The following is a 72,089-nucleotide window of genomic DNA, read 5'->3' on the forward strand; positions in this document are numbered from 1 at the left end:
TCATTAGTGAAGGACAGCCTAGAGATTTTCGTTTTATTCAGAAATTGGATTAATTTAGAAAGAGAAAATCTTGGTTTTGAAAAATTAACCACTAGGGAAGAAGAAGAAGAATACAATGAGATACTTAGCACCGGGAGCGATGACGACATGGAACCCATGGAACATCAATCAACATTGCCAATTCCAGAACAATGTCCGAGAAAAATTATAGATAAGTTACAACGAAACTATATAGGAGCTTACAAATATTAGTACGATAATTTGTAATTGTCTACTAAGAGGCCTAGTTCAAACAGAACCCTTCCTAGAAGGTGACTGCGTATATTAGGTGCTTTTCAAAAGAATTATATTTGTATGTGAAATTTGAAAGTTCTATTAATAAAAGAAAAGGCTCTAAGCCTTGAAATTTTTTATGAATTGGCTTACACTCTTACTTAGTTACTTAATGGCTTGAAATTATATTAAATAAATTACAACTCTATTATAATTACTAAAATATTTCATTACAAGTCTTTTGTTTTAATATTTTATAATTCTTTACTTAGTTTCCTAATTTCTTTATAACTTATTACGTTTAAGTTTATTAAATAAGTCAAAAAACTAGTTGTTGCAAACTTTAAAAACTTAGTCATTGTTAAAAAATTAGTCGTTGCCAAACTTAATGCATAAATAATTTTTTTTTTAAAAAGAACGACCGACTTAAGGCCCGCGAAACCGTCCCGTCCCATCCCGTCCTACCCCGTTTGTTAGCGGGATGGGATGGGCCTATCATTTCGTTCCGTTTATCCTGTCCCATTTTGTCACGACCCAAAATTTAACTAGCCGTGATGGCACCTAACCACACCCGTTAGGTAAGCCCAATAACAATAATCTGATTCAATTAATATTTAACTAACTCTAATTCACTCCCCAAGGACTGGTAGAACAAATCATGAGCTTCTAAAATTAGAAATTTCAAAGCTGGTATAAAATAAATACACCATCTATTCGAAATGTACATAAACAGATTTTTATAAATCTAAGGCTACCATGAACAAGAGGCAGCTACAACCAGAACGCAGGTACGTCTTCAAATCCAGCTCCCGTTGATCACAGCAACATCAGCATCCAATATCTGCACGCAAGGTGCAGAAGTGTAATATGAGTACAACCGACCACATGTACTCAATAAGTAACAAACCTAACCTTAGGTTGAAAGTAGTAACGAGCTTGTACCAAGGTCAGAGTCCAACTCCTATAAGCAACAACAATTTGTAACAACACAAAGCAAGTAATAAAAGGAGTAACCCAGATATAAAATGCTCAGCTGAATCATGATTTCTGAAAAAAAAACTCTGCCTTTCAAGTACATCAGTGAAAAAAACCCAAATCATTTACCGAAGTTGCCAAAAATATGCGTAAGTTGAAAACAGTAATTTTTCCAAAAATTCTTTTCACAATAAATAAGATGTTTTATTTTCTTTCCAGATATCCAGTGAAAATACATCATTATACCCATAGGCCAGTAGGTGTAAGAAGTCATGAATAATGTGATACCGTACAACATGAGAAAAATACATCTATATGCATGTATGTCATGTGTGCATGTCAATGCGATGCAAATCAGTGATAAATACCATATGCATACTCTCAGAGTATCATTTCACTCAATCCTCCCAGTCACTCAATTCTCACGGTCACTCAGTCCTCACAGTCACTCAGTCCTCCCAATCGCTCAGCACTCGACACTCAACACTCGCACTCAGTAGGTACCTGCGCTCACTGGGGGTGTGTACAGACTTCGGAGGGGCTCCTTCAACCCAAGCGCTATAATCTACACGGACAACTCACCTGCTATAGTATTAATATCTGTATCCATACGGACAACTCACGTGCTATAATAAAGCCTATAAGGCCTGCTGCAGGCGGGCAATCCCGATCCACATAATAATAATAATAATAATAATAATAATAATAATAATAATAATAATAATAATAATAATAATAATAATATATATATATGGCCTGCTGTGTGTGCAACTCGATCCCATAATTATCCTTACAATCAGGCCCTCGGCCTCACTCAGTCATCAATCTCTCCAGTCTCTCGGGGTCACAATGTCATGAAACTAGTCCTAAATATTTTTCGGACACGCTCCTAAGTCCAAAATCACCATACTGAGCTACTGGAAACATCAGAATTCAAATCTGAGGTCGTTTATATATAAATTAACATCCAGTCGACTTTTTCAACTTAAGCTTTCCATTATGAGACTAAGTGTCTCATTTCACTTCGAAATCCTTACGGACCCGAACCAACTAACCCGGTAAGTCATAAGACAGCTACAAAATATAAATAGAGCAGTAAATGGGAGAACGAGGCTGTAATACCTAAAAGGACCGGCCGGGTCATTACATTCTCCCCGACTTAACCATACGGTCATCCTCGAATGTGCCAAGAGTTGTTCCCAAGCCATCAAATCATTATTCCATCTTACCACGCACATACCCGGGGGTGATCCCACATCACCCTATTTCACATAGGCCTGGAAACACAATACAACTAAAAATTCTTAATTTAACCTTAGCCCAAAAACCTTGGAATTAAATTCCCAACCATCAGAATTTCTTTTCAAGACACGAATCTTACATTTACACACTTTATGAGTCTGAACAAGCTGCATCGAGCTATAACTATAATCACGGATATAATCACCCACCATATTATACAACTCGCCCATTCGTAGCACCATTCCTGATCACAGTAACTACTCCAAACCAACCAAGTACTAGCATTAAACCTCATATCGAACAAAACCTCATCCCAACACCTTCGTACACTGTTGATAATAAAAGAAATACGCAGAATCTCGTAACCCCTTCTCAGATCAACACGTCATGGAGCTCTCTCGCCCCAATCAAAACTATAATCACTTGTTAAGCCTACTTTCAGTATTATCCTTCCGAATATACTGTAGTAACCATTCTAGGTCCAATGACCTTATATTATTAAACACAACTATCCCACAGACACGCCACATAAATATAACTCAAGCCACAACTGCACAATCCGTGTACCCAAATATAGGAGATGTCTCAAGGAAGAGAACCATATTGCAAGTTCAACATGCACCACCACAACCGCAATGTTACAACCAACTCCTCAAATTTCGTAAAGAGGATAACCGTAGGCGCATGTGCACAATTATAGAGGAAGGAAATTAATGAATTAGATAAATTATCATAGAAATAAAATTCTCACACACGACACGGACAATTCACGTGCCCATAATATGAATCGACCGGCATGGTCACAGGCCTCCAGTCACAGCATATCATACAGGAGCAATTAAAAAAGTACACTTGTATATGATAATGAAGTAAGATTTTCATGCTCCTGGACTGATATAAATAACACTCCATAGTGTAAGCATGTGCAAAGTCTGCTATCACACTTCAAATCGGTAATTTAACGCAGAAATAGTAAATACCCCATTTATTCAGGGAATTAGCCTCTTTGTAACCTCAAGTGTAGCCCAGATAGTTCTCAACAAAGGTAAGAACACGAGAAACGTTATAACTTTACGCTTAACAGTCAACTCTAGGCATATCATAGGCCAAGCATTCTTTCGAGTATAAATACCTGCCCCAATGCCCGCACATTGGCTCAAACCTCAACATATATGCACACTTATAGCGCGTATCTATCACAAATAATTAACGCAACTAGTGCCTCCACTGAGTTAAAATAAAATACTCACCTCAAATAGGATGCAACCCGAAACAATGTACTTCTGAGAACTCCCAGTCTCCAAATTGATCGAACACATGAATCACCGTAACTGATCCCAACTCCAGCACTAGAATGACTAACACATCTTCCATTCACGATAATCCCATAAGGAATACTTTCATAATTCTTCCGTGCCACATAGCAATAATTTGAATATCAGCAGTCTATCAACCAGATGAGTATTGCAATACCGATGAACATCCATAAGTCAAAACACAACCTGCCTTCTGAAATGCGCACCCTTCTCAGGAATTATCAAGCAGTTACAACATTCATCGAAATATCTCAAACTGACCATGTTGTCCAACATTCGTTACCTTCTCTTCAAGACTGAACTGTCACCTTGTACATGTCCTAATCTCACGCAACACACCACATCTATTATGCCATCATGTGACAAGCACAAGAATCCTATTATCAACTCTGAGTCACCAGCAAATTACATACCTGGTTAGTTAGAAACCTTCCTCTTGCTTCCTTCCAGGAGGAAATTACAATACACAACACGTTTTCCACACCAGTAGAAAATATTCGATTCAAACCATGGTAGAAACCATCGAGAACACTTTGAAATCCATATGCACATAACCAAGCTATTAGAACTAAATTCCTCTAACTCGACCAAACCACGGAGGTCACCAAAACCCAAGAATATTGCCACCAAACCATCTGTAAAGTCTCACCACATCATAGTTACCCCTATAAATACCACAACCGAAACACCCACTCTAAAAATACCTTATTTGAGTCTAAGGCCGTTTCATTCACCTTCCTGATACCGAAATATAAAATCCATAATGATATATAAAAATGCCACAAGTCTCGATACCATCCAACTTAAATCCCATATTTTAGCCATAATCAAATTCGCCAAAAACTCTCAATTGTTATATATTAATCTTGAATCCATTAGAACTTTCTCGAGAGTCATTCACTCTGCTCAAATATCAATTGCACCGCCCAAACCGGCCGAAAGACACATGCCTCATTAGCATAACAACACTAAAAGAAGTACCCCTGCCTTAACACCACCAATTAAATTCATACTCTGTGCGCACTACATCCTTCACAAATAACAAGTCACTCATTCCATGATTTTGCATATATTCATAAGTGCAATATAACCCGTATCCAGGAATTTCTTTATTCGAGTCATCCTCGATCTCAACCTCTGCAAGTCATAACTAGCCCACAAGTATGCTTCAACCCAAAACTAAACCTTTATATATAACCATGAAATTGAATTGCCAATAGCAGGCTCCCCCACTTGAATCAAAGACATAGATTAAAACGCTCGATAACTCGCAATACCAATACTCTATTACTGCCTTAATATCGTAGTCAGTTCAACGAAAATTCTTCTCAGGCCCATGCAACACCAACCATAAAATACGTCAATCATCCGCTAATCTCGCATTCATTCTCTTGACAGTCAAGTCAACTTTCTCAACCAGATTCAAATTCAAATCTCAACACATACGCCCCGCCGGCAGAAGAGAAACTCTCTACTCACATCACAAGGAATACACATATGTAGATTACTCCGCAGTGGATAACCCACCTGCTTAGCCTCAAATTGACATCTTGTTATACCCTTTCGCATCCACAATTACTACGCAATCACTTAATCTTCATGAGTCCAAACTCATTAACAAGACATGAAAAATCTAATTCTCTCCACAATTAAACTGGATGATAGATCCTTCAACATACTCACAATTCGAGACTGTACGTTACATCAAACGAAAATCAAGCACCCAATGGCCCTCTTTACATTCCAAGGAAACACTTCTTGTCACATTCAATCCATCTTAACATATCCCGCAATCGCATCATGCTCATCATATAGCCATTCGATCGCTCATCGAGCCACAATTATTTCCACTCATAGGGATACTACTAGACATATGAGTTCAAATGTACAAGTCACAACTGAAGCTACCGAGCCTAAGCTACGGTCCAAACCTGGCCTCAAGTATCTAAACTAGTCTATCACCAAAACACAGCATACACATCTCGCACATCATCCCTGAAATCAAAATCCGGCGATACCCAACTGATACCGAGCGCTCACATATGCACACGAATGCGTGGAAGGAATTCAAAAAGTTATTTTTCAAGCCGAATCAATCCTTCACGATAAGGAAAGAAAGATGAAAAATTATCCTAAATGCCCTGTAGCCTCTCGAAGATAAGTATAGACGTCATCATACCGATCCGCAAGACTCTACTAGACACTTGCTCATGACTCGTAGAACCTATGAACCTAGAGCTCCGGTACCACCTTGTCACGACCCAAAATCCAACTAGCCGTGATGACACCTAACCTCACCCTCTAGGTAAGCCCAACAATAATCATCCGATTCAATTAATATTTAACTGACTCTAATTCACTCCCCAAGGACTGGTAGTACAAATTATGAGCTTTTAAAATTTGAAATTTCAAAGCCGGTATGAAATAAATACATCATTTGTTCGAAATGTACATAAACATATTTTTATAAATATAAGGCTACCATAAACAAGAGGCAGCTACAACCAGAACGCGTGTGCATCTTCAAATCCAGCTCATGTCGATCACAGTAACATCAACATCCAATATCTGCACGCAAGGTGGAGAAGTGTAGTATGAGTACAACCGACCACATGTACTCAATAAGTAACAAATCTAACCTTAGGTTGAAAGTAGTGACGAGCTTGTACCAAGGTCAGAGTCCAACTCCCATAAGCAGTAACAATTCGTAATAATACAAAGCAAGTAATAAAAGGAGTAACCTAGATATAAAATGCTCAGCTGAATCATGATTTCTGAAAAAAATTCTGCCTTTCAAGTACATCAATGAAGAAAACCCAAATCGTTTACCGAAGTTGTCAAAAATATGAGTAAGTTGAAAACAGTAATTTTTCCAAAATTCCTTTCCACAATAAATAAGATGTTTCATTTTCTTTCCAGATAGCCAGTGAAAACTGCATCATTATGCCCATAGGCCAGTAGGTGTAAGAAGTCATGAATAACGTGATACCGTACAACATGAGGAAAATACATCTCTATGTATGTATGTCATGTGTGCATGTCAATGCGATGCAAATCAGTGATAAAGACCATATGCATACTCTCAGAGTATCATTTCACTCAGTCCTCCCAATCACTCAGTCCTTCCAGTCATTCAGTTCTCACGGCCACTCAGTCATCGCAGTCACTCAGTCCTCATAGTCACTTAGTCCTCTCAATCGCTCGGCACTAGGCATTCGCACTCAGTAGGTACCTGCGCTCACTAGGGGTGTGTACAGACTCTGGAGGGGCTCCTTCAGCCCAAGCGCTATAATCTGCACGGATAATTCACGTGCTGCAAGGACAACTCACGTGCTATAATATCAATATCTGTATCCGTACGGATAACTCACGTGCTATAATAAAGCCTATAAGGCCTGCTGCAGGCGGGCAGCCCCGATCCACATAATAATAATAATAATAATAATAATAATAATAATAATAATAATAATAATAATAATAATAATAATAATAATAATAATAATAATAATAATAATAATAATAATATATAAAGCCAATATGGCCTGTTGCGGTATGCAGCCCGATCCCATAATTATCCTTACAATCAGGCCCTCGGCCTCACTCAGTCATCAATCTCTCCAGTATCTCGGGGTCACAATGTCATGAAACTAGTCCAAAATGATGATATGATGCATCAATAGATAACAATAGAGACTGAGATATAATATGCAATGAAATGAATATGACTGAATATGAAATTTCAATTTAAATAAATAATTCACAGCAATATGACCTCTGTGGGTCTCAATAATACTGGCACATAGCCTCAGGATGATTTTTAATATGATTCTCAGCTCAATTTCCTTAACACATAAAACTGCATAGAAAATGCCAAGATTATTTGACTACAGAATTCCACAGAAACAATTACGTCACAATTTCTATAGTGCACGCCCACACGCCTGTCACTTAGCATGTGCGTCACCTTCAAACAATTCACATAATACGTATATTCAGGGTTCATACCCTCAACTCCAAGATTAGAAGAGTTACTTACCTCGAACAAAATGAATCCAATGACGAGCAAGATAAACAATGCTCCAGAAATCCCATTCTGTGCGTATCAACTCCTGAACGGTTCGAATCTAGCCACAATAAATTTGTTTCAGTCCACACAATTTACAGGAATTAATTTTATATCAAAATACTAATATTTTTCCACAAATCCGAAATTACACTCCAAAAATAGCTAGTGGGGCTCACGTCTTGGAATCCGACGAAACTCACAAAATCTGATAACTCATCCAATTACAAGTTCAACCATACAAATTTTACTCAAATCCGACATCAACTTGACCCTCAAATCTTCAAATTAAACCAAGAGGGTTTTCACAATTTTTCAACTTAATTCACCAATTAAATGTTAAAAACAACCATGGATTCGGGTAATTTGACCAATATTGAGTTAAGAACACTTACCCTGTTGTTTTTCTTGAAAATCTCCCAAAAATTGCCTCTTCCCGAGCTCCAAATTGGTAAAAATGGAAAATGGGATGAAGTTCCATTTTCAGAACTTAAACTCTCTGCCCAATCATTTGCTCTACGCGATTGCGAAGTACAGTTTGCCCCTGACCAGATTTAACCTTACGCGATCGCGGACATGACCACACAATTGCGATGCCTAACTTCACATACCTACGCGGTCGCGGACTCGTCCACGCGATCTCGAAGCACAAACGTGTAACCTCCACTTTTGCTCCATTTCCTCTACGTGAACGCGGGAAGTCCATCGTGTTCGCGAAGAACAAAAATACACTGCCACCAAAAGCACTACGCGTTCGTGATACACCCCACGCGAACGCGATGACCACTGATGCAAAGCTTCGCGAATGCGACTTTGCGATCGCGTTGAAGAATTCTCCAACTCCCAGCTGCCAAACCTCAACACTACGTGAACGCATAGAAATGGACGCGAAGACAAAAATCTTCAACCAAGTGCGAATACGACCTCAGAAGCGCGAACGCAAAGAACAAATAGCTTCACTTACCAAACACCTTTTGCGATCGCGGCTAAACCTTCGCGATCGCGAAGAACGCCAGAAGCAACAGGTAACAAAGAAAAACCAGCAATGCAAAGCCATTTGAAATGATCCGAACTATGTCCGAAATTCAATCGAGCCCCCCGGGACCCCGTCCGAACATACCAACAAGTTACATAACACAATACGTACCTACTCGAGGCCTCAAAACACACATAACAATATCAAAACGACAAATCATACCTCAAATCGAAATTTATGAACTTTGAACTTTTCAACTTCAATAACTCGTGTCGAAACATAGCAAATCAACCCGGAATGACTTTAAATTTTACACACAAGTTATAAATGACATAACAAAGTTATTTCCATTTCCAGAATCGGATTCCGACCCCGATATCAAAAAGTCAAATCCCCGGTCAAACTTTCAAAAATTCAACTTTTGCCATTTCAAGCCTAATTACACTACGGACCTCCAAATAATTTTCCGGACACGCTCCGAAGTCCAAAATTACCATACGGAGCTACTGGAAATATCAAAATTCAAATCTGAGGTCGCTTATACATAAATCAATATCTGATCGACTTTTTCAACTTAAACTTTTCATTATAAGACTAAGTGTCTCATTTCACTGTGAAATTCTTCCGGACCCAAACCAACTAATCCGGTAAGTCATAATATAACTATAAAGCACAAATAGAGTAGTAAATGGGGGAACAGGATTGTAATACCCAAAATGACCGGCCGGGTCGTTACACGTTTAGGCCCATCCAGCTACCTTCCCGGCTAAATATCGTCCCGTCCCGTCCCGTTGGACAGCCTTAGTTGCAACACATGCACTTTTATGCACATCCTCCCTCTAGTATTTTTTGGTATTCCAAGATTATAGTAGCTTTACACCTTGATTTTATATACTCTTTTATTTTGATTTATGTAATGTAATTTGATTCAACGTGAAATATAAAAAAGAAATAACGACTTTTGAAACTTATAATTTTAAAACATGCTACAACATTCGTTTGTTATAAGAAGAAACTTATGGATTTAAACTTTAAACCCATTATGACATTTGTTTAGCTAAATCGGGGTTTAAAGCTAAGTTATTTTCAATTATAAAATATGTTATTCTTTTTGAAACGGACTATAAGAAAGTATGTTATTATCTCAGTTAAATAATTAATTAAATTATTCTAAAGGAGCACACGTTTGTTACTTAATATATTTTGAACTCGCTTCTGATTTATTTCATCGGTCAAACATATTTAAAAGAATCATGAAAGTATGAGGTATCACTAATTTCAATACGGTATCATTTGTTAGGATCGAAATAATCAGGTGTCATGCAGAAGTTAGTAAAGGAAATCTTGAATGAGATAAATCAGACAACAAAAGAGAAATATACCAAAAGAGACACAAATATTTAACGTGGTTCAGTCAATTAACCTACGTCCACAGATAGAGATGAACAATCCACTATATAAAAGAGAGTATAAAATATCAAGAGAACAACCTCATAAAGAGGCAAACACAAGCGACACACTAACATTTGTCCCGAAAAGTTCTCTGTAATGACCCGATTGGTCATTTTGAGCATTTATATTTGGATCAGAGGTTTGAGGTCGTGAGTAGCTTCGTATGGAGTATTACGACTTGGGTGTATCGTTGATTTTGATTTTTGGGTGATTCAAAATTTATTTGGAAAAATGATCTTCATTGTAGAAGCTTTAAGTTGGAAGAGCTGACAAAGTTTGAATTTTATGTATTTGACCCCGTATCGGAGTTTTAATGGTTCTGTTAGATCCGGATGGTAATTTTTTAAACTTGGGCATATGCTCGGATTCGAATTCGGATTCGGATTGACTTTGGTATTATCGGATTCAGGTTGTGGTTTCGGGAGTTGGAATAGGTTTGTTATTTCATTTGGGACTTGTGCGCAAAATTTGAGGTCAATCCAAGTTGATTTGATATGATTCAACACAAGTTTTAGAAGTTGAAAGTTCAAAAATTTATTAAGTTTGATTTGAAGAGCTATTCATGATTTTGATATTGTTGGGTGTGATTTGAGGCCCCGAGTGGATCTGTGTTATGTTTTGGAACTTGTTGGTATGTTCAGACGGGGTTCCGAGGGGCCCGGATGTGTTTCAGATTGATTTAGAACCACTTCGGATCATGTTGGCATTGTTGAGATTTTTGATACCTGGTGTGATTGCACCTGCGGAACTATGGGCGCATGTGTGGAGCAGCAGATTTGAACATCGATTCAGAGTCGGATTTGAGTGAAATTAGTATGGTTGGACTCGTATTCGAATGAGTTGTCGGATGGGAGTCTTGTCAGGTTCCAAGGTACAGGCCCGAATTTGAATTTTTGGTTAACTTTAAGTAATTGATCAAAGATTCGACATTTATCGTTTGAGTTTGTTTCTTTGGCATTATTTGATATTTTTGAGTTACTTTTGGTTAGTTTCGAGTCGTTCGGAGATCGATTTGTGTGGGATGGCGCTTATAGAGCATTATTTAGCTTGCTCGGTATTTGATTTGACTTGCTTGAGTAAGTATCTTATCTAAACTTGATTGAGGCACTAGTTTTCGGAGTTATTTATGATAGCTACGTACTATGAGTGCGCATATGTGTGGGGTTTGAGCCCATGTGCGAGCACCGAAGGTATTTATCCATGCTCGGGTAGTTCTTAGGCTATGATATACCTTGAATTGACTGTTATGAGCTATTTGATCACATGTTTTGAGATTGCATAGAGGCTGATTTCCTGGTTGAACCTGATATTTTCTATTCTCGTGATGAAATTGTCGATTTGAGATATGATAGTATGCTTTGCACATGCATACACTTTAGCTTGACACTTATGACAGTCCAGGAACATAAAATGTGATATTCATTGATCATATACACGTATTCTTGTATATTTGCTTCTATGTGATATGATTTGGACTAGATGCCTTTGACCATGACGAGCGAATTATATTATTATGCATGTGACCACGCAAGAGGGATTGTATTGTTATGTTTGTGACCACGCTGGATAGATTATATTATTATGCTTGTAACCACATCAGGCAGTTTGTATTGTTATTCATGTAAGCATGTCGGGCGGATTGTATTGTTATGCCTGTGATCACGCCGGGCGGATCTATTATATTGAGTCTGTGACTATGCCGGGAGGATTATGATATTGAGCCAGTGACCACACCGGGCTGGTAGCACATTGAATTGGTTGTGCTTGCTTGTGGATATAGATCCATCCCCCTAGGGTCATACTCTCATGTTTGTCTCTTGACGGTGTACACACTAGTTGTGAGAAACCAATAGGTTTCTGGTTGATGTGAGCTCTGGGAGAGTTGGTTATTGTTATTTGGATCGGGTTGTACGCCCCAACGGGCCTTATTGGCTTATTGTTATTTGGATCGGATTGCACGCCCAATGAACTGATATTTGGTTATTGCATTTCATCTTTACTTGGAATTTCCTTAACTGTTTACCTGATTTACTTGCATATCTTCCTTATATGCTGGATTGTTGATTGAGTAGAATACTTTAAAATAAAGAATTGTGAGCACCAAAGTGGTTTTACTTGTATTTTCTTGATTTGATCATATATCTGTTCTATACCTGTTGTATTAAAGAACTTGTACAGGTGACTGGTGAGTATCATTTATAATTCTTGCTCTTATTATCTCGCTGAGGTTAGTTATGATATTTATTGAGTACATAGGGTCGGTTGTACTCATACTACACTTCTGCATCTTGCGTTCAGATTTTGGAGCTGATGTTGCGGTACATGGCGGGAGTTGGCATTGAAGATATACCCGTTGTTCGGACATGGCTACCACTTGTTCTTGGCAGTCTTAGATTTGAGTTTTGTTTATGTATAATCAAACAGATATTGTGTTACTTCCTACCAGCTTTGTAAATGTAAGTCTTAGTGGCTCGTGACTTATACTAACAGTCCTTGGGTTATTGTATAAAAATTCATATATTTCATCATTTATTTTCTAGTAATCTCATCTGGATTGTGTTTATTGTTAATTGGCTTACCTAGCAGGTTGGGTTAGGTGCCATCACATCTAGTTGGATTTTGGGTCATGACATTCTCCCCTTAAACAAGGCTCTCAAATCCCTTATGGTTTCGTTATAGATGCTGCTAAATGAGAAAGAAGGATCCTCAATTTATAAAAGTCCAAACTTTTTCCTCCAAGAAAATGGACTAGCCAAATATGAAAGAATTATTTTTCTTTTAGGAAAAAAAGACTCAATTATGGTAAACATGTTACCATTTCCTTCAAGAGATAGGAAAACCAAATATGATAAGAAAATCAGGACACACCTAACATCACTCACATACATTTTGTGTACATAAGACTTCTATTTAGCGGAATACTATGTTAAATTGTATGACTATCTGATCTAAAAATCTAAAATGCTAAGGATAAAAAACACTTTTACTCACATCTTCAATAGTTTTAACATGTGATTAGTGATTTCGGAGGCACGAGTTCCATTCAGATGAAGTGCTAAAATTTTCCAACCCCATTGAATCTATGATTGGTTGATAACACATAGATGAAGATATCTCTTTGTAGTTACATTGTCAACATTACCATATTCAAATGATTCTGTTCTGTTTTTATCCTACATCTATGTGCCCGTTTATTTTGACTACGTTAATTGACAACCAATAAAAAAAAAAACTAAAGCAATTATTATTATCAACTTAGAATAAAAAAATAATAATCGAGGTTTTATAATATGGTGGAAATTAATAAATACAAATTCGTTCATGCAATATCGTTTAAAAGTTTGTTGAATGAAAATCATGATAACTCACATTAATTAGAATAACAAGTAAATACTAACATATATGTTTTATAGTCCAAATTTCAATTTACATATGTGTTTAATCCAAATACTATCAATTATTTTTTCTTTGATAAACAACACATTAATTCGAAATATATACTACATCTGGTCCACGTTATTTCACACTTCTTACAAGTTACAAACACATTTCAATTTCATAGTCTTAATTATTAGACTATTTGTTTAAACTACCCTTTATATCATTTTCCAAACATATCTAACACTCAAATAATTATAATAGTAAGGTAGATTTATAGGGAAATCATAATAATTCTTTTTTAAAAGCATCAATTATTTTAAAACAAATACATTCTATCAAAATAACTACTAATATTTTAGATCAAGTACCGTACTAATTAAATATGGTTATATTATAACATGCATGCAAAACACACCTATAATATATTGATGTGTTACAAATATCGATGTTTAAATAAAATAAAGGAACTTGCCTGAAAGAGTAAAGAAGGTTAAAGTCTTGAAAGTTAAACGTTACTCCAATTCTATTGTCTGTTCCCCATTTCAGCGACATTGAATTACAAAATCATTCGATCGTTTTCTTAAACTGGTAAAAGAAGCAAACATTTTTAGAGGCCTCCTAATTATAAGCCTCCATTTTAGTTGTTTCATTCTTTTAAATAATAAATAAATATTTCAATTGTGTGATTATTTGGAACATAGATGACAAACGCGTGTTCCGCTTCAGTGTTTTAAGAGCCCGTTTGGCCATGATTTTTTTTTTTTGTTTTTTTCGAAATCAGTGTTTGGCCATAAAATTTTTAATTTTCATTTGAAAATAAATTTTGAAATTTTTTGAAAATTTTAAAAACTCCAAAAAGCTATTTTTCAAAATTTTCTCTCAGATCACTCATAAAAATTCAAAAACAACCCAAAATTATATTCATGTCCAAACACAACTCTAATTTTTAAATACCATTTTTACTTTTTTTTTTTTCATTTTTTTCGGAATTTTACAATTCTTATGTCCAAACGCCTACTAAATCAATTGAGGACTTCTTTTTTGTGGTTTTCATTCGTGCATGTTATATGTATTAAAGTCCCGACTATTCGAGATTTGAGATGCATAAGTCACATTAAACGAAAAGATGCTTTCTCTGAAGATTTTTCTATTCTATCAGGGGCAAAGGTCCAAATATGCCCTTATACTATACGAAATTGAGCATATTTGTCATTCGTTAATACTTTAGCTCAAATATGCTTTTACCGTCACATAGTTGGTCCATATATGCCCTTAGAGTTACACAGTTGGCCCATATATGCCCTTTTCGAAACGGAATACATTCAAACTAATTAGCTCTTTCGTTAATTGTATTAAAGTGTATTACAAACACTATTTCCTTTGTATTAGTACTTTTTTTCCTTTAACCTTCTCTTTTCTTTCTTCTTTTTTCTTTTCTACTCTTTTTTTTTTCTTTTTCTTTCTCCCTTATCCGTTTCCTCCATTACTGATCTCTTCTCCATTTTCGTCACCAATTTCACTTGACAAAACTCATGAATTCCAATTACTAAGAAAATTCTCCCATAAGGTAATCAAGTTCCAATTTCACTGGCCCTCTAAATAAATGAAATTAAATTATTCCAAAAATTATGGTTTAAATTTTAAAATAATATAAAAAAATCTCAACCTTTAACAATACTCAAAAGACCAAAATATTTAAATTATTTCCAGAAAGATAATTTAATGATTAAAAGCCTAGAGTTCAAGTTGTAGTGTTATAAATTTGAGTTGTTAGTCTTTTTTTAGCTGAACATTTTTTATTTTTTTATTAACTATGTAAATTAGGGGTGTACATGTAACGGGTTGATTCGATTTTTATCAAAATCAAATCAAACCAATTATATCGGTTTGGATTGTTCGGTTTTGTTGGATTTTCGGATTTTTTGTCACATAAATATTATTTCAATCTTACTTTGTTAAATTTTTTAGAACTAAATATATGTTCAGTAAAAATTGAAAAATTGAAAAATATATGATCTATAAAAATATTCTTATGGGAGAATTTTCTTAGTAATTAAAATTTATGAATTTTGTCAAGTGAAATTGGTGATGAAAATGAAGAAGACATCAGTAATGGAGGAAATCGGATAAGGGAGAAAGAAAAAGGAAAAAAAGAGAGAAGAAAATAAAAAAGAAAAAATAAAAGAGAAAGATAAAGAAAAAAAAATCTAATAAAAAGGAAATAGTGTTTGTAATACACTTTAATACAATTAACGAAAGAGTTAATTAGTTTGGGTGGATTCCGTTTCGAAAAGAGCATATATGCGCCAACTGTGTAACTCTAAGGACATATATGGATCAACTATGTGACAGTAAGGATATATTTGAGCTAAAATATTAACGAGGGCAAATATACTCAATTTCGTATAGTATAAGAACATATTTGAACCTTTTCCGTTCTAAAAACTTGAACACATGATATTTAAATAAAAATGGAAGGATCTTATTTATCTCATTCAATTCTTACCTGTAACTAAGATTAACTACTGGAAATGTAACAGCCTCAAATTACCACACGGGAGCATTAGGAAAATCGTGAATACACGCGCTGAGGAAAGCATGAAGAGTAGGATTAGCTCAAATCGTTTTAATGCACTCAGTTGCCAGTGTGCAGTACTCAGAGGTGACTCATGTAATATAAAGTTACGAAATCAGACACTAACAAACACCAAAATTACATAATTTGCCACTTTCAGCTCACACGGGCACAAAAGCTTATGCGGTTAGTCGGTTACAAATAAAACACGGAAAAAATACGTACAGCACGCGCTCACCACTAGATTTTACAGGTTAATGACGTCATAATTTTATTTATGTCATTAATCAATAACGATAAGAGAAAAAGAGGAAAAAGTAAAGGCTGATTTTGGGTTACATAAGTCAAGGGGTGATGGTATGGCTGTCAAACGGCCCGAGCTGGCCAGTTCCGGCCCGGCCCAGGCCGGTTTTAGACCGAATCGGATCGGTCCGGTAATAAAAAGGTCGGGAAGGGCTGGGTTGGGACGGCGATTGGACTGTGCCAGATAGTTTTTTGGTATCGGTACGACCCGTTATGGTCAAATTACATGGGAACCGGTTAACCGGATCGGACCGGACCATACCAGTTCAATGGCTATATTTTGATTTTTTGTTTTAATTTTATAAAGTTGACCGTTTGGCAACGGTCAGCTGCCATTTTGACTGTTGCCAACGGCTAATTTGCAAGAATAGCCTTTTTTGGACATTTTTTTTCAAAAATAATACTTTTATTATTTACTAATTTAGCCTTTTGAAAAACTATAAATAGACCCCCATTCTTCTTCATTTCTTCAATCATCTCTCAATTCTCAAACTCAAATTCTCAATTCAAGTTAAATCATGTCTCGTGCTTCTAGAGTGAGCTCATATGTTTGGGAACACTTTGAGGTGGTAGAAGAAAATGAAAAAGTTCACAAATTAAAGTGCAAGAACTGTGCCCGAGTATTAAATTTTCGTCGAAAGTGGGAGGGCACAGGCTGTTTAAGGAGGTATATGAAGACAATTTCTGTTATTTTAAAATTATTAGACTTATTTAAGCTTAATATTTTAGTTTGTTAGATTGATTTGAAGTATTATTATGCAATGAAAATTTGAAATGAAACTATGAAAGCATTTGAAGTTTGATCCTTATATATCAAGTTATTAACACTCCAGTGTCCAGTATAAGATTTATACTATAAATTATATTTTTTTCATGTTCATTGTATTATCTTAAATTCGTAATGAATTTTTCAAATATAAGGTTTTTAAAGCCTTTGAAATTTATTCAAACATTCTTTTTATACGTTAGTTTTTAATGTTTTACATTTTTACTTTATCTTAATATAAATTACGATTGTTATACAAAATACGGAGAAAAAAAATAATTAAGCCTGGTCCGACCCATTAGACCCGGAACCGTTCCGGTTAAATTTTGCATCGGGGAAGTCCGAAACCGGTAAACCCGATAAAAAATAACCGGAACCGGCACGGTAACGAAACCGGCCGATTCCCTTTTCCTTTACCCCTTACCGCCCGGCCCCTTGACACCTATAGGTGATGGTAGACATGATTTAGAATAAAAATACGGATGCTAAAAATACATTGTCGAAACAATTAAAATGATAAAAATAACTCAAATAGTAAACAACTTTTATTTATGTTAAATAAAGAAAAATATATATATTCTTACATTATACGTGTAATATAATTTTGTTTATGATAACACAAACATTGGTCAGTAAATAATTACCGTACTGGAATGTACGTTATAAATGTTGTATTACTATTCAACATAAGTTATGTAGTTTTACAATATTAGTAATACTTAATTCGCCAAAACAACTATTACATTAATAATGATTTTTTAAAATAAAAACCTAAAAATTATTTTCACTTTTCACGCGTAAAGAAAAATAACAACAGCTAAAATAACTAGATAGCTAAAGCAAAATACTTGTTGCGATGAAAGAATAATATCACAAGAAAAGCACAAGAGCTATATAAAACTACCTTTGGTCGATCTTACATCTTTCCATCCTCTTTTCATCCTCTAATTATGCAGAACTCATGTCGAATTAATTCACCTCAGCTAACCAAATGAGCCTTGCCCACCTTGCTGCCGATCAAAAAGTGCATTTGAGACTTCGAAGGATATGTATGTTGGATTATATTTTTGGTATCTTTTATAAGCCGAGGGTCTTGTATGGATAAAAAAAATATCTCTAATATGATCAAATCATGTTAACATTAAGGAAGCATTCACAGACTGCCATGTGTCATCAACACGACTTCAATACAAACCCGCCCAAGGTCGAAGTGGTTCCTGAAGCGATGAAGGGTGCGGCCGAAGAGTCAGCAAGGATCAAGGTCGAGAAGTCGTCGCAGATCAAGGTCGAGGTCGAGCATCTTAGACAGAATTATAACGACTAGTTTTAGGATATGACACAAAAGAGAATATTCTAGTGGATATTCTCTGTACCTGTACTATTAGAGTTTTTAGGAATATGCTCCCTAATCCCTATAAATAGAAAGAGACATAATGATAGGGGACATGAGATATCCATTGGTAAAAAAACACATTGACTTTATAGAGAGAATCTGGCATTATTACAAGCATACGAAAACAAACTTTTTACTAAGATTTTTGTCTAACTTTTCCACTTGATCCAAGAATAACCTGAGTGTTCCAAGGCTCATCAATTATTCATCATTGTCAGAAAGAACATCCACAGATCCCACCCCCTTTCGAGTGACTCACACATTTTTATTTACTTAAATGTTATTTATTATTAGTTAATGTTATCTTTCACCCTTTTGGATCGTTGAATACCGTTATTATTGCTCACATTTATTGTCATCCGACCAAATATACATATCATCTACCATAAAATCGATAATCTTGTCTTTTGGATATTATTATTAGCTAAGATTAACTTTATTTTACTTAAATCTAATTGGTTGAGCTCAGATCTAAATTTTTGGGTCAAACAAGTCTTTCGAAGACGATCTCTCTGCCTTCTTGAAGGTAGGGGTAAGATTTACATACACACTACCATCCTCAAACCTCACTTGTGAGATTACACTGAGTCTGTTATTGTTGTTGTGCCATATTTTCGACATTTCTTCCTTCTCACGAAGTTACTAACGAATCAATGCTAAGTTTTCCAGACACATGAACGGATGTAATATAAGGATAACACCACACAATTATTTTCTTATTACGGGCTCTAAAATAATTTTGTTCACTATGTAAGATTTTCCTACGTATGGGTGGCCCAATAGATTTAAGGCTCGTAATTAATTTAATTAATGAGAAAATCTCATCCGTCCGATCGGTTACTTGATGGACGTATCAGATTAAATGAGAACCTCTATAAATTGGTCATCTCCCCGCCCATTAGGGTTACCGTATTTTCTATTCTTTCTTCCATTACTAAAGTCGGCGGTAACGAAAGTTAGGGCAAGAGGCGAGAAACCAATTCCAATTAACGCTTTCGCTTCGTGATGATGGCTTCGCTTCTGCTTCAGGTATATTTTCTATACCGATTATATGTAAGATTATTGTGTTTAAGATCCTGGTATGAATTAAAGTTTACGCTTATATGTGGTATCAGAGCATGGAATTTGAACCGATAATCTTTGTGTATGAAAGCCTAGATGACTTAAGCTTCGACGTGATAACATCTTTAGTTGAATATGATTACAGTAGTAATCTAATATTACGTTTTGGAGGCTTAGATTTGTCTCGTAAATTCCGTTTTGGATTCTGCCAAAGTAGGAGACAATATTATGTTATTGTGTTTAAAGCATCTACATTAAAATAATTTTATAATGGAATCATGTGCAATTGAAACAAAGCAACGTTTAGGAATTAAGGGATTTTGGTGATAAAGCCATAGAGATGGCGTTCTTAGAAAGTTAATGTCGACAGCCTTCACTGTCTAATATTTTTTGCTATATCTGTTTGATGCTCTCTTAGGGTTACTAATTTTATGGTTTAGTTTTTAAAATAAATAAATAACTATATTATCTACTTGAGCCAGAACAAGCCAAATATGAAGATTAGGCTAATTACTTTTGTATGTGAGCCGCCTAAGGTCTTTGGACTCAAGAAGATGATGCAGTCTAATTCCTAAATATGTAGGACCACTAATTTACAGATTTTGCATATGTTGTAGTAACAATATGTAAACCCCACATATTGATTGTGATTTGGTTCTTATACTGTGAAACAATTAATGTATGTGCGTAAAAGTTATATAGTTTGTTAGTCACCAAAGTGATCAAACTAGAATGTTTAAAATATTTACATGCATAAAATTTTCTGATGTGTATTTTATGTGTGCATTTATGTTTATATAGCTTTTTAGTCACCAATGTGGCCAAATTAGTATGTTCACGAAAAGTGTGCATACATAAAATTATAGTTTATCCATAAAATTAATGAAACGCCTATAATTGTAAATTAGTGGATATATTAATTTTCACTATTGCTAGAACTTACGGATTTATCCAAAGGTAGATCAATTATTCTATGAATAGTGAATATGATGAGGTAAATTTATATTCTTTAGTCAAATACATATTATCTGTACAAAGATGTCATATATGTTTGGTTAAAAATATTTAATTATCTATTGAAGACTAAATGGCATTTAAATTATGATAATGTGTCGTAGTATTTACCCAAAAAAGAATTACGATATGCTTTAATTGTTTAACTGAATCCATATTGATTTGTGAGCATGTATTATCTATTTTGTAGTTATTCCTCTTCATTCTCATGCTTCGTCTGTTACTGTATTCAACGGATTGAACTTCTCTGAATGGCATGAACAAGTCAAGTTCCACTTAGGTGTAATAGATCTTGACTTGGCTCTGTTGAATGATAAGCCCGCTGCCATTACTAATACGAGCAGTACGGATGAGAAGTCTTTCCATAAAGCATGGGAACGCTCTAACAGGCTGAGCCTTATATTTATGCGGATGACTATTGCCAACAACATTAAGAGTACTATTCCACAGACAGAAAGTGCCAATGAATACCTGAATTTTGTGTAAGAATGTTTTCGTTCTGCAAATAAGTCTCTCGCTGGTACACTAATGGCTGAACTCACAACCATGAAGTTTGATGGGTCGCGCATTATACAAAATCATATCATCGAGATGACTAACATCGCAACATGACTTCAGACCTTGGGGATGAAAGTGGATGACTTCTTTTTGGTTCAGTTTATTCTGAACTCTTTGCCTCCTGAGTATGGACCTTTTCAAATTAACTATAACACTATTAAGGATAAGTGGAATGTTAGTGAATTGTCCAGTATGCTTACTCAGGAGGAGTCAAGACTTAAGAAACAAAGGAGTCATTCAATTAACCTCATGGGTCAAGGAGCTGGTAAAGGACTTAAAGTGAAGGCCAACAAGTTCAAGAAGAAGAAAGCACCTGCTAAAGCTTCACAGGATGCTAAGAAGGAACACGGGGCATATACATGTCGTTTCTATGACAAGGAAGGACACTATCAGAAAGATTGTCTGAAACGTAAAGCTTGGTTCGAAAAGAAAGGTACAATTAGTGCTTTTATATGTTTCAAATCAAATTTAGTAGAAGTTCCTAATAATACTTGGTGGCTTGATTCTTGTGCAACTGCTCATGTATCTACTACGTTGCAGGGATTCCTTACGATCCAAGCTACAAATCCAAATAAGGATTTCTTGTTCATGGGAAATCGTATGAAGGCTCCAATTGAAGGCATAGGGACTTATCATTTGATCATAGAGACTGGACGTCACCTTGATCTATTACATACTCTTTATGTACCTTCAGTTTCTAGGAATTTAATTTCTCTTTCAAGACTTGATGTTTCTGGATTTAATTTAAAGTTTGGAAATAGATGTTTCAATTTATATAAGAATGCTATTTTTTATGGTTATGGTATTCTTAGTGATGGTTTATATAATTGAAACTCGATATTGGTTTTTCTGAATCCCTTCTTTTTGTTCAACATAATGTTGGAATTAAATGTAGTTCACTAGATGAAAGTTTTGCTTACTTGTGGCATAGACATCTGGGTCATATATCCAAAGAAAGGTTAGGAAGATTAGTAAAGAATGAGATTCTTTCGAATCTAAATTTTACTGATCTTACTATATGTTTGGATTGCATTAAGGGAAAGCAAACCAAGCATAGTAAGAAAGGTGCCACAAGAAGCACCCAGCTTCTTGAAATTATACACACCGATATTTGTAGACCATTTGATGTTCCATCTTTTGGTGGAGAAAAGTATTTTATCACCTTTATCGATGATTTTTCACGTTATAGATACCTCTATTTGCTGAAAGAAAAATCTCAAGTAATAGATGCTCTCAAAGTGTTTGTTAATGAGGTTGAAAGGCAATTAGATACAAATGCAAAAATTATTAGGTTAGATAGAGGTGGTGAATATTATGAAAAATATAATGAATCAGGACAATGTCCAGGTCCATTTGCAAAGTTTCTCGAGGAACGTGACATATGTGCACAATATATTATGCCAAGAATACCTCAACAAAATGGTATTGCAGAAAGGTGTAACCGAACACTTATGGATATGGTTAGGAGCATAATGATTAATTCCTCATTACCCAAATCATTGTGGATGTATGCTCTTAAAATCGTTGTGTATTTATTAAACAGGGTTCCTAGTAAGGCAGTTCCAAAGACTCATTTTGAACTGTGGATAGGAAGGAAACTTAGTTTAAGACACCTGCATATTTGGGGTTTTCCAGCGGAAGCTAGAGTTTATAATCAGCAAGAAAAGAAATTAGATTCTCGAACGGTAAATGGTTACTTTATTGGCTACCCACAGAATTCTAAAGGGTATGCATTTTACTATCCAAACCATAGTTCGAGAATTGTTGAAACCGATAATGCAAGATTCATTGAGAATTTTGAAGTTAGTGGGAGTGTTAAAAATAAAGTGTGGAAATAAAAGAGGTGAGGGTCAATGTTGCATTACCCACGAATGTGCCTACTTCCACACAAATACCAAATATTGTTCCAATTGTTGAAGAACACTTTGACAATACCGAGCAACATTTGGATGAAATACTTCATAAAGAAACTAACTCACAAATATCTTACACAAATGAACCACAAGAAATGCCATTAAGAAATCTCAAAGAGTTAGAAAATCGGTAATTTCGGATGATTACGTGATTTATTTGCAAGAGTCAGATTTTGACATTGGTCTTAATAAGGATCCAATTTCATTTTCACAAGCTATTGAAAGTAGTGAGCTTGACAAATGGATTGATGCCATGAAGGAGGAGTTAAAATCCATGGAATACAATAAAGCCTGGGATCTCGTTTAATTGCCAGAAAGTTCTAAAAAAATCGGGTATAGATGGGTCTTTAAGACCAAACGCGATTCAAATGGCAATATTGAACGATTTAAAGCTAGACTTGTTGCCAAGGGTTGTACTAAAAAAGGAGGTATTGATTATAAAGAGATCTTTTCACTAGTCTCAAAGAAAGACTCGTTAAGAATTATTATGGCTTTGGTGGCTCATTATGATTTAGAGTTACACCAAATGGATGTGAAAACTACCTTTCTTAATGGAGATCTCGAGGAGGAAGTATATATGGACCAACTAGAGGGTTTCGAAACTAAAGGAAAATGTCAAATGGTGTGTAAACTGAAGAAGTCAATATATGGACTTAAACAAGTCTCACGACAATGGTATATAAAGTTTAATGATACCATAACATCTTTTGGATTTGTGAAAAATACTGTTGATCGGTGTATATACCAAATGATCAGTGGGAGCAAGTTTATATTTTTAGTTCTGTATGTTGATGATATTCTACTTACTGCTAATGATTTAGGCATATTGCGTGAGACTAAAGATTTTCTCTTTAAGAATTTTGAAATGAAAGATATGGGTGAAGCATCCTATGTGATAGGAATAAAAATATTTCGTGATAGATCATAAGGATTATTCGGATTGTCTCAGAAAGACTATATCGAAAGAAATTTAGAGAGATTTAACATGAACAACTGTTCAGCGGGAATTGTTCCAATTCAAAAAGGGGATAAATTTAGTCTCATGCAATGCCCTACGAATGATGTAGAACGAAAAGAAATGAAATCAATTCCTTACTCTTCTATTGTTGGTAGTCTGATGTATGCTCAGACTTGCATAAGATCGGATATTAGTTTTACGGGCGGAATCCTGGGAAGATATCAGAGTAACCCAGGAATTGATCACTGAAAAACTGCAAAGAAAGTCTTGAGGTACCTAAAAGGAACGAAGGATTACATGCTCGTGTATAGGAGATCCAAGCATTTGGAAGTTGTTGGATACTCGGATTCAGATTTCATTGGATGTATTGACACTAGGAAGTCCACGTTTGGTTATTTGTTCCAATTAATTGAAGGAGCAATATCGTGGAAGAGTGCCAAATAGTCTGTCATTATTACATCCATGATGGAAGCATAATTTGTGACATGTTTTGAAGCCACAATTCATGCATTATGGCTGCGAAACTTTATTTCAGGACTTGGGGTTGTCGACTCCATTACCAAGTCGCTGAAAATTTACTGTGATAATTCGGCAGCAGTATTCTTCTTCAAGAACGATAAGTACTCCAAAGGTGCCAAACATATGAAATTAAAGTACTTTAACGTCGAGGAGGAAGTTCAGAAACAAAGAGTGTCACTTGAGCATATTAGAACTGATCTCATGATTGCAGATCCGTTAACGAAAGGTTTACAACCAAAGATATTTAAAGAATATGTACATAAAATGGGACTTGGCTGTATTTATGATTGATGTGTTTATGATGTTTTGACACTCTGAGCTCATTTATGTGTTTCTGATATACATTAATGATTTCATGTTTCTCATAATGGTGTACACATTATTATTTTGAGATATTACTAGATAAGTCTCAACGAGACATTATTGTGGATCATAATATTTTATAGTTTATGGACCTGGTACGATGAGTTGCTAATGTTGTAGTATATGGAAGGGAGTATGTAAACAAAATATGTATAACCACCATAGCTCACATTTAGTAATTTATCGTAATGGTATTTATGATGGACATTATAGAAGAGATTTGTTTATGCGCAACTAATGTTATGTGATTAAATATTAATCTTATGTGATTATTGGGCTAAGTGAGAGAATGTAAGATTTTTCTACGTATGGGTGGCCCAATAGGTTTAAGGCCCATAATTAATATTTAATTAAAGAGCAAATCTCATCCGTCCGATCAGTTACTTGATGGACGTACCAGATTAAATGAGAATCTCTATAAATTGGTCTTCTCCCCACCCAATAGGGTTACCGTATTTTCTATTCTCTCTTCCATTACTAAAGTCGACAGTAACAAAAGATAGGGCAAGGGGCGAGAAACCAATTCCAATTAACGCTTCCACTTTGTAATGATGGCTTCCGTTTCAGATATGTTTTCTATATCGATTATATGTAAGATTATCATATTCAAGATGCTACTATGAATTAAAGTTTACGCTTATCCACTATACTTAGAAGCTCTAGAGTGTAGAAGCTCTAGAGTGTAGAAGTATCTAAGTATTTTCTTTTGGACAAAAAATAGGAAGTAGAGAATTAGGCGGCACTTCAATCATTTAATTGACTGACATAAAGAAACAAAGTTTAGAAAACAACGTATTAGAAGGAATAACAACTTATATACTGACATTATTGATTAAAACAAAGAATAATACTCTGTATCACTTTTGCAGCAATCATTTTAATTGTTAACAGCGTAACAAAAGCTATGATTGTTTCTTGATAAACATGATTAAGTATTGTCTAATAATAAACTTATTCTAGACTTTATGATTTGTCTTGTTTAATTTAATCATTATAAGGGCGGCTTAATCTCCGCGTAATGCGGTGTCTGTACAGCTTAAAAGACATTACTCAATGATTACCATGCAATTATAAAGTTTAAATTAAGCACACGGGTGCATATATTCCACATTAGGTTACTGCACATTTTGCCAAAAAATTGATCAACTTCCTTGATAGTCATCATATTATAAGATTTACTTTTACCATTGAGAAACGTGAATTCCTTATCTTAACATCTGGTTGGTGCCACCTAAACGGGAAGTAGGCGGCGGATGTGTGACGTTTGGAGTAATCGTTCGCTCACCTGTCCCCCAATGGAATGAATGAGTGAAGAGGGGCAAGGATCTTCCTCTCAATAGTGCTTTTCGAGGCTTCCTTAAATAAGTAAGGCCCCGTTAACCTGTGCAAAAATGGGATAAAGAGTAAGGATTGAAGACTCCTTAGTTCTGCGGATATGGGTTAGCTCTGTAAAATGAATGGTTAAAATTAAAACTTTTTTTACCCTAACTAGATATGTCTGAGTTTGATCTATGATTATGAAAAACGGTTTTAGAAAGAGCACTTTATTTTCCTAGTGGGCCTACTTTGTGCAAGTTCGAATTAATCGGGTTAGAAATTTTAAATATTAAATAGTTAAATTAAAAAAAGAGAAAAAAGATTTATTAGCTTTAGCCCAAGCACTACAATAATGATAATGGTTTAATATTCACTACACGACGATGCAAGATCTTTGGTATGGATATTGATGTGCTTTTTGGGAGTTGATAATATCCAATTTTTTAAAAGGAAATGATGAGACATTCCTTTTCTAATCCATAGTTTAATATTGAGATAATGATCTGTGATCTTATTTTATTAATTCCTAATACAACACAATGATTTGTAGGGCCCAATAAATGGGCCCGAAAAATTACGGTTTCGCCTCGCATTTCTCGGACTATTTTGTCAAATGCCCGTTAGAATTTGGGGTTCATCTTTCTATAAACGATTATTTTAGGGCCTTTTCACTTTTAATCAAATGCCAGAAACTATTTATGTTTGATAGTGGAAGATTGTATAATTTTAGTAAATAATATAGAGAATGTATATATATACAAAAAATATATAAAAGATATTATTTCGACTATTATTTTAAAAGCGAATTTTTTTCTATTATTTTATAAGGGCCCATTTATATGGGCCTTTATTTTGCCAAAACGCTAGAAAGTGGGCAACAAGCTTTTTAGCCTGCCAATCGTTGCTAGCAGTTGATCTTCCCAACTCCCCTGTTAATTGTGTATAAAGATTTAAATTATATAGTACATCAGAATGTCCACATTTTTCAGTGCATTTTTAGCAATTATAATAAGGTATTACTATATTAATTTCTGTTACCAAATTAGGCTTACGAAAAGGGGACAGGAAAGCTACAACTGGACCTCAACCTCTCTTTCAATTCAAAATGGGGGTGACCGAATCACCTCATCTTCTCATTTCATCGTTGCTCATTCTTGTTAGGCCAAACTGTTTGGCTTTTCCTTCTTTGTGAAGGAAGTACAGAAGATCAATTTATTTTAATATTCTAAATCCTCGTGCATTTTTTTTTGTTATACTAGCTGCAACAAATCGATTAGTAAGAAGAATTGATATCACTCACCCGATTGGATGTCAATTAAATGGATGGATAGGCATAGCAAAAAAAGAAAGGATCACTAACACGCGCGAGTAGGAGGGTCGGGTAGGATATGGGTCGGGTCGAAAACGGATAATGAAAAAACGGATAAATTATCCGACCCGACCCATATTTAATACGGATAAAAAACGGACTAACCGACGGATAATATGGATAACCATATTATCCATGACTTCTTGCATATGATTACTTTTGGGAGAATTCTTAGTCTCCCTAACTTGAGAAACCCTCAATTTGAGGCTTTACAAATGTAAAAGTTAGACCCATAGGTTATTCATTTTCTAAATGGATAATATGGTTCTTATCTATATTTGACTCGTTTTTAAAAAGTTCATTATCCAACCCATTTTTTAGTGGATAATATGGGTGGTTAACTATTTTCTTCGAACCATTTTGCACCGCTACGCGCAAGAGAAAGCAAGCAAGACCCAAAAAACCTGCTGCTACCATAACCGTAAGCACTTCACTCGTTCGTAAGCCCTTAGATATAGGCACAACCCAAGACTTGACTTCAAGTTTTTATGAAGACCAAAGTTACAGAACAAGTTAAATCAAGAGCAGAATTTTCAAGAGAAAAGTCTGCTAGCTAATAGCAGACACTAGCGCAGACATTATTACCACTAAGAGATGTTCATTATGGAAAATTTTACCCCTTATGGCAAAGGTATACACCCTATTTATTATAAACCAAAATTATTTTAAAATATTATTTTCTATAGCTATCTTTTATATTTTATAGCAAAATAAGTATTTATGGTATATACTACCATTGAGACATAAAATACGCTATTTATGTTTTTCCTCTCTTAGATAGCTGGACATATCTATTTTTAAGGGATTGTCGTTACTGTATTCATGAATACATGTGAATACATGCGCGTACAGCTGTATTCATGAATACAACAGCGCGAATACATATGAATACATGCGCACACAACTGGACTGCCCTGATTTTAGGCGCTTTTTGTTGTTGTATTCATGAATACATGGCGCGAATACATGCGCGCACAGCTGGACTGCCCTGATTTTAGGCACTTTTTACTGTTGTATTCATGAATACAGCAGCGCGAATACATGTGAATACATGCGCGTATAGCTAGACTGCCCTGATTTTAGGCGCTTTATACTGTTGTATTCATGAATACATGGTACATGCGCGTACAGTTGGACTGACCTGATTTTAGGTGCTTTTTGCTGTTGTATTCATGAATACAGCAGCGCGAATACATGTGAATACACTACCGTAACAACTGAATAGTAGCTATAGGAAATAATTATGTATATGGTAGCTATAGGAAGTTAATAGCCACTAAACAATAGTGGTTTCTGAAAATTCAGATAGCAAATTACAGTGCAGAACACTTCCGATGCGACCCCCAATTGCAATGCTTGAGCAAGATAGATAAAGAAGTGCTCTTACTTTTTCTCTTTATGTCTGTGCTTCTAGCCACGCTTTAGGGGTGGAGTTGCAGAAATAGTCAAAAGTAACTTACCAGCACTGAAGTAATTAACAGGGTCATGGTAGTCAGAAGGGATTTATTTTAATGCACAAGCAGCAGCTCACAATGAAGATTAATAATTTGACAACATTCAATTCAGGCGCACAGCATTAATGATATTAGGCCCTATGCATTTGAATGTCAAATCCACAAAAACATAACGAACCTACTCCTCCAACTAGCATCATAGGCCTATGATGAATAAAATATATGTAGCAAAGAAATTCATCAACTAGCAGCACAGAGATCAATCAAAACAAAGAACAACGCAATCCACAATATTCACGTGATGGAGCACAAAAGAGAACTTTGGACATCTCTGAAACAAATTGTTGACAAAAACCTTGTATTACTATCTAAAATTCTGTAAAACATGTATCTATGTTAAAAGATGAAATCAAACCCTTTAGCTTTGTAGGGCTTTAGCAGTTTCTTGTTATCTACCCAAAAACTCCTCCAACTTTGTCATGCATGATACACGCTGGCAAGCAAGGAAGCCAAGTAAACTTTAACCTGTACAGTAATTAAAGCATATGTTAAAATAAAATTGAGTTTGATTGGTCAAATATAGCCAAGATAAATAAAAGAAAGAGCTTTTAAATTAATTTGAGTTGATAATTAATCAAACTAAAAAAGAACAGATAAACAAATGAAAAAATGATTTTAAGCTGTATAGGTTGGGTTTTAACCAGTTGTTTAGCCTAAATTGGTCCCGTCTATTTTGATCCAGGCATATTTTGGGCGGGTTATGATTAAGCCCATTTATTCATTCGATTCACTTTAACGTGCAAAAGTTGGTTCAACCTGCCTATTTGACAACTTGAGCAAATTCAAAACTTTAGAGTTCAATGGTGAAATATCATTAAAACATATCACGCACCAAATACCAGCAGATGTACAAAATGAAGAAGACCAACAAGATGTATAATCTCACATTGAAGAGCTCAACAAAGGCTTAAGGAGGACATGTAATAACTCTACCCATTAATAACGCAGGAAATACATGGGATACTCAGTCTTCTTCGTACGGTATAAAATTCAGGAGATAACGTCACTCTTCTCAACTTTTTGCTGTAAAGGTTTTCATAAAGATTTGGTCACTATCCCTTGTTTCAAGAAGTGGCATAATGGGCATTTCAATGGCTATTTATTTGTACATTATCATATAAAGACAAATACAAATAACTTCTTAGAAAAAGAACGTCTAATTGTCTATTATGCTGTAAATACATTTGTAGATCTACAGATAGCAAAGTATAAGAGGCTAAATTAAGACATTCCACAACCAAACATGCAGTTTAAAATCCCACATATAGAGAGCTTGTCTCAGTAACCTCTACTAGCCAAGCTTGCTTGACATATCTACATATGTTGCCAACATTGTTAATTGGTTTATACAAAGCATATAGGAATATATATAGGAGTAATAAAAAATATGAATCTGAAGAAACAGAACTGTTGACTAAACACATTTCCAAAAGAAGCTTAAATACAAATCACTCTTCAAGGTTAATGGAAATTTTTATAGCAAATGCCTCGTGGATCCACGTAATTTAATTATTTTAGATGCAAACCTAACGCAACCCCCTCCTTAGTCTATTTTTGTGACCAGGCTATACACTGAACATAGGAACATAAAAATGGACCTAAATAGCCCCAATGGATGTAACTGATCCATATAACCGAACCCAACTGTTCTGGAATTAGGTATAGCTGATTGACTCAAATGCCTCATGAACACAGTTAGATATGTCCCAACTACCTGGTAAAGTGAAGAACAACAGTTTAGCCACTTCCATACTCGAGAGTTCCTTAAACATTTCTAGCACTTAGGGTATATCAACTCCTAGAGTCAAGTCTATGAATTTCTGTTTTAAACAGTACTTTAAACAACAACAGCAACTACTACGCCTGAGTATCAAACAAGTTGGGATAAGCAATATGAATACTGGCTGACCACATTAATCCATTTAAACTACACAGTATTTGAATCGAACGAACTGAACAATCAAAAAGATTCAAAAAAGATTTACAGTTTGGTATATATCTCTACCTAATTCGACTCCCTGTTCTGCTGTCCACCACGAGACTCTGATCCTTCAAAGTTCCCCCAAGGCCATTGCAACGCTATAGTAGTAAACCTTCTCCCTCCTATTGCCCCACCACTTCCTCCAGAACCCGAACCACCACTGCCGCCCCCACCACTCGACTCCCCACCACCAGCATTATCCCTTCCCCTATTCTCATAATCAGGATCATCCGTTGGCAACTCGTATCGACAAACAGGGCACGAATTATGCAACTCAAGCCACGGGAGAATACAACCCTCATGATAAACATGCTTACATGGCAGCTGTTTCACATCTAACCCTAGCTCAAAATCATCCTTACACACAGCACACTGTGCCAGCTCGGATTTAAGCAATTCCTCATTAACTTTAATACTGGGCAGCCCCTCAACAGCTGATTTCGATGCGGGTGGGGTTCCATAGCGGTTCGGGTCATTTTCCGCTAATTGTTGGATCAATTCTTCAAAATGTGGCCCAATAAAATAGTCCCCTATGTTCGCCGGTAACCCTAACCCGCTACCCCCATTACCCCCTTCAATCACGAATTCGAAGTTGATACCACTTGCCCTCTGAGATGATAAATGGGTCATAAGATAGCCAATCGGGTCGAAACCACCCGACCCGAGGATCTCGTCCCTAGGGTTTTGGGCTGAGGAGTAAATTCTAGGGTTTTGGGAGTCAAGAGAAGCGGTGGTAGAGCGAGAAGGATTAAATAAAGTGCTGAACAAGGAGTAACCCGGGTCGGGGAAGTTCGGATATGGATCCGGGTCGGGATCCGGTTCTTCGTATTCTTCAACGAAGTCAGAGTTGCAAGTAGGACAGAGGAGATCGCCGGTCGGAGAAGGGGTGATGGTGACGGTGTTGCTGCATTTGTGGCAGAAGTACAGCGATGCGCCGTCGCCAGCGACGGTGATTCCAGCGGAAGACATTTTTTGATTTTTCACAAGAGAAAATTGGAAGATGAAAAGAATGTGGGGCAGTTGAACAGTATATATGTATATATATATATATATATATATATATATATATATATATATATATATATATATATATATATATATATATTTATATATTTAAAAAAAATACTCATAGGGTTTGGGAAAATGGCAAATTAACCGGACTTTAGGTACTTATTTCGAATTCTGGAAAACGATACGTATTCTTTTTTGCTTCAGATTTTAAAAAAGAAAAGTTTTTATGATTGCTAAGACGAAGAAAATTCAAGAAATTTTATGTAGCAAAAATTGTTAGAGTACGTTCGGGTATAAAAATAAGCAATTTTTCTTTTTGAATTTAATGTTTAAGGTAATATATTGATGATACATACTGAGTACTTTATTAGTTCATTCTTTGCATTTTTATTTTTAAATTTAAAATTAATATGGATTTTACGGTTTGCTAAAAAATAAATATAAAAGGAAATTTGAATTTTTTGTTATTCTAGATGATTCTAGTGAATGACTAGCATCTATTAATTGTAATATTGTTGATCAATTAATTTGATTGAGTCTAGTATTTAATTTCACATTTTATTTTATTTCACATATTTAAGTTAAGACGGTCTTTTCTTTGACAATTAGAACTTCGTAGTATTTGATACTATAAGTTTTTGAAATAAAAGAATATACACTTTAGTAGCTTTTTTCTTCTTCAATTCAATCAACGATATTTCATTGTAAAATGTTTAGGATGTTATAAAATAACGACTGTAAAGTAAATAAATCAAAGTATAGAGAAAAACTGATATATTATTCAACTTTAAAGTGATGTATATAATGAACTAAAAACTATTCTATTTATAGAAGAAAGAAAGCAAATGCGAGGCTTTTCAGGAAGTAGCTGCAAGGCTTTTCAGGAAGCAGTTGAGAGGCTTTTCTTGAGATGCTTTGTAAGATGGGTGCATGAGCTGCTCGCAACCTACCTATTTAATAAGAAGTTGTTGTAAGTTATTTCGTTGAGTTGCTTGCAACCTGCTTGCATCAGCTGCTTGTAAATAAATTTTAATAGAGTACTAAATGGATAATCTTCTTCAGAAAGATTATCTACAACGCGGTAATAAATGGACATCCATAATATAATATTTTCATAACACTGCTCATTTGATGTTTATTAAAAGATAATGTGACTCGTTAAAAACTTACTAGGAAAAATTCAGTGGGAAAAAATCTTAGTGAAGGAAAGAGAGTACAACGCGTATTTTACTCCCCCTGATAAAAAACTTGCTTCAAATATTTAAGTCTCTGCATTTCAATCTTGTATACCATCTTCTCAAAAGTTGAAGTTGGCAAAGATTTAGTAAATAAATCTGTCGGATTGTCACTTGAACGGATTTGTTGCACATCAATGTCACCATTTTTCTGAAGATCATGTATGTATAATAATTTTGGTGAAATATGCTTCGTTCTATCTCCTTTTATAAATCTTCCCTTCAATTGGGCTATGCATGTTGTCTTCGTATAAAATTGTGGGTTTTTATCACATTCCAAACCATATTTTTCTCGAATTAAATGAATGACTGATCTCAACCATATGCATTCCCTACTGTCTTCATGAATAGCTATTATCCTGACATGATTTGAAGAAGCAATAATAATAGATTACTTTGTGGAGCACCATGATATGACAAATACCTCTACATGTAAACACGTACCCGATTTGAGACCGAGCTTTATAGGGATCAGATAAATAATCTGCATTTGCATAACCAACAAGATCTGCACTACCTTTGTTAGCATAAAATAAACACATATCAAGAGTTCTCTTTAAATATCAGAATATATGCTTAATCCCGTCCCAATGTCTCCGTGTAGGAGAAGAACTATATCTTACTAGTAAATTAACAAAAAATGCTATGTTAGGCCTTATAACATTAGCAAGATACATAAGTACACCAACTAAGATAGGATATTTCAGGACCAAGGAGTTCCTCATCATCTTCTGGAGGTCAGAACAGATCCTTATTCACTTCAAGTGATCAAACAACTATTGGTGTACTTATAGCAACCCTTTTGAGAGGATGCTACTTACGAAACAAATCTAATTTACTACTTACAACATTAAAACGATATTAATTAAAAAAATATTCAGAATAATTTAGTAGCAGAAATAGGCCCATGCGATGAGGTCCAAAGTGCAATATTTTTATTTTTGAAAATACTCTTCATAATTTTTTTTAAAATAAAATACAATGTCAAAATATCAACATAAGATGATATAACCCTTTTTGAATAATCAACACGTTAACGCAACTTCCTAACAAAATTATACTTTCATTCAACATCACTGCAAGTTTGTATTATATATAAATTTCAAACTATCAGGTATAAAAAGGAAAACTTGTTTTCTCCTTTGTACATATTTACAAGACAAAATATAAATTCAGTATATTACAAGACTTGAGTTAAATAAGTTACCAAATTTAAGTTACAAGATTTTGGTCTTAAGATCCAACAAGACTCCAAATAACATACATAAGTGTGACATATATATCATGTACATATCCCAAAATTATACAAAACCATGGTGCATATGCAAATGTGATCTCCATAAGTGCTCCCAAAAAGACTACTTCATAAGGTAGTCTTCAAATTTCATCCCGTACATTACCTACGATAGAAAACAACTATCGCTAAGCATAAAGTTTAGTGGCGTATAAACTTTGGGCTTGGAGCCATTAAATTCTCCAATTCCCCTTTTCAGTTATAGGTAGCTCATATTTAACATAATTTAAAACAAGTGAATAAATATATCAAAATTATCAAATATCAAACCTTGAAGTGTTTCTAAATATCAATAACAATGTTCAAGAGTCGAGAAAACGTATACTATCAATCCAAGAGAGTTTGCCAAATATCCATTTTTCGCCCAATATGTACGTCATGCTATCACACTAAGCATGATCAGATATCAAGATGGATCGAAACCCTAAATCAAGTAGGGTCAAAACCTAATAGTCAAGAGAGTCAAGAATCATATTAAAAATGGCTTTCTAGTTCGTACTTAACACGGACAAGTTCCATAATTTAAGACGAACTACAAATCCAAAGTCAAGATAGCAAAAGATCCGAATCAAGAGGCATGCCAAGATGAGTGACAAAGTCACTGCCACAAGAAGGACAAAGTCCCAACAAGAATGCAAAACGATTAAGCAATCCGTACGAGTGGGCGATTTAGCGAATATCTTACAATACTTGATATAACACAAATACAACAATATAAATTGAAGACAAGAAAAAAATAAAATATCAGGTTATTCAAAAACTCCAGCAAGTAAAAAAAGTACAAAGTTTATACACAAACCTTGGTGTTTTACCACAAAACAGTTCAACCACAACTTGAGGACGTTCGAATCGTCTACGCCATAGACAAACCAAATTCGTCCACTTCCTCAAACACTTTCCCTTAGATTTTACAAGGGTATATATATACCTTAAATACATAATCAAATATCTATATAAGTTCAGTGATTTAACATGTCAAACTAAACATGATATTGGTGAAAATTACCCAAAATATTTGAAACAGGAATTCTGGATAGTATCACTATCTTGTGTTGTGACTCAGTTTTGAAGATGAAAAATGACAAACTAGACTGTATGATCTTCATTGCAGTTGTAGATATATGTCTTAGCATTTCAGAACATCTTGAATCACCCCAATATCAGTTTCGTACAAAAAGTTATGCTAACATTACTAACAATAGTACATGGAGTATTTTTAAAATTGAAAATCTTGGCAGCACATGCCCTGTACTTTATGATCCCTTTTCGGGTAAATATATGCAAACTTAGATTTTGGTTCCTGAATAAGAGTTATAGATCTAACAATAACAACCGCCCAGTATAATCTTACTAGTGGGGTCTGGGGAGGGTAGTTTGTACGTAGACCTTACCTCTACCCTGGGGTAGAGAGGCTGTTTTCGATAGACCCTCGGCTCCCTCCCTCCAAGAACTCCCCACCTTGATCTTGGGGTGACTCGAAATCACAACCTCTTGGTTGGAAGTGGAGGGTGCTTACCACTAGAGCAACCCACTCTTGTCATAAAATAGATTTCCAGAAATTCTTAGATCACTTAAAACGGAGCTCTATACAAAAAGATATGAAGAAAATACTAATAGCTGTCTAGTATAAAAACGGATTTAGTAACTTACCACAAAAGAGAGGAGCAGCTTGAGCTTCACCAAGAACAAGTTTTGCTGGTTGGTTAACTGGAGATTTATGATGGTTTTCATGAAGTTTTTCAGGTGATAAGAAGGAGAGAAGGTAAGAGTTTTCTTTGTCTTGAAAGAATGAAATATGAGAGGAGGTTATGGAAAAGCAAGTCAACCAAAGTAGTATCTAAACTTTGGATAAATATGAAAAATGTGGCCGCCCAACCTACTAAATATCTTTAGATAAATATAAAAGGGTAGCAGCCCAAAACTTTAATTATATAATGTATTTAATAATAATTCATCAAAATAATATCAAGTGTTACACATAGCAACACCATGGAACTTCTTTGTTAATAGTAACACAACCTAAAGTAAGGAATTTTCATATATTGTCAATTTCATGTTTAGGAAGTGCGAAGTAAAATATCTCATTATAAAGATGCTCAATCTAGAATGCAAATATTAGTAAAAATTTGGGGTGTTACAGTACTAAATGGGTGCGCTTTGTCCATGTAAAAGCGTTTTAGGACCCAATATGTATAGGCAGATTAATGGATAAAGATCCCGTATGCTAAATGTTCAATTTGCAGATTAAGACAAAGTTTTGTCTTTCCAAGATCTTTCATCTCAAATTCTTTCTTAAGATATTCAATTGTCTTTTGGAGCTCTTCTGGAGTTCCAACAAGATTTATGTCATCAACATAAACAACATAACAAATTCTGATGCCATTTTCTTTATAAAAATTCATGGACAAATAACATAATTTATGTAACCTTCTTTCAGCAAATATTCACTGAGGCGATTATACCACATACGCCAAGATTGCTTTACAAAGATCTTTATAATATGATTGAATACATTTCTCGAGATTTTAAATATGCTTCAGTCATTTTAAATCGTTCAGGAATTTTCATGTAAATTTCATTATCAAGTGAACCGTACAATAAGCTGTAACTACATCCATTAGATGTATTTCAAGCCTTTCAAGCCTACCACGCTTCAGGCGTGCTTTAGGTTCACTAGCTATCATGATAGTAGATGGTCCTACTGGGACATCAATTCGGATAGGCACATTCTCTGCAGGGATATGTGACTTAGTTATCCTTTTAAAAAATTAATTATGACAGAAAATATTAAGTATAATGTGTCGGTCTGAGACGAACAAGTGATGTTGCATGCAAGATAGCATGGCCCCAAATAGTAGTGAACAATTTTGTTTTCATAAGTAGTGGCCTTGCTATCAATTGCAAGTGTTTAATAAATGACTCTGCAAGGACAATTTGAGTATGAACATGAGCTACAAGATGTTCAACTTTTATTCTAACTGATAAACAATAATCATCAAAAGTTTGAGATGTGAATTCTCTAGCATTATCAAGGCGAATAACCTTTATAGGATAATCTGAGAATCATGCACTTAATCAAATTATTTAGGCTAATAGCTTTGCAAACGCCAGGTTGCGAGATGATAATAGGTATACATGAGACTACCTTGAAGATATATCTATTTGGACCATAAAATATCTAAACAACACATTTGGTAGGTGAATAAGTCCACATATATCCCCATGTATATGCTCTAAAAAGGAAGGGGATTCAATGCCAACCTTCATTGGTAATGGTCTAGTGATCATTTTGCCTTGATAACAAACATCACAAGAAAATTCATCATTTGTAAGTGTCACGACCCAATTCTATTTTAGGTCGAGATGGCGCCCAACACCGTTGCTAGGCAAGCCAACCTTAAGCAATCTAGTGATTTCCCATTTTAATAAATTTTTCAAGTAAATAACTTCCCTTAATTTAAAAGATTTAATAAATAATAGATTTAGAATAATTAAAACAGAAGCAGCTAAATGCAGTCATAACCGTAGAAATAAAGCCAAAACTATAAGTCTACTAGTGTGTGCCAAGACCTGGTGTCACAAGTGTATGTGCTACCGCAGATAGAAATAGTACCTGTGATCACGACATCTGAGGCCACTGCATCTGATCTGGACAGAAAAGCATAGAACCTAGCTGGAGTGCCGACTGGATGGCCTCCGCCTGTCTGAACAGTAGCTGCCTGGCCTCCACCTCTAGGACAACCCCTGCCCGCCTGCCCTCTGCCTCTGGGCGGCCGGACGACTGGTGCTGTAATCATGGGCTGATGACCCTACTGTACTGCCTTGTCCCAAACCCTGGGGCAGAACCTCCGCACATGACCGGGATCCCCACACTCAAAACAACCTCTCGATGCGGTGATATGTTGTCCTGAAGTCTGACCCTGATTGCCTGAATACCCACTGGAAGAACCCTGAATGGTTGGTGGGCGGTAAAGACTCTCTGGAATGGCACTAAAATAGGTGCTGGAAGAACCCTGAATAACTGGTGGGCGGTAAGAACTCTCCGGCATGGCACTAAAATAGGGTCACACTGGAGCACCCTGAGGAGGCGGCGGTGCTGGATATGTGAGCCTACTGGGATGACCCCTTATGGACTGACCTCTGCCCCGGCCGAGGCACCTCTAAACTCTCCGGAATAATGGACCCTCTTGTCACGTTGCATCTTCTCTCTACCCCTCTGACAGTAACCCTCAATCCTCCGAGCAATCTCCACTACTAGTTGATAGGAATTCCCCATCTCAACCTAACGGGCCATAGTAGCCTGAATACCTGAGTGCAACCCCACAACAAACCTCCGCACTCGCTCCGCCTTAGTAGGAAGTATCATAAGTGCATGGTGAGACAATTCAGAGAATCTCGCCTCATAATCGGTCACTGACATCTGACCCTACTGGAGCTGCTCAAACTGGAACCGCAACTCTTCCCTCTGAAAGGGTGGGATATACCTGTCCAAGAATAGACGTGTAAATTAGTCCCAAGTCATGGGAGGAGAACCTACTGGTCTGCCAAGAAGATAAGACGGCCACCACCTACGGGCCCTACCCTCTAGCTGGAAAGTAGTGAAATCCACCCCATGAGACTCCAAATATCCTCATGTTTTGCAGTTTGTCCCTGCACCGATCAATGAAGTCCTGGGGATCCTCATGTTGCTCACCTCCAAAGACAGGAGGGTGTAGCCTAGTCCATCTGTCCAATAGCTTTTGCGGCTTGCCGGCCGCAGCTGGTCTAGGCTCAGGTGCCGCTGCTGCAACTGGCTGGGCGTCACCTATGGATAGTGCACCCGGGGTCTGATATACGTCAGCCGCATGACCTGGAGCCTGAGTAGTAGGGGTCTGTGCTCCCCCTCCCGCCTGAGATGTGGCTGGGTCAGCTGGAAATAAACCAGCCTCGATCATAGTATCCATGAACCGTAGCATACGCCCCATAACCTCCTGAAAGCCCGATACTGATATGAAATCGACCGGGGCTGGCTTTGTTGCGGGCACCTCGCACTGCTCCTCAACAATAGGATCCTCTACTGGATCCGCTGATGGTACAACTGGGGCAACTCTGGGACGTCCTCGTCCCCTACCTCGGGCAGGTGCTCTTCCCCCGCCTCTACCTCGACCTCTAGAAACAGGGAGAGCAGCCTCTCCCGGGTCAGGAACGTCTTCCGTGCACGTTCTCACCATTTGTGAGAGAATAAGAGAAAGAAACTTAGTACATCATCAACTGCACGATAGACGATGAATAAAGAGTGGTTTCCTAACACCCTACAGCCTCTCGAAGATAAGTACAGATATCTCCGTACCGATCTGCAAGACTCTATTAGGCCTGCCCGTAACTTGTGAGACCTACGTGAACCTAGTGCTCTGATACCATGTTGTCACGACCCAATTCTATTTTAGGTCGAGATGATGCCCAACACCGTTACTAGGCAAGCTAACCTTAAGCAATCTAGTGATTTCCTATTTTAATAAGTTTTTCAAGTAAATAACTTTCCTTAATTTAAAAGATTTAATAAATAATAGATTTAGAATAATTAAAACAGAAGCAGCTAAATGCAGTCATAACCGTAGAAATAAAGCCAAAACCACAAGTCTACTAGTGTGTGCCAAGACCTAATGTCATAAGTGTATGAGCTACTAGTAGAATATACAAAAGAGTACTATACAGCTGTCTGAAACAAAATAGACAGAGAAATAAGGCAAAAAGAAGACTTCGGCTGCTGCAGAATGGGCTCGGAAGATAGCTCACCGTAAAGTCTCGCAGTAGTAATCAAGCGTGCACGCCAGACTAATATCCAAAAGTACCTACCTCAGGTCCTGCACATCAAGTACAGAAGTGTAGCGTGAGTACATAAACAACATGTATCCAGTAAGTATCCAGTCTAACCTCGAAGAAGTAGCGATGAGGGGTCAACTTTGACACTTACTATTTGCTGAAATAATATGCCAAAATTTAGAAATGAGCATGGATTTCGTGAATAATACTGAAAACCCAATAACAGTAAATAATAAATAATCCTTTCACAAGTACTAAGTCCCGAATTTATTTTTCACTGTTTAACAATTTATATCTCAAGCCAATAAAGCAATATCAATTATAAATGATTCCAAAGATGTATCGTGCGCAAATTATACCAAGGTTGTACGGCCCGATCCAACATAAATATTTAAAATGTGCACTGCCGAGGGTCGAATGGCTCGGACCATAGATGCATCTATCTGCTACCGAGGCGTTCGTCATGCTCCACAAAGAAAAATACTTTAAAGAAACATAAATTCCCAATAACAGTCAAGTGTTCCATTCACAACTTCAAGTAAGTGAAATTTAACCTTTTAAAAATTCCTTTATAAGTTTCCAATCTAACTTAACCAGTTAAATTAACATTTAAGGGTGCAAACATCTCAAGTATAGCATGATATGGGTCCTAAACTACCCGGACAATAGCATAAATTAGTAGCTACGTACAGACTCTCATCACCTCGTGCATACGTAGCCCCCACAAATAGAAACACATGTTACTCAATTCCCCTATGGGGATAATTCCCTTTTACAAGGTTAGAAAAGAGACTTACCTCGTCTTAAAGCCTACTTTCCGGTCCAAGATTGTGCTCAAACCCTTAATTTGGTGCCAAACGACTCGAAACTAGTCAAATATTATATAAAATGATCAATACCTGTTCAAAAGTTCATATCTTAACTATCAAAGTGATTTCCTAAGCCTATTTGAAAAATTCCTAAAATTCACCCCGGGCCTACGTGCCCGGAGTCCGGAAACTTTCGGAGAAAGTTGTTACCCATAACACTATGAACTCAAATATATGATTTTCACTAGATTCCATAACAAATTTTGTGGTTAAATCTCCTCTTTATCAAAACCTAGGTTTTCACCTAAACCCCAAGATTTTCACTAATTTACATGTTATAATCTACCCATAAGCTATGCTTTTAACTCACATTTGATAGGAATTACTTACCTCAATTAGTTGATGAAAATCCCCTCTTTAACTAACTCCAAAATCGCCCCCAAGAAGTATAAGAAGTGGGCAAAATTCCTAAGTCTGGTATTTAAGACAACCCCACTGCCCAGTGAATATCGCACCTGCGGTGCCGCTTCTGCGGAGGAAAACTCGCAAGTGCGATCCTCCCCCAGTCGGCCAACATTCGCATATGCGTAGCTAGAGCCGCTCCTGCGCGACCGCTCCTGCGGCCATTGACATGCGCCTGCGGACATAGCCGCTTCTGCAATTTCCCCCATTGCACCTGGGCATTTGCAGGTGCGCAAACTCGCACGCATCTGCAGGTTCATGGCCAAATTCTCCCAGCCACTTTTGCGGCACGAACCAAGCATCTGCGGGCTCGCACCTACGGCCCAAGGCTCGCAGGTGCGGTTACACCAAAACTGGTGCAACCAGTAGCCCTCTTTAGTTTAAAACTCAATCCGCGCATCGTCCGAACAGCATCCGGGGCACCCGAGGCCCCGTCCAAATATACCAAGAAGTTTGGAATCATAAAATGGACTCGCTCAAACTCTTGGAACGTACAAAACAACATCAAAACTAAGAATCACACCCCAAACCAATTGAATCAAAATATGAACTTCAAGTTCTTCAATTTACTCCCAACGCACCGAAACGTACTTAAACTACTCGGAATGACACCAAATTTTGCGTGCAAGTCTTAAATGACGTTACAGAACTATTACCATTCTCAGAATTCCATTTGGACCCCGATAACATCAAAACCTACTTCAAACCAAATTTAAAGAACTTCAAAAACCTTCAAAGAACCAACTTTCACTATTAGGTGCCGAAATGCTCCTGGGTCATCCAAAACCCGATCCGAACATACACCCAAGTCCAAAATCATCATACGAACCTATTGGAACCTTCAAATCCTGATGATGGGGTCGTTTACTCAAAACTTTGACCGAAGTCAAATTTAGCCTCTTTAGCCAATATTAAAGAACCAAGTGTTCCGATTTCAACTCGAACCCTTCCAAATCCCAAACTAACCATCCCCGCAAGCCATAAAATAGTAGAAGCACGTACGGGGAGTCTTATTTAGGGGAACTGGGTCCTAAAAAGTAAAACGACCGGTCGAGTCGTTACAGTAAGAATTTTCAAGTTCTTTAACGGATACCTACTAGAATTTTTAATAATTCGTCTCTTCGTTATTGATCCAGGATGACCCAAGCGACCATGCCAAAGCACAAAAGTATTTGAATCAGCAAACTTCTGATTTATGATAAAGTGTGCTTCGACTGTACTAATCTTTAAATAGTATAAGCCAGAAGATAAAGTTGGTAACTTTTCTACAATGCACTTCTAGCCAGAAACATTCTTTGCAATATAAAGATATTCTACATTCATTTCATCTATCATTTCAACATGATACCTATTCTGGCGGATATATATAAAACTCAACAATTTTCTTTTGGACTTGGAAGAGAACAATGAATTGTCTATAATAAATTTTGTTCCCTTTGAGATAAATATAGTGGCTCTTTCAGAGCCTTCAATCAAACTTATATTACCAGTAATTGTAGAAATATTTACTTTTTCTCTTTGCAAATAAGAAAAGTATTTCTGATCTTTGAATATGACATGAGTTGTTCCACGATCAATTACACAAATATATTCATAATTGGTCTTTGATCCAAACATAATTTGAGGATTATCCATATTTTTCAAAATAACATAAACAAAATAAATATTATAGTAAACATCATTATCAAAGCATAACTTTTATTTATGTACAATAATTACATAACCATACTATCTAATATAAATTTCTACTGATTCATCACTGATCAAATGACTTGTTTCTCCTTCTGGGAGTGCAAAGTAATCAGCTACATCCAAATGCATGAAGTCAATATTATCTTCAGAAATAAAATTTGCATCAGCATTTTTCTCTGTCTTCTTTAGAGAAGCTTGATAAAGCTTAACCAGGTGCTTTGGCGTACGACAAGTACGTGATCAATGCTCTTTTCCTCTACATCTATATCATGCATTTTCTGCATTTGTTGCTTGCACCACTTCATGTTTTTGTTCCTTCCATTTCCACTGCTGGTGGTGAGGAGGGTTCTTTGGTACATTATAATTTCCATGATTAGAGTTTCTTCCTTGACCACGGCCATGACCACGGCTGGGGTCACGACTTCTTCCACACTTAGCTTGGTGGAAGTTCGTCTCATTCACTTCAGGGAATGGATAAGAACCAGTAGGTCGGCTTTCATGGGTTTTTATTAATAGCCCATTATGTTGCTCGGCCACAAGAAGATGTGAGATAAGTTTATAATATTTTTTTAATCCCATCTCTCTATATTGTTATTGCAGGAGCATATTCGAGGCATGAAAAATGGTGAAAGTTTTCTCCAGCATATCATGATCAGTAATATTATCATCACATAATTTTAATTGGAAAATAATTCTGAACATAGCAGAATTATACTCACTGATAGATTTAAAATCTTATAGCCTTAAATGAGTCCAATCATATCGTGCATGTGGAAGAACGATCATTTTCAGGTGGTCATATCTATCTTTCAAATTATTCCACAGTATAATTGGATCTTTAACAGTAAGATATTCCATTTTCAAACCTTCATCATGGTGATGGCGTAGGAATATCATTGATTTAGCACGATCTTGGTTTGATGCTTGATTTTTATCCTTGATGGTGTCTGCCAGTCCCATCGCATCAAGATGAATTTCAGCATCAAGAACTCAAGACATGTAGCTTTTGCCAAATATATCCAGGGCTACAAATTCACGTTTAGAAAGGTTTGACATTATTTAAAAAAAGAAAGTTCGTACCTTTGATACTTTCAAAGTATTTGCTCGAGATGGTAGAGTCTCATGCTGATAACATGTTATAAACTAAAAATTGTAAAATAAATAAACCAAATATAAGAATAGAGAGAAACTGATATATGTCATGACCTGGAACCCCAACCTCGAGGTCGTGATGACGCCAACATCCACTTGCTAGGCAAGCCGACGTGAGATAGTTAAATAGCCAAATTTTAACAGTTTAAATAATATGATGATAAATAATGAGAGATAGGAATTCAATCTAATACAACACCAACATAAGTCATGTAATAATATCTACTCCCAAAGATCTGGAGTCACGAGTACATGAGCAACTAGAAGTTCTACAAATAGAGTCTGAAATAAATAAATCTGTTTCAAAAGAAATGAACAGTAAAAGAGGGAAGAGGAAGGGGACTCCAAGGTCTACGGACGCCAACAGATCTACCTCAAGTCTCCGTATGCAATCATTTGAGCTGACGTACCTCACGCACCGCTGGGACCAATACCAAAATCTGCACAAGAAGTGCAGAAGTGTAGTATGAGTACAACCGACCCAATGTACTCCGTAAGTGTCGTGGCTAACCTCGACGAGGTAGTGATGAGGCTATGACAAGACACCCACGTATATATATATATATATATATATATATATATATATATATATATATATATATACATACACACACACACACACACACACACACACACACACACACACACACACAAAAACAGAAATTAACAATGTACAATTGGGAGGGTATATGCGAAAGGGGGAAAAGATATGATAACTACGATAGGTATGACATCACATGATAGCCAAATAAATCGTCAACCGATGAATACAGATAAACAAATGGTATATGGATGGCACGAGATCACCCTTCGTACTTTTACTCTCATCCTTACCATGAAGTGATGACATAAGTAAAATAAAATGGCAAGGCATCACCCTTTGTGCTTTTACTCTCGATCTCACCTTGTAACAATGAATAAATGATATAAATGGTAAGATATCACCCTTCATGCTTTAGTTCTCTTTCGCACTATGTATTAATCAATAAATGAGATAAATGCAATGGCACGTCATCACCCTACGTGCTTTAACACTCTTCCTTACCATGTAGTAAAGAAAATATAAATTCGAGAAATAAATAACGCAGAGAATGTACTTTCCGTCAAATATGACGCCAAGATACCAAACTTCAACTTCCAAAATACTCAACAATTACTAACTAAGCAATAATTACGGAAGGAATGATCAAATAAGTAATAATCAAACCTAAACATGGATATCATAATTAAAAAGGCAAAAAATCACAAGGAAATAAGTTCCACCTGCATGCTTTATCCCAACAACAATGCATAAGTGCTCGTCACCTCACATATACATTGTACCCACACGTTAATCATGTAGCAAATAGGCAAACAAGTCCTAATCCCTCAAGTCAAGGTTAACCACGACACTTACCTCACTCCGCAATCAAATCAAAGCTCAACCGGGGCCTTTCCTCTAAAATCCTCCTCCAAACCAATCGAATCTAACCAAAATTGACTCAATAACATCAAACAATACTAGGGAACTCAATTACAATACATAAAGTTAAGATCTTTACACGTTTTCCAAAAGTAACAAAAGTCAACCTAGGGCACACTTGGTCAAAACTCGAGGTTCGAACCAAAATCCAATTACCCATTCGCCCCCGAGCTCGATTATGTAATTAGTTTTGAAATCCGGCCTTAATTCGAGGTCTAAATCCCAAATTTACAAAAATCCCTAATTCTACCCAAATCCCTAATTTCTACCATAAAATCCTAGATTAAATGTTAAAAACTTATGAAATGTAATGGGTAATTGAAAAGAAATAGATTAAAGTCACTTACCAATAAATTTAGGAAGAAAATCTCTTGGAACAATCGCCTTTAGGGTGTTTAGGGTTGAGAGTTTGTGAAAAATGAGCTAAATCCTGTATTCTCAGCTTTTTGTCTAGGCGCAGATGTCGCAAATGAGACCTGGGGTTCGCATTTACGCAAATGCGAATCCCGCAAATGCGAAGAATCCATCACAAATGCGAGGAATCCCACATCTCTGCTGTCATCACAAATACGACGATTTGTTCGCATTTGCGAACATGGACCCTCTACAAAAGCGACTAAGTGATCGCAATTGCGACCAACACCCAGGCCATCATCGCAAATACGATAGGGAGTTCACAAATGTGAACTCTTCAGGCCACCGTTCTCTTCGCAAATGCGAGCATGAAGCTTGCAAATGTGACTAATTTCTCGCAAATGTGAGATCTGAGCACCAGCAAAAATCTGATCTCCTATGAACTCTTCGAAATGCGTCCGAAATTCACCCGAGCCCTTGGGGCTCTAAACCAAACATGAACAAAATTCCAAAAATATCATACAAACTCGATCGCGCCGTCAGATGACTCGGCCTCACGCCTAGCTGGAAAAGCATAACATCGGGGATGGCCCCCTACCACTCTGAACTACGTCTTTGGGATGATCTCTAGCTAGCTGGCCTCTACCTCTAACGGCCTGACCTCCACCTCTAACGGCCTGACCTCCACCTATGGCTGCCTGACCCTTGCCTCTAGCTGGCTGAGCGGGCGGTGGAGCAACCAGTGCCGGAATCATGGCACGAGAACTCTGCTGCTGTATGCTGCCCTGTGACCTGGGGCAAAGTCTAGCAATGTGCCTCGGATGCCCACAACTATAACAAGTCCTTGACTGCTGTGACTGCTGACCCTGGAACTGGCCCTGTCGACCTGGGTAACCACTCTGATAACTCTGGATCAGAGGTGCACTAACAGGAGCTGGTGGTGCACTGTAGGCTAGCTGCTCAGGATGAGACACATAAGGACCCCGACTGCCCGAAGCATCATGGGATGCCTGAAGCACTGACTAAAATGGCCTGGGTGGGTGGTCTCTACCAAAAGTACCCCTGTCTCCAGATGAGGCACCATTGAAACTATCGGAATGAAGAGGCCTTTTATTAGACACCGACCCCGTCTCCTGAGTAGGAACCATCTCGATCCGTCTAGCAATATCTACGGCCGTCTGGAAAGAAATATCACTTTCGGTCTCATTGGCCATCTGTAGCCTGATAGTGTAAGTGAGCCCATCAATAAATCTCCTCACTTTCTCCCTCTCAGTAGGAATCAAGATAATGACATAGCGAGCTAGGTCCACAAATCGAGTCTCATACTGGGTAACAGTCATATTGCCCTGCTGAAGATGGTTAAACTGCCTGCGGTACTCCTCCCTCAGAGTGACAAGAATGAACTTCTCTAGAAATAGCTGTGAGAACTGATCCCAGGTAAGTGCAAGCGGCCTAGCTGGTCGAGTCAATATATAATCTCTCTACCACCTCTTGGCAGAACTAGTCATCTGAAGCACTGCGAAATCGACCCCATTGGTCTCAATTATACCATGTTCCGTAGCACCTCGTAATAGAGGTCTAGATAATCCTGTGGGTCCTCTGAAGGTGCACCACTAAAATAAATCGGAAAGAGCTTGGTAAACTTGTCCAATCTCAACAAAGACTCAGAAGACATAGCGGGCCCGTCACCTGCCTGTGCCGCAACAACCGGCTGAACCACCCCAACTGGCAGGGCTGCTGGAGTCTGATACTGGGGAGCCGCCTGCTCCGAAGTGTGAGTAGGGGGAGTATGTACTCCTCCCCCATCCCGAGAGATGGCTGGTACCACCGGGAATGTACCAGTCTGGGCCACACTCTCCATAAGGCCAACTAAATGAACTAGGGCGTCCTGAAGCTCTAGAGTGGCTATGAACCCCTCTGGGACCTGAGCTGCTCCTACATGACCGTCTGAGCTGGAACCTCCTCCTCGCGATCAATATGAGGCTCTACTACGGGAGCTGCTGCTCGAGTTTTAGGCTGAGCTTTGCCTCTGCCTCTACCTCGGCCTCTGGCTGGGCCTCAACCTCAACCCCTGGTAGTAGCTACCACAGGGGGTTCCGGCTCCTTCCCGGCTATAGATGCGGTGTGTGTTCTTTCCATCTGCGAGATAAGAAGAATAGAATGGTTCAATCATCAATGATAGAATAAAATCGCATGATAGAGAAAGAAAGAAGTGAAATTGTTCCTAACTCCATAGCCTCTGGAAGATAAGTATAGACGTCTCCGTACCGATCCTCCCGACTATACTAAACTTGCTCATGACTCGTGATACATAGGAAACCTAGTGCTCTGATACCAACTTGTCACGACCCGGAATCCCAACCTCGAGGTCGTGATGGCGCCTAACATCCACTTGCTAGGCAAGCCGAGGTAAGATAGTTAAATAGCCAAATTTTAACAGTTTAAATAAAATGATGATAAATAATGAGAGATAGGAATTCAATCAATACAACACCAGCATAAGTCATGTAATAATATTTACTCCTAAAGATCTGGAGTCACGAGTACACGAGTAAGTAGAAGTTCTACAAATAGAGTCTGAAATAAATACAACTATTTCAAAAAAAATGAACAGTAAAAGAGGGAAGAGGAAGGGGACTCCAAGGTCTGCGGACGCCAGCAGATCTATCTCAAGTCTCCGTATGCAATGATCCGAGCTGACGTACCTCACACACCGCTGGGACCAATACCAAAATCTGTACAAGAAGTGCAGAAGTGTAGTATGAGTACAACCGACCCAATGTACTCTGTAAGTGTCGAGCCTAACCTCGACGAGGTAGTGATGAGGCTATGACAGGACACCCACGTAATTAAATATGTACAAACACACACACACACACACACACACATACATATACACACACACACACACACATACATACACACACCACACACACACACACACACACACATATATATATATATATATATATATATATATAACAACAACAAAATTCAGAGATTAACAATGTACAATTGGGAGGGGACATGCAAAAAGGGGAAAAGATACGATAACTACGACAAATCACATGATAATCAAATAAATCGTCAACCAATGAAGACAAATAAACAAATGGTATAAGGATAGCACGACACCACCCTTCGTGCTTTTACTCTCATCCTTACTATGAAATGATGACATAAGTATAATGAAATGACACGCATCACCCTTCATGCTTTTAGTCTCAATCTCACCATGTAACAATGAATAATTGGGACGAATGGCACGGCATCACCCTTCGTGCTTTTACTCTCGATCTCACTATGTAACAATGAATAAATGATATAAATAGCACGGCATCACCTTTCGTGCTTTAATTCTCCTCCTCACTGTGTATTAATCAATAAATGAGATAAATACAATGGCACGACATCACCCTTCGTGCTTTAACACTCTTCCTTTACCATGTAGTAAAGACAATATAAATTCGGGAGATAAATATCGCAGAGAATGTACTTTACGTCAAATATGATGCCAAGATACCAAAATTCAACTTCCACAATACTCAACAATTACTAACTAAGCAATAATTAAGGAAGGAATGATCAAATAAGTAATAATCTAACCTAAGCATGGATATCATAATTAAAAAGGTAACAAATCACAAGGAAACAAGTTCCACCCGCATGCTTTATCCCAACAATAATGCATAAGGGCTCGTCACCTCACATATACGTTGTATCCACACGTTAATCATGTAGCAAATAGTCAAACAAGTCTTAATCCCTCAAGTCAAGGTTAACCCCGACACTTACCTCACTCCGCAATCAAATCAAACCTCAACCGGGGCCTTTCCTCTAAAATCCGCCTCCAAACCAATCAAATCTAACCGAAATCGACTCAATAACATCAAATAATACTAGGGAACTCAATTACAATACATAAAGTTAAGATCTTTACTCTTTTCCCAAAAAGTCAACAACAGTCAACCCCAGGCCCGCTTGGTCAAAACTCGAGGTTCGGACCAAAACCCAATTACCCATTCGCCCCCGAGCACGGTTATGTAATTAGTTTCAAAATCCGACCTCAATTCGAGTAAATCCTAAATTTACAAAAATTCCTAATTCTACCCAAATCTCTAATTTCTACCATGAAAATCCTAGATTTGATATTGAAAACTTATGAAATATAATGGGTAATTGAAAAGAAATAGATTAAAGTCACTTACAAATGAATTTAGGAAGAAAATCTCTTTGAAAAATTGCCTCTAGGGTGTTTAGGGTTGAATGTTTTTGAAAAATGAGCTAAATCCAGCATTCTCGTCTTTTTGTCCAGGCACAGATGTCGCAAATGCGAAAAATCCATCGCAAATGCGAGGAATCCCATACCCCTGCTGTCATCGCAAATGCGATGATTTGTTTGCATTTGCGAACATGGACCCTCCACAAAATGGACTCAGTGATCGCAATTGCGACCAACACCCATGTCAGGCCATTATCGCAAATGCGATAGGGAATGCGAACTCTTCAAACCACTGTGCTCTTCGCAAATGCGAGATCTGAGCACTAGCAAAAATCTAAACTCCTATGAACTCTCTGAAACGCGCCCAAAACTTACCTGAGCCCTTGGGGCTCTAAACTAAACTTGCACACAAGTCCAAAAATATCATACGAACTCGATCGCGATCAAAACACCAAAATAGTAAATAAAACTACGAATCAGACACCAAAAATGATTGAAATTTTCAATGAAACTTAAGAATATGCAATTTTACAACCGGATGTCCGAATCACGTTAAACCAATTCTGTTTTGTACCAAATTTTATAGACAAGTCATAAATACTGAAATGAACATACACCAAGTTTCGGAACCAAAATTCGAACCCTGTAGCAACAAAGTCAACCTACGGTCAAAATGTAGAAACCCTTTGAACCTTTAAATTACTAGTTTTCAACAAATTTATTTAAATCAAGTTAGGGACTATCGAATTCGATTTCGGGCATACGCCGAAGTCTCAAATCACGATACGGACCCACTGGGATCGTCAAAATACTGATCCGAGTTCGTTTATACAAAACGTTGACCATAGTCAACTCAAATAAGTTTTAAGGCACGATTTCACATTTTCATCAATTTTTCTCATAAAACCTTTCCGAAAAAATACGGATTGCACACGCAAATTGAGGAAGGATAAACAGAGCTATTCAAGGTCTCAAAATATATAAATAAAGGGTAAAAATATAAATGACCTATCGGGTCATCATAATATATTATTCAACTTCAAACTGATGTACATAATGGACTTAAAAACTCTTCTATTTGTAGAAGAAAGGAAGCAGCCATGAGGCTATTCAGGAAGTAATTGCGAGGCTTTTCTTGAGCTGCTTATAAGTTGTATGCACGAGTTGCTTGCAACCTGCGTGTTTAATAAGAAGCTGCTGCAAGTCATTTCGTTGATGTAATAACCTATCCGGCCATTTTAACTTTTAGAACCCTATTCCCTAAAATAAAACTCCCTGAATGTGCTTTTAATGATTTATGACTTGCGGGAATGATTGGTTCGGGATTTGGAAGTGTTTGGGTTGAAATCGGAATACTTATTTTCTTAAGTTGACTTTAAAAGGCCAAGTTTGACTTCGGTAAATATTTTGAGAAAACGACCCCAGAATCGGGATTTGACAGTTCCAATAGGTTCGTATAATGATTTCGGACTTGGGCGTATGTTCGAATCGGATTTTGGATAACCCGGGAGCATTTTGGCGCTTAATAGTAAAAATCAACTATTTAAAGGTTTAAAGTTCTTTAAATTTGGTTTGGAATAAGTTTTGGAGTAATCGAGGTCCATTTTGAATTTCGAGTTTGGGAATAGCTCCGTATAGTGATTTAAGACTTGCACGCAAAATTTGGTGTCATTCCAAGTAATATAAGTATATTTCATCGCATTCGGAGTAAGTTTGAAGAATTTGAATTTTCTAAGTTGAATCAGTTTGGTTTGAGATGTGATTCTTAGTTTTCATGTTGTTTTACATGTTCCGAGGGTTCGTGCGAGTCCATTTCATGATTTCAAACTTGTTGGTATGTTCGGGCGGGGTCCTGAGGGCCCCGAGTGTCAATCGGATGAGGCTCAGACCAAGTTGGAAATTGGGAGCCAAAACTGAAGCTCCCGGCTATTGTCAGAATCGCACCTGTGCTTGGCCAGCCGCAGGTGCGACACTCACAGGTGCGGCAATAGCTTGCAGAAGCGGACAATTTCTGCAGGTGCGAAGGATTGGGCGCAGAAGCGGACGCGCAGGTGCGGTCCTTTGGGCGCAGGTGCAGAGCCAGTCTGAGAGGGGAATCTCGCACCTGCGAGGCTCTTTTCTGCAGATGCAGAACCGCAGGTGCGGCTAAGCCTCCGCATGTGCGGAAATCACTATTGGGCAGAATCTTAAAACAGACGAAGCTCAGTCCATTTTTAGTCCGTTTTTCTTCAATTGTTGGGCAATTTCAGAGCTTTTGAGAGGGGATTTCAACTAGAAACTTGGAGGTAAGTTAATTCTACACACCTTGAGTTAAATACACAGATTATGGGTAGATTATAACTAGTAAATCTTTAAAATCAAAAGTTTAGATGAAAAACCTAGATTTTTATAAAAATGAGTTTTTAAACACGAACATGGTTATGGAATTGGATAGAAATTATATATTTGAGTTCTAGAGATTTTGGGTAACGTTTTCATCCTAAAATTTCCGGAATCCGGGCACGTGGGCTTGGGGTGAATTTTAGGAATTTTATCATTTTGGATAGGGTAATTTATTTAATAGATGGATTTCAAATTTAATGAACATGTATTAATTATTTTATATAACTTTTGGATAGTTTCGGATTTTTCGGCATCAAATTGAGGTTTTTACGTGACATTTTGATCGGAAAGTGGACTTCTAGACAAGGTAAGTCTCTTGTCTAATCTTGTGAGGGAAAAATTATCCCATAGGTAATTAAAGTAATAATTATTGCTAATTGTGGGGGCTACATACGCACGAGGTGACGAGAGTCCGTGCGTAGCTACTATTAATGCTAAAGTCCAGATAGTTTAGGACTGTAATGACCCGGCCGGTCGTTTTGAGAGTTAGAGCCCCGATCCCATAATAACTATTTTCCCCATGTTTGTTTCCGCTATTGGGACTTGCTGGAGTGATTGGTTATGGAATTCGAAGAGTTTTGGGACACTTAGTACCTAGTTGTGAGTTTAGCCTTAGAATTTAGACCGTAGTCGGAACTATATGAAGACGGATCCGGAATGAAATTCTGTTGACTCCGTAAGCTCCGTTGAGTGATTTTGGGGTTAGGAGCATGTCCGAAATATGTTTTGGAGGTCTGTAGTAGATTTAGGCTTGAATTGGCGAAAGTTAGTTTTTCGGCGATTCCAGCCGATAGTGGAAATTTTGATATCGGGCTCGGAATGGAATTCCGAAAGTGGCTATAAGTTCGTAGTGTCATTTGTGACCTGTGTGTAAAACTTGAGGTCATTTGGACTAGATTTGATGTGGTTCGGCGTCGTTTGTAGAATTTGGAAAATTCTAAATTCTTAGGCTTGAATCCGTGCTTAATTCATGATTTTGGTGTTGTTTGATGTGGTTTGAAGGCTCGAATAAGTTCGTATGGTGTTTTAGGATTGGTTGGTATGTTTGGTTGAGGTCTCGGGGGCCTCGGGTGAGTTTCGAGTGCTTAACGGATCAAAAAGTTGGATTTGTGTTGCCGCTGAAGTCTTCAGGCATCTGGTATTTTTGCACTTGCGGTGGAGAGACCGCAGGTGCGGGATCGCACATGTGGAGAGGCAAGCGTAGAAGAAGAAAGGTGGAGGAGTGCCAGGGGTCGCAGGTGCAAGGTGAATTCCGCATCTGCGATGCCCGTAGATGCGTTAGGGTCATCATATGTGCGCAAGGTCTGCAGAACCGGAAGGGATTTCCACAAGCGCGCACGCGCAGGTGCGACCATTTCATCGCAGGTGCGGAGGCAAAGGAGGTAAAATGAAATGCACAGATGCACTGTTTGGACCGCAGGTGCGAGGATCGCTGGGCAGAAAAGGGGATTTCGAGGGTTTGAAATTTCATAACACAAAATTCGATATAGAGCTCGGTGGGAGACGATTTCTCGAGGGATTCTGAAGGAGAACTATTGGGTAACTAATTCTAACTCTATTTTGATCATAATACATTAATCTATTGTTGTTTTCCTCGTATAATTAAGGAATTTGAGGGTAGAAGTTTGGAAATGGGGGAAAGGTTCCCCAATTGAAAATCTGAGATTTGAATGGGAATTTGACGTCAGAATTAGATGATTTTTGTTCGAGTGAACTTGTGAATGAATGGGTGTTCATAATTTGTAGGGAGACTTTTTGGGCGTTTTCCTAATTTCAGGTTTTAGCTTTGAATTAATTAGTTAATTTAGTTACTTGTAGTTATATTTATATTATGCAATTAATTTGAATAGATTCGGGCCATTTGGAGTCGGATACTCGTGGAAAGAACGTGATATCGAGTTGATTTGAGCGGTTCGAGGCAAGTGGCTTGCCTAACCTTGTGTTGGGGACTTTTCCCTTAGGATGTTTGATATTAATTGATGTGTGGGCGCCATGTACGTGAGGTGACGAGTACGTACACAGGCTATTATTGCAAAAATCCCTTTTTTCCTTTCTAAATCATAAACTGTTTTCCCTTATTAAATTGCACTAATACGTTTAATTGTTTAGCTTAGATTAGAGAAGCATGCTTACGTGTTTTAACTGCCTATTTGACATTCTGTGCGCCATGCTTAGTTAAGTCCTTACTTTCCTTATCTGTGTTCAGTGTAAACTGTATAACTTGATGTCATACCTGTCATTTTATCTTGTGTTGCATATTTAAATTGGGACTACAGACGTATTCTGGGAGATCCCCCTATCTTGTATATTTAAATTGGGACTACGAACGTATTACGGGAGATCCCCATGTCTTGCATATTTATTTTGGGACTACGAACGTATTCCGGGAGATCCCCCAGCACTGCATATTTAAATTGGGACTACAGACGTATTCCGGGGGATCCCCCTGTAATGCATATTCATTCGTAACTACGGGACGGTATCCCGGGAGATTCCCTATTGTGTTTACCTTGTTCTGAGCCGAGGGCTCCCTTTACTGTTAAATTTTCGAGAATTTCTTTAACTGTGTTACCGTAAACTTTACTTATATCATTTACTGTTTAATTTATTATATTTACTCCGGTAGGGCCTTGACCTGACCTCGTCACTACTCGACCGAGGTTAGGCTTCGCACTTACTGGGTACCATTGTGGTGTAATCATGCCCTTTCCTGCACATGTTTTCGTGTGCAGATCTAGGTGCGAGCTATCAGCCTCGGGGTTAGTGCGTGCTACTAATTCTAGGAGACTTCAAGGTACTTCTGCTTGCGTCCGTAGATCCTCGGAGTCCCCTTCTACTCCCTCGCCTAGAGACTTTCTTTATTATCTTTAGACTTTTGTGACATAGATTATAGCAACTTGTGACTTAGTGATATTACGAGTCTTGGGAAATTATTTTGTATATGCCGAGTGGTACTACTCTTGGTTATTAACAATATGCTGTTTATCCTTAAAATATTGTGTTTTTTTTACATTTTTCGTAATATTAGGCTTACTTAGTCGTTAAGACTAGGTGCCATCACGACACCTTACAGAGGGTTAATTTGGATCGTGAAAAGTTTGTATCAGAGCACTAGGTTCATAGGAGTCGAGAGTCATAAGCCGGTTTATTAGAGTCTCACGGATCGGTGCGAAGACGTCCATACTTATCTTCGGGAGGCTATGTAACTGTTAAGAACAATCATATTTCTTTGATTTCCTTGTCGTGCGAGTTATTGACATAAAAAATTCTAAAATTCTATTATATTCTTTCTCACAGATGGTGAGGACCCGTACTGGGAGGATCGACGATCAGGCACCCGAGCCCCCTGCCAGAGCCGCCAGAGGCCGGGGTCGGGGTAGAGGATGACCACGCGGTGCATCCCGAGCACCTGCGAGAGCTGCGTCAAAGGAGCCCCCAGCAGCTCTAGCTGGAGGGCCAGCACAGGAGATCCCTATTGCTACTCCAGCCCTCCAGGAGACTTTTGCTCAGTTCATGAGCATGTTCAGCACTCTAGCTCAGGCTGGACTACTTCCGATAACTCCCGCTACATCTCAGGTTGGGGGAGGTGCACAGACTCCCGCAGCCCGCACTCCTGAGCAGAGGGTCTAGGTTGATCAGGCCCTAGAGTATATTTCTATGCCCCCAGTGGCTCCGGTTCAGCATGAGACTAGGGTAGCTGCTTCTGAGGCAGAGAAGCTCAGACTTGAGAGGTACAAGAAGTACTATCCACCTACTTTCAGCGGACTAGCTTCAGATGATGCTCTGGGTTTCCTTGAGGAATGTCATCGTTTTCTCCGCACTATGGGAATTGTGGAGACGAGTGGGGTTTATTTCACCGCTTTCTAGTTGAGGGGAGCGGCATATCAGTGGTGGCGTGCCTATGAGCTGAGTAGTCCGGATGAGGCAGCCTCACTCACTTAGACTCGGTTTTCAGAGATGTTCTTGCGTGAGTATGTTCCTCAGAGCCTCAAGGATGCTTGGCGCATAGAGTTTGAGCAGCTGCGTCAGGGTGCTATGACTATGTCAGAATATGCAGTCCGTTTCAGTGAGTTAGCTCGCCATGCACCGGCTCTAGTTGCTACAGTCAAAGAGAGGGTTCGTCGCTTCATTGAGGGACTCCACCCCAGTATTCAGACCAGTATGGCCAGGGAGTTGGAGATGGACCAGTATCAGCAGGCAGTGAGCATTGCCAGGAGAGTGGGCATGTTCGCCCGGGACAGAGAGGAGAGAGAGGCCAAGAGGTCTCGATAGACTGGTCATTACTCAGGAGCTCGTGCACGGGCAGCACGCTATGGTAGGGTTTTGTGAGTTGCCATGTTCATTCAGCTCTTCCAGCAGCCAGCGGTGTTCCAGCTCCTCTTAGACCTCAAGAGCCCTATTATGCACTGCCAGTATCCAGTATGCCTCCTACTCGAAGTGCTATTACCGGCCAGTCCAGCAGGCCATGTCCGAGTTAGTCTCGGCCACCGCGTCCTCCGAGGGGTTGTTTTGAGTATGGTGACACTCATCACATGGTTAGAGATTGCTCCGGAGCCAGGAGGGCTGCACCTTCACAGACTTATCAGCCTCCACGTGCTCCACCAGGTCCTCCGGCCATTCTTCCAGCTCCAGTTGCTACTCCACCTTCTCAGGAAGCTCGAGGCGAGGTCGGGGAGGTAGAGGTCGCCCTAGGGGGGAGGCCAGGCCAGGTACTATGCCCTTCCAGCCCGTTCAGAGGCCATCTCTTCAGATTCAGTCATCACAGGTATCGTCCCTGTGTGTCATAGGGATGCATAAGTATTATTTGACCCAAGCTCTACGTATTCATATGTGTCTTCTTATCTTGCTCCATATTTGGGGATATCTCGTGATTCTTTGAGTTTCCCTTTTTATGTATCTACTCATGTGGGAGATTCTCTCATTGTGGACCGCGTATATCGGTCGTGTTTGATTACTCTTAGTGGTTTGAGACCAGAGCCAATTTGTTATTACTCAGTATGGTAGATTTTGATGTTATCTTGGGCATGGACTAGTTGTCGCCCCATTATGCTATTCTTGATTGTCACGCTAAGATCGTGATGCTGGCTATGCCAGGCTTGATGAGATTAGAGTGGAGAAGTACCTTAGAGTATACTCCCCGCAGGTTCATTTCATTTCTTAAGGCTCAGCGAATGGTTGAGAAGGGGTGTGATGCGTATTTGGCCTATGTGAGAGATGTCAATATTGATACGCCTACAGTTGAGTCAGTCCCAGTAGTGAGGGACTTCCCTGATGTGTTTCAAGCTGATCTTCTGGGTATGCCACCCGATAGAGATATTGATTTTGGCATTGATTTGTTGTCGGGCACTCAACCCATATCTATTCCTCCTTACCGTATGGCTCCTCCTGAGTTGAAGGAGTTGAAGGAGCAGTTGCAGGAGTTGCTTGATAAGGGTTTCATTAGGCCCAGTGTATCACCTTGGGGTGCTCCGGTCTTATTTGTGAAGAAGAAGGATGGTTCTATGCGTATGTGTATTGATTATCGGCAGTTGAACAAGGTTACAGTGAAGAACAGGTATCCTTTGCCTCGCATCGATGATTTATTTGATCAGTTACAGGGTGCCAGGGTGTTTTCCAAAATTGACTTGCATTCTGGCTATCATCAGTTGAAGATTCGGGAGCCGGACATCCCGGAGACTGCCTTCAGGACTAGATATGGTCACTATGAGTTTCTTGTCATGTCATTTGGGTTGACCAATGCCCTAGCAGCCGTAATGTATTTGATGCACAGTGTGTTCCGGCCTTATCTTGGTTCCTTTATCATTGTGTTTATTGATGATATCCTGATATATTCCCTGTCTCGGGAAGATCATGAGCAACACCTGAGGACTGTGCTTCAGACTTTGAGGGAGAAGAGGTTGTATGCAAAATTTCCTAAGTGTGAATTCTGGCTTGATTCAGTGGCATTCTTGGGCCACATAGTGTCTTATGATGGGATCAAGGTAGATCCGAAGAAGGTGGAGGCAGTGCAGAGTTGGCCTAGACCGTCATCAGCTACGGAGATCCGCAGTTTCCTTGGTTTGGCGGGGTATTACCGTCGCTTTGTGGGGGGATTTTCATCCATTGCAGCACCTATGACCAGGCTGACCCAGAAGGGTGCTCCGTTCAGGTGGACCGAGGAGTGTGAGGAGAGCTTTCAGAAGCTCAAGATAGCTTTGACTACAACCCCAGTATTAGTATTGCCTATAGGTTCGGGGTCCTACACTGTCTATTGTGATGCCTCGAGGATTGGCCTTGGAGCGGTATTGATGCAGGACGGTAGGGTGATTGCCTACGCGTCTAGACAGTTGAAGGTGTATGAGAATAATTATCCGGTTCATGATCTCGAGTTAGTAGCTATTGTTCACGCCCTGAAGATCTGGCATCATTATTTATACGGTGTTCCCTGTGAGATTTACACTGATCACCAGAGTTTGCAGCACTTGTTCAGGCAGAAGGACCTTAATTTGCGTCAGCGGAGGTGGTTGGAGCTACTTAAAGACTATGATATCACTATATTGTACCACCCGGGGAAGGCCAATGTAGTGGCCGACGCCTTGAGTCGCCGGGCGGAGAGTTTGGGGAGTTTGGCATATCTTCCGGCAGCTGAGAGGCCCTTAGCCTTGGATGTTCAGGCCCTAGCCAGTCAATTTGTGAGATTGGATATTTCAGAGCCTAGCCGGGTATTATCTTGTGTGGTTGCTCGGTCTTCTCTTTATGACCGCATCAGAGAGCGTCAGTATGATGACCCCCACCTTCTGGTTCTTCTGGACAGGGTCCGGCGAGGTGATGCCAGAGATGTGACTATAGGTGATGATGGCGTGATGAAGATGTAGGGTCGGATCTGTGTGCCCAATGTAGATGGGCTTCGGGAGTTGGTTCTCGAGGAGGCCCATAGCTCGCGGTACTCCATTCATCCCGGTGACGCAAAGATGTACCTGGATTTGAGATAGCACTACTGGTGGAGGTGGATGAAGAAGGATATAGTTGGGTTTGTGGCCAAGTGTCTCAACTGTCAGCAGGTCAAATATGAGCACCGGAGGCCGGATGGATTACTTCAAAGGTTAGAGATTCCAGAGAGGAAGTGGGAGCGAATCACCATGGACTTTGTAGTTGGACTTCCACGGACTTTAAGAAAGATCGATGCTATTTGGGTGATCGTGGATCGGCTGACCAATTCAGCTCATTTTATTTCAGTGTTGACCACTTATTCTTCTAAGAGGTTGGCTGAGATTTATATTAGAGAGATCATCTGCCTTCATGGTATTCTAGTATCCATCATTTCAGACAGAGGTACACAGTTCACATCACAGTTTTGGAGAGCCGTACAACAGAAGTTGGGTACTAGGGTGGAGCTGAGCACAACCTTTCACCCTCAGACAGACGAGCAGTCCGAGAGCATGATTTAGATTCTTGAGGATATGCTCCGTGCATGTGTGATGGAGTTCGGAGGGTCATGGGACCAATACATTCCACTTGTAGAGTTTGCTTACAACAACAGTTACCAGTCCAGCATTCAGATGGCACCATATGAGGCTTTGTATGGTAGGCGGTGCCGGTCCCCAGTGGGATGGTTTGAGTCAGGTGAGGCCCGATTGTTGGGTACAGATTTGGTCCAGGATGCCCTGGATAAGGTGAAGGTGATTCAGGAGAGACTTCGCATAGCCCAGTCCAGGCAGAAGAGTTATGCGGACCGTAAGGTTCGTGATTTGGCATTTATGGTTGGTGAGCGGGTCTTGCTTCAGGTATGGCCTATGAAGGGCATCATGAGGTTCAGGAAGAAGGGCAAGCCGAGCCCAAGGTTCATTGTTCCTTTTGAGATATTGCGGCGAGTTGGGGAGGTTGCTTGTGAACTTGCCTTGCCTCCCAGCCTAGCAGGAGTTCACCCGGTATTCCACGTGTATATGCTCCAGAAGTATCACGGTGATCTGACTCATGTATTGGATTTCAGCTCAGTCCAGTTGGACAAGGATCTATCTTATATTGAGGAGCCAATAGCCATTTTGGACAGGCAGGTTAGAAATCTCAGGTCAAAGAATATTGCTTCAGTAAAGGTCCAGTGGAGGGGTCAGCCGGTTGAGGAGGCGACTTGGGAGACCGGGCAGGATATGCGCAGCCAGTACCCTCATCTTTTCACAGTTTCAGGTATGTCTTTATACTCGTTCGAGGACGAACGATTGTTTTAAGAGGGGGGGATGTAGCGACCCGACCGGTCGTTTTGAGAGTTAGAGCCCCGATCCCCTAATAACTATTTTCCCCACGTTTGTTTCCGCTATTGGGACTTGCCGGAGTGATTGGTTATGGAATTCGAAGAGTTTTGGGACACTTAGTCCCTAGTTATGAGTTCAGCCTTAGAGTTTGGACCATAGTCGGAACTATGTGAAGACGGATCCAGAATGGAATTTTGTCGACTCCGTTAGCTCCGTTGAGTGATTTTGGGGTTAGGAGCGTGTCCGGAATGTGTTTTGGAGGTCTATAGTAGATTAAGGCTTGAATTGGCGAAAGTTAGTTTTTCGGCGATTCCGGCCGATAGTGGAAATTTTGATATCGAGCTCGGAATGGAATTCCGAAAGTGGCTATAGGTTCGTAGTGTCATTTGTGACCTGTGTGTAAAACTTGAGGTCATTCGGACTAGATTTGATGTGGTTCAGCGTCGTTTGTAGAATTTGGAAAATTCTAAATTCTTAGGCTTGAATCCGTGCTTCATTCATGATTTTGGTGTTGTTTGATGTGGTTTGAAGGCTTGACTAAGTTCGTATGGTATTTTAGGATTGGTCGGTATGTTTGGTTGAGGTCCCGGGGGCCTCGGGTGAGTTTCGAGTGCTTAACGGATCTAAAAGTTGGATTTGTTTTGCTACTGAAGTCTTCAAGCATCTAGTATTTTTGCACCTGTGGTGGAGAGACCGCAGGTGCGGGATCGCACGTGCAGAGAGGCAAGCACAGAAGCGAAAAGTTGGAGGAGTGACAGGGGTCGCAGGTACGAGGTGAATTCCGCATCTGCGATGCCCGCAGATGCGTTAGGGTCATCGCATGTGCGCAAGGTCCGCAGAAGCGGAAGGGATTTCCGCAGGCGCGCACGCGCAGGTGCGGCCCTTTCATCCCAGGTGTGGAGGCAGAGGAGGTAAATGAAATGTGCAGATGCGCCGTTTGGACCGCAGGTGCGAGAAAAGGCCGCAGGTACGAGGATCGCTGGGCAGAAAAGGTGATTTCGAGGGTTTGAAATTTCATAACACAAAATTCGATTTAGAGTTCGGTGGGAGACGATTTCTCAAGGGATTTTGAAGAAGAACTATTGGGTAACTAATTCTAACTCTATTTTGATCATAATACATTAATCTATTGTTGTTTTCCTCGTCTAATTAAGGATTTTGAGGGTAGAAGTTTGGAAATAGGGGAAAAGGTTCCCCAATTGAAAATCTGAGATTTGAATGGGAATTTGACGTCGGATTTAAATGATTTTTATTCAAGTGAACTCGTGAGAGAATGGGTGTTCATAATTTGTAATTTTTACCTGATTCCGAGACGTGGGTCCGGGGAGACTTTTTGGGCGTTTTTCCTAATTTCACGTTTTAGCTTCGAATTAATTAGTTAAATTAGTTACTTGTAGTTATATTTACATTATGCAATTAATTTGAATAGATTCGGGCCATTTAGAGTCGGATACTCATGGCAAGAACGTGATATCGAGTTGATTTGAGTGGTTCGAGGCAAGTAGCTTGCCTAACCTTGTGTTGGAAACTTTTCCCTTAGGATGTTTGATATTAATTTATGTGTGGGCGCCGTGTACGTGAGGTGACGAGCACGTACACGGGCTATTATTGCAAAAATCCCGTTTTTCCTTTCTAAATCATAAATTGTTTCCCCTTATTAAATTGCACTAATACGTTTAATTGTTTAGCTTAGATTAGAGAATCATGCTTACGTGTTTTAACTGTCTATTTGACATTCTGTGTGCCATGCTTAGTTAAGTCCCTACTTTCCTTAAATGTGTTCAGTGTAAACTGTATAACTCGATGCCATACTTGTCATTTCATCTTGCGTAGTATATTTAAATTGGAACTACGGACGTATTCTGGGAGATTCCCCTGTCTTGCATATTTAAATTGGGACTACGGACGTATTCTGGGAGATCCCCCTGTCTTGCATATTTATTTTGGGAATATGGACGTATTCCAGGAGATCCCCCAGCACTGCATATTTACTTTGGGACTACAGACGTATTCTGGGAGATCCCCCTGTACTGCATATTCATTCGGAACTACGGGACGGTGTCCCGGGAGATTCCCCATTGTGTTTACCTTGTTCTGAGCCGAGGGCTCCCTTAACTATTAAACTTTCGAGAATTTCTTTAACTGTGTTACAGTAAACTTTACTTATATCTTTTACTGTATAATTTATTATATTTACTCCGGTAGGGCCTTGACCTGACCTCATTACTACTCGACCGAGGTTAGGCTTGGCACTTACTGGGTACCATTGTGGTATACTCATGCCATTTCCTGCACATGTTTTCGTGTGCAGATCTAGGTGCGAGCTATCAGCCTCGGGGTTAGTGCGTGCTGCTGATTCTAGGAGACTTCAAGGTACTTATGCTTGTGTCCGCAGATCCTCGGAGTCCCCTTCTACTCCCTCGCCTAGAGACTTTCTTTATTATCTTCAGACTTTTATATAGAGCTACATAGATTATAGCAGCTTGTGACTTAGTGATATTCCGGGTCTTGGAAAATTATTTTGTATATGCCGAGTGGTACTACTCTTGGTTATTCATAATATGCTGTTTATCTTTAAAATATTGTGTTTTCTTTATATTTTTTATAATATTAGGCTTACCTAGTCGTAAAGACTAGGTGCCGTCACATGTCACGACCCAAAATCCAACTAGTCATGATGGTACCTAACCCAACCCGCTAGGTAAGCCAACTTTCAATTTATCCAATTCCAATAACAATTATTAGAGTAATTTAAGTGAATAAACATCTTAATCTTATACACCCCCCAAGAACTGGTAGTACAAATCATGAGCTTCTAAGAATAGAGTATACAAAGCGGAAATGAAATAAATGCATAGTCTGTTTGAATAATACATAAACAGAGCTTTTATAAATCTAATTCTACCCTGAACAAGAGGCAGCTACAACAGGAACGCAGGTACATCTTCAAGTCCCGCAACCATCGAGAAAAGCAACAACAGCAGCCAACATCTGTACGCAATGTGCAGAAGTGTAGTATCAGTACAACCGACCCCATGTAGTGAGTAAGTAACAAACCTAGCCGTAGGTTGAAAATAGTGACGAGATTCTACCAAGGTCGGGTCCACAACTAATAGTCCACAACAACATAAAACAAATAATACCAGAAGTAACTCAGAGATAAAATGCTCAGACAAATCATGATTTCAAAAATAATAGTTCTTCCTTTGAAATACATTAGTGAAAACCCAAATCGTTTGCCGGAGTTGCCAAAAATATGAATAGTTTGAAAGCAATAAATTTCTCCCAAAAATCTTTTCAATAATAAATAAGATGTTTCATTTTCCTTTCGGATAACCCGTGTAAAACAAATGCATCATTATGCTCATCTGTTAAAATATGTGAAAAATCATGAATGATGTGATGCAGTACAGCATGGGAAAATACCTCTCTATGCCTGTATGTCATGTGTGCATGCCAATGCGATGCAACTCAGTGATAAAATCATAAACAGCCCATCGGGCCGAACATCACTCATATACAGCCCCTCGGGCAAACCTCACAGTCACTCGTGCCACTCGGGCATACCTCACAATCACTCTTGCCACTCGGGCATACCTCACAATCACTCTTGCCACTCGGGCATACCTCAGCACTCGGCACTCGAACTCAGTAGGTACCTGCGCTCACTGGGGTGTGTACAGACTCCGGAGGGGCTCCTTTAGCCCAAGTGCTATATCAAGCCAAATCATGGCATAATCACTCAGGCCCTCGGCCTATATCAAACATGTTGCGGCGTGCAGCCCGATCCCATAAATATGCAACATGCTGCGACGTGTAGCCCGATCCTATAAATATGCAACATGCTGCGGCGTGCAGCCCAATCTCATAAATATTCTCACAAATCAGGCCCTCGGCCTCACTCAGTTATCAATCTCTCCAGTATCTCGGGCTCAACATGTCATGAAAAGAAATAGCCCAAAAATGATGATATGATGTATCAATACATAACAACAGAGACTGAGATATGATATGCAATGAAATGAATATTACTGAGTATGAATTTCAATTTAACACAATAATTCACAGCAATATGACCTTTATGAGTCCCAATAATATTGGCACATAGCCTCAACATAATTTTTAATATGCTTTTCAGCTCAATTTCTTTAACACATAAAACCGCATGGAAAATATCAAGATTATTTAACTATAAAATTCCACAGAAACAATTACGTCACAATTTCTATAGTACACGCCCACACGCCAGTCACCTAGCATGTGCGTCACCTCCTAACAATTCGAAAAATACATATATTCAGGGTTCATACCCTCAACTCCAAGATTAGAAGAGTTACTTGCCTCGAACAAGCTGAATCCAAAGTCGAGCAAGCTAAGCAATGCTCCAGAAATTTTATTCTGCGCGTATCAACTCCCAAACGACTCGAATCTACCACAATTAGTTTGATTCAGTCCAGACAATTTATACGAATTAATTCCATGTCAAAATGCTAATATTTTCCACAAAATCCGAAATTACACCCCAAAATTTATCCGTGGGGCCCACATCTCAAAATCCGACGAAACCCACAAAATACGATAACCCATCCAATTACAAGTTCAACCATACTAATTTAACTCAAATCCGACTCCAAATCGGTATTCAAACTTGAAAAATTCATTTTGTGACATTATAGAAATTTCCTTCTATTTCTCTTGAAGATTCAATAGTCTTACACCAAAAATGAAGATTAATTCATGGAATATAATCACAAGGGAGTTAAGGACACTTACCCCAAGTTGTGTGGAAAGGTTTCTCTCCAAAATCGCCCAACCCGAGCTCCAAAATCCGAAAATGGGTGAAATATATTGAACCCTCAAATTTTAAGGTTTTGCCCCAGCGATTTCCGCACCTGCGCATCTGCTTGTGTGAGCAAAATGTCGCATTTGCGGACTCCACTCGCCTGCCCAGTTTCTATTTCTGCGCGCATCCGTCCACATCTGCGCTCATGCAAATGAAGACTGGCCTAAGTGAGCACTGTAAAAACCGTGGCTAGCTGATGCACCACGATGAGCTGGACGAGTCACCTGAGTGTGTCTGAAAGAACGACCCCTAACGTGGTAAATTTGACCCCTTGAAGGAACACCGCTGAAATCACCTGAACTACGAAGCCTCTTAGCCTCCCTCTCAACCCGCTCCTGACTGCGAACCATCTCAATTTGATGAGCAATGTTGACCACCTCGTCGAAAGTAGTACCAGACACTCTCTCTCTAGTCATGAGTAATCGTAGCTGAAAAGTGAGGCCATCTATGGACCTCCTGATCCTTTCTCTGTCTGTGGGAATCAACCAGATAGCATGATGGGCCAACTCTGAAAATCTCATCTCATACTGCGTCATGGACATATCATCCTGACGAAGATGCTCGAACTGCCTGCGCAGCTCCTCTCTACAGGACTGAGGCACGAACTTCTCCAGGAATAGACCGGAGAACTGCTGCCAGGTAAGGGGTGCTGCACCAATCGGTCTACGCCTCTCGTAAGCCTCCCATCATCTAAAGGAAGCCCCAGAAAATTGAAAAATAGTGAATGAGACCCCACTGGTCTCCAGAATACCCGCTGTCCGAATCATCCATTGACACCTATCTAGAAAACCCTGAGCATACTCTGACTCAGTACCGCTGAATGGTGGAGGTCGAAGCCTCTCAAATCTCTCAAGTCTCCTCTGCTCATTGTCTGCCATAACAGGAACTACCAGGGTCTGAGCGGCTATAGCCGGCTGTGCTGGTAGTGCCCCCGGTATCTGAAGTCCCTGTACTACCTGGTCTAGAGTACGGGCAACAGGGGTATGAGTACCTCCCCCGGCCCGAGAAGTGGCAGGTGCGGCCTGAGCCGAAACCTCCTGAGCAAGACCAGTACAAACTGTCAATATATGGGCCAGAGCCTCCTGAAGGCCTGGAATCACAATAGGTGTAAAGATCCTTCAAAACATTCATACTGGAGACTGTATGCCACATCAATTCGAAAATCAAGCACCCAATGGCCTTTCCTTTACATTTCAAGGAAACACTTCTCGTCATATTCAAATCGTCCTAACACATCCCGCATTTACATCATACTCATCACAAAGCCATTTCGCCGCTCATCGAGCCACAACTTCCACTCATAGGGATATTATCAGACATATGAGTCCAAATGTACATGTTACAACTGAAGCTACCGAGCCTAAGATGCGGTCTAAACCTGGCCTCAAGTCCTCCAGACTGGCCCATCACCAAAACACAGAATACACATCTTGAACCTCGTTCATAAAATCACAAGCCGGTGATGCACAGCTGATACCGAGCGCTCATGTGCGCGTACGAATACGTGGAAGGAATTCAAAGAGTTATATTTCAAGCTGAATCAATTCTGCACGATAAGGAAAGAAAGATGGGAAGTATATATCTTAAATGCCCTGTAGCCTCTCGAAGATAAGTATGGACGTCATCATACCGATCCGCAAGACACTACTAGATACTTGTTCATGATTTGTAGAACCTATGAACCTAGTGCTCTTATACCACCTTGTCACGACCCAAAATCCAACTAGTCGTGATGGCACCTAACCCAACCCGCTAGGTAAGCCAACTTTCAATTTATCCAATACCAATAACAATTATTAAAGTAATTTAAGTGAATAAACATCTTAATCTTATACATCCCCCAAGAACTGGTAGTACAAATCATGAGCTTCTAAGAATAGAGTATACAAAGCGAAAATGAAATAAATACATAGTCTGTTTGAATAATACATAAACAGAGCTTTTATAAATCTAAGGCTCCCTGAATAAGAGGCAGTTATAACAGGAATGCAGGTACATCTTCAAGTCCCGCAACTATCGAGCACAGCAACAACAACAGCCAACATCTGCATGCAATGTGCAGAAGTGTAGTATCAGTACAACCGACCCCATGTACTGAGTAAGTAACAAACCTAGCCGTAGGTTGAAAGTAATGACGAGCGTCTACCAAGGTCGGTTCCACAACCAATAGTCCACAACAAAATAAAGTAAATAATACCAGAAGTAACTCAGAGATAAAATGCTCAGCCAAATCATGATTTCAAAAATAATAGTTCTTCCTTTCAAATACATTAGTGAAAACCTAAATCGTTTGCCGGAGTTGCCAAAAATATGAGTAGTTTGAAATCAATATATTTCTCCCAAAAATCTTTTCAATAATAAATAAGATGTTTCATTTTCCTTCCGGATAACCCGTGTAAAACAAATGCATCATTATGCTCATCTGTTAAAATATGTGAAAAACCATGAATGATGTGATGCAGTACAGCATGAGGAAATACCTCTCTATGCCTGTATGTCATGTGTGCATGCCAATGCGATGCAACTCAGTGATAAAATCATAAACAACCCCTCGGGCAGAACATCACTCATATACAGCCCCTCGGGCAAACCTCACAGTCACTCGTGCCACTCGGGCATACCTCACAATCACTCTTGCCACTTGGGCATACCTCACAATCACTCTTGCCACTCGGGCATACCTCAGCACTTGGCACTCGCACTCAGTAGGTACCTGCGCTCACTGGGAGTCTGTACAGACTCCGGAGGGGCTCCTTCAGCCCAAGTGCTATATCAAGCCAAATCATGGCATAATCACTCAGGCCCTCGGCCTATATAACACATGCTGCGGCGTGCCCGATCCCATAAATATGCAACATGCTGCGGCGTGCAGCCCGATCCCATAAATATGTAACATGCTGCGGCGTGCAGCCCGATCCCATAAATATCCTCGCAAATCAGGCCCTCGGCCTCACTCAGTCATCAATCTCTCCAGTCTCTCGGGCTCACCATGTCATGAAAAGAAATAGCCCAAAAATGATGATATGATGTATCAACACATAACAACAGAGACTGAGATATGACATGCAATGAAATGAATATGACTGAGTATAATTTCAATTTAACACAATAATTCACAGTAATATTACCTCTGTGGGTCCCAATAATACTGGCACATAGCCTCAACATGATTTGTAATATGCTTTTCAGCTCAATTTCTTTAACACATAAAACCGCATGGAAAATGTCAAGATTATTTAACTATAAAATTCCACAGAAATAATTACGTCACAATTTCTATAGTGCACCCCCACACGCCTATCACCTAACATGTGCGTCACCTCCCATCAATTCACAAAATACATATATTCAGGGTTCATACCCTCAACTCCAAGATTAGAAGAGTTACTTACCTCAAACAAGCCGAATTCAAAGTCGAGCAAGGCAAGCAATGCTCCAGAAATTCCATTCTGCGCGTATCAACTCCAGAACGGCTTGAATCTACCACAATTAATTTGATTCAGTCCACACAATTTATAGGAATTAATTCCATGTCAAAATGCCAATATTTTCCACAAAATCCGAAATTACGCTCCAAAAATTACCTGTGGGGCCCACGTCTCAAAATCCGACGAAACTCACAAAATACGATAACTCATCCAATTACAAGTTTAACCATACTAATTTCACTCAAATCCGACTCCAAATCGGTATTCAAACTTGAAAAATTCATTTTGTGACATTATAGAAATTTCCTTCTATTTCTCTTGAAGATTCAATAATCTTACACCAAAAATGAAGATTAATTTATGGAATATAATCACAAGGGAGTTAAGAACACTTACCCCAAGTTGTGTGAAAAATTTCCTCTCCAAAATCGCCCAACCCGAGCTCCAAAATCCGAAAATGGGTGAAAAATGTTGAACCCTCGAATTTTAAGGTTCTGCCCCAGCGATTTCCGCATCTGCGGACAAGATTTGCGCACCTGCGCATCAGCTTGTGCGAGCAAAACGTCGCATTTGCAGACGCAAGTGCCGAATTTTCCCTCGCACCTGCGACCAATGCCTCACAACCCTCTGCCCGCATCTACGCTCCTTCTCGCACAGGTGCGATTCCGCACCTGCGAAGCATTTTCCGTACCTGCACATCCCGCTTCAGCGCACCCCTGCTCGCACTTGCGAGCTCGCACCTGCGACTACTTTTCCGCAGGTGTGATTACACCAGAAAGCTTTAGTTCCAGCAATCTTCCAAATTCAAAAATCAATCTGTTAACCATCCGAAACTCACCCGAGGCCCTCGGGTCCCCGTCCGAACATACCAACAAGTTCCATAATATAATACGGACCAACTCGAGGCCTCAAATTATACCTAACAACCTCAAAAATACGAACTACACACAGATTCAAGACTTATAAATTTCCAAATTTCCAAATTCTACAAATGACTTCGAAACCTATCAAATCACGTTCGATTGACCTCAAATTTTGCACACAAGTCACATTTCACATTACAGACCTATTCAAATTTTCGGACGGATTCCGACCTCGATATCATAAAGTCAACCCCCCGGTCAAACTTTCCAAAAATTCATCTTTTGGCATTTCAAGCCTAATTTCACTACGGACTTCCAAATAATTTTTCGAACACGCTCCTAAGTCCAAAATCACCATACGAAACTATTGGAATCATCAAAACTCGAATCCGAGGTCGTTTACCCATAAGTCCGCATACGGTCACTATTTTAACTTAAGCTTTAAACCTTGAAACTAAGTGTTCCAATTCCTTCCAAAACCTCAATGGACCCGAACCAATTACCCCGGCAATTCACACAACAAACAGTAAAGGTAAATCTTTTGTCTAATCTTGTGAGGGGAAAATTACCTCAAAGGTGATTAAAATTTAATAATTGTTGCTAATTGTGGGGGCTACGTACGCACGAGGTGACGAGAGTCCGTGCGTAGCTACTATTAATGCTAAAGTTTGGGTAGTTTAGAACTCAAAGCATAAATTACTTGTGTAAATTGTATTCTTTGTTTAATTAATATTATTTGATATATACATATATTGTGAATTGTTAGATAAAAATATTAAAGGATAAAAATCTCATATACTTGATTTTCTGTTTAAATTAATTAATTGTTAAGAGAAATTGTTCTTCCTCCTGAATTTATCTTATAATAAATATACTCTCATTCCGGAGGTACATAAGAAAATGTCCTCCTTTCTTGTGTAGCGGGCCGAACGCCTCGGCAGGATAGATGCATCTATGGATCGTGCCGCACGTCCCTCGGCAGTGTACACGACGCTCTGGATCGAGCCGTACGACCTCGACAGAAATTGTACTTAATAATAATAATTACACGATACTTTGATAGTTTATTGCAGCTTGTGAAGCTAATTGATAAATTGGAAATCTTTAAAATTTAAAGAATTATTATCCCTGTTTGTTAAGGAATTGTTGTTATTCCTGTCAATGAGACTAATTGATAAATTGAAAATTTATTGGAATTGAAGGAATTTAATTATTTCTGATGATTAAATAAATTATTGTTATATTCTGTGAATCATGTTGATTTAGATATTATAGTTTTATTTCAATTATTATTATTGACTCATAGTGAGTGTCAAAGTCGGCCATCTCGTCTCTACCACTTTGAGATTAGGCTTGATACTTACTAGGTACATGTTGTTTACGTACTCATACTACACTTGCTACACTTTTTGTGCAGGACCTGAGGCAAGTACTAGTGGGGGACCTATCGTCTTACACCCACATTATCCAAGGGCATAATGATGAGCTGCCTTTCTGAGCTATTCTGCAGCTATCAGTGTCTCTCCTTGTATTTTCATTCTGTCTATTTTTATTTCAGACAGTATTT

The 72,089-nt window shown here is 38.6% G+C and overlaps 1 protein-coding gene across 1 annotated transcript; it reads right to left on the bottom strand.

The window, feature by feature from the left end:
* Window positions 1–29,508: 29,508 nt before the first annotated feature.
* On the bottom strand, window positions 29,509–32,293 carry LOC142177560 (E3 ubiquitin-protein ligase RING1-like). Its single transcript, XM_075246701.1, has 2 exons — window positions 31,308–32,293; window positions 29,509–29,767 (listed from the first exon to the last, which is right to left on the bottom strand). The coding sequence occupies exon 1, from the start codon at window positions 32,250–32,252 to the stop codon at window positions 31,308–31,310; it is 945 nt and encodes a 314-aa protein (XP_075102802.1). The 5' UTR covers window positions 32,253–32,293; the 3' UTR covers window positions 29,509–29,767.
* Window positions 32,294–72,089: the final 39,796 nt, after the last annotated feature.

This window comes from Nicotiana tabacum, chromosome 23 (genome assembly GCF_000715075.1).
Source record: "Nicotiana tabacum cultivar K326 chromosome 23, ASM71507v2, whole genome shotgun sequence".
In the NCBI taxonomy this organism is placed as follows: Eukaryota; Viridiplantae; Streptophyta; class Magnoliopsida; order Solanales; family Solanaceae; genus Nicotiana; species Nicotiana tabacum.

Bases quoted from the DNA above. Each gene is read 5' to 3' on its own strand.
- LOC142177560 (XM_075246701.1), bottom strand. From the start codon at position 32,252: ATGTCTTCCGCTGGAATCACCGTCGCTGGCGACGGCGCATCGCTGTAC.